The 72,089-nt window shown below is 38.9% G+C and overlaps 2 protein-coding genes and 1 long non-coding RNA gene across 4 annotated transcripts; 1 reads left to right on the top strand and 2 right to left on the bottom strand.

The window, feature by feature from the left end:
* Window positions 1-28,080: 28,080 nt before the first annotated feature.
* Window positions 28,081-32,441, bottom strand: LOC110865171 (probable carboxylesterase SOBER1-like). 2 transcript variants are annotated; one of them, XM_022114397.2, is made up of 6 exons: window positions 32,212-32,441; window positions 29,741-29,793; window positions 29,273-29,396; window positions 29,044-29,168; window positions 28,730-28,837; window positions 28,081-28,293 (listed from the first exon to the last, which is right to left on the bottom strand). In XM_022114397.2, the coding sequence occupies exons 1-6, from the start codon at window positions 32,360-32,362 to the stop codon at window positions 28,204-28,206; spliced, it is 651 nt and encodes a 216-aa protein (XP_021970089.1). In that variant the 5' UTR covers window positions 32,363-32,441; the 3' UTR covers window positions 28,081-28,203. The 2 variants fall into 2 exon arrangements, with proteins under 2 accessions (XP_021970089.1, XP_021970093.1); XM_022114401.2 differs by having other exon boundaries at window positions 28,293-28,431.
* A 15,726-nt stretch (window positions 32,442-48,167) lies between these two features.
* LOC118492398 lies at window positions 48,168-49,630 on the top strand. The gene is made up of 3 exons (XR_004893570.1): window positions 48,168-48,559; window positions 48,785-48,850; window positions 49,381-49,630. It is a non-coding gene; the product is annotated as an uncharacterized LOC118492398 (long non-coding RNA).
* Window positions 49,631-51,145: 1,515 nt separating this feature from the next.
* LOC110865186 (carboxylesterase SOBER1) lies at window positions 51,146-60,076 on the bottom strand. The gene is made up of 6 exons (XM_022114409.2): window positions 59,785-60,076; window positions 53,276-53,328; window positions 52,098-52,221; window positions 51,850-51,977; window positions 51,656-51,763; window positions 51,146-51,526 (listed from the first exon to the last, which is right to left on the bottom strand). The coding sequence occupies exons 1-6, from the start codon at window positions 60,059-60,061 to the stop codon at window positions 51,437-51,439; spliced, it is 780 nt and encodes a 259-aa protein (XP_021970101.1). The 5' UTR covers window positions 60,062-60,076; the 3' UTR covers window positions 51,146-51,436.
* Window positions 60,077-72,089: the final 12,013 nt, after the last annotated feature.

Below are 72,089 nucleotides of genomic sequence, written 5' to 3' on the forward strand. Positions count from 1 at the left end.
CAGCATGGCCACGAAGATAAACCATGAGTGCACTTGAAATAAAAGGAGCTTCCAGAAAGTGTGTTGACTTGATAGCAAAAGAACCAACAATTACAATAATGTAGGTCACTCGAAACACCATTCAGTAATTAGATTTAGCAACATAATATTTGAACTTCAATGATATGTTTATTCGAAATGAAACCTCATGCGTGGTAAATGGTGCATGCGTAACATATAAGTTTTCAAGTAATGAAACAATGAGTATGAAGAAATGACCAAGTATTGAAGCAAATGTGTGTTCGCTCCTAGCAAAGAGAATTAACGCGATGCAACTACCATTAAGGGGAGTAGAGATGCTAACATCTACTCGTTAGAAGCAAAAGTGAAGATTTCAACAAAAGAAATTTAAGTACTTTCTGTTTAGTTAATTGAAATAGCAAGTATGTCGGGATAATGGGGTTTGCTTGAGTTAACAGGTGTGGTTCTTGAGTGACAACCTTTACGAGTTTTGACCTGGGTCCCCAAGGATTAAGCACATGTTTTCTAGGTTCTCAAAGTTCGTATTCCATGTAAAACTATTTTGTGCATCGTGCAGGAAACACCATTTTTTGTGCACGTTGAAAAACAAGTTATTGTACCACAATTTCCCCGGTATACTTTCTTCCTGAATCCTCAGCTAATGATACTCGATCATTAACCGGTCGTGAAATGGTAATTGAATCCTCATAGTTAGTTAAATAAGAAATTCGTTAATCCTTAGCAAGAGTCACCGACTCTCGTTGGTTAGTTTGTTCGGCTCCTGGTAGTTTGATGTCCATACGAAAGCTATCGTCCTTCATCTTGACGAGCAAAACTGGGGTTGCCCAAAGCGGGAACTTGGTCTGTTATCTTCCTTCTCTATCAGCTACTGAAGCTACACTGTCAATCCTTGCACCTTCGAATGTGTATGTCGTTAAGGTGCATTAACAGCAGGTGCGGCGCCCGGAATCAAATTGATGCGAAATCTTGTCGTCAAGGAGATAATTCTGGTAAGTCTTCGGGGAAGACTTCAGGGTATTCCCTTATCATAGGGATATCTTTGAGTTTAGGTTCTTTGGTTCCCTTGTCCACGACATGAGCCCAGAAAACAACACATCCTTTGTGCGAAAAAAAACTTCTGTATCTTCAATGACTGATAATCTGTAGGGGCGTATCCTGCTCCATGAATTATGATCGTTTCTCCGTTCGTCATCGGAATGCGGATAAAAATCTTTGTTTGATTGCTTGACAGCCAGTCCATCCCAATTATCACATCAAAGCTTCCTTTAAGCTAGTTCTACCGAATACTGGATATCTATCTTGCTTACTATTAAAACAAGTATATTTTGAAACTAAAATTTGACAACAATATCAAATAGCACAGACGCATAACATTGACTATTATGGGGTGTACCGATAGCCATGTTTGGATCCTGACGTGCTTCCCTAGCTCCGGTGTTAGACATTCTTCCCACGATTTTGTTTAATCTCCCTTGGGCAATCTTTCCTAAAGTGCCCCATATCACCGCAGTTATAACATCCCTTACCTTTCTTTCCATGTTTCGTCTCATGCCAACACGTTTCCCTGTTGTGCCCCACTTTGCCACAGTTGTCACACTTTCCATTTTTACATCGCCCGGTATGATGTCGTCGACACTTGTCGCATTGAGGTAGTTTACCCATGTACTCTTTTCCCTTTTTGGCCTTGTTGTTGTTATTCGGCTGAGTACCCTGCTTGAAGTTTGTGAACTTTCTCTTGTTGTCTCCAGATGACTCTACATGAGTCTCCTTCTTCTCCTCAGAGGTTGAAAATTTGTTCAACCTGATTGCCTCTTCAGTCAAGGTCACACTTAGATCAATGGCCTCAGTGATCGTTGCAGGCTTTGATGTCGTTACCATGCTCATGATTTGGGGTGCCAATCCCCAAATAAAACGCTCAATCTTTTTAAATTCTGGTTCTACCATGTAGGGGACAATACGCGATAGAACATGGAATTTCTCCATGTATTCAGCTATTTTTGGTCCTTCCATCTTCAAGTTCCAGAACTCAGTTTCCATCTTCTGGCTTTCTGCTCTCGAACAATATTTCTTATGCATTAGTTCTTTCAGTTGATCCCATGTCAAAGCATACGCAGCAGCCTCGCCCATTGTCTGAACCTGGAGTTTCCACCATGACAGAGCCCCATCTTGGAACAATCCGGAAATGTACGTGACCTGATGCTCTGGGGCGCATTTGCTCACACGCAAGACAAAATCCGTCTTCTTAATCCAGCGCACGAAGGCTACGGCACCCCCAGTGCCGTCGAAATGCAGGGGCTGGTAGCCCAAGAACTACTTGTAGGTGCAGCCGTTGGGTGGGTTGTTTCCTGAGGTACCTCCGCTGCGCTCGGAGCGAAGGGCCTCGTACTGTGCGATGACCTGTAAGATGCGTTCTTGAAATTCCGCCTCTGTCGTCGGCAGAGGGTTGTTGGTATCGGTGTTCCCTTGAGTCGACATCTTCCTAGAAGAAGGTCGGTTAGGTCATGTCTTATTAAGGACACGAGCACACAAGCCTCTACTTAACGAATAAGACATCAGAGGTGTATTTACATACGTATATAAGCAGTCATATAACGGCATCATTATAGTACAACTTGTAGGTAGGAACACATTTAATGAGAACACAACAAGAAAGCACGTAGCATTACCATTACTGTACAATCATGCAAGTCAATAACGTGTCTAGTGAGGATATAGCGACTGAGTTTTCATTATTTACCAACCACAATCACATTGTCTACAAAGTGCATCACATCAAATGGGACACAGGGTCACCCTACCCTTGCCCAATACGTCTGTAGTGTATCAAAATCACGTGGTCAAAAGTAGTCTTTAAAAAAAAGTCTCCGCAATCCCAACTCATTTGTAGTGTCTTTACCCAAGAGTAATGTAATCCGCATAAATCCAGAAACCAACTATTCTGGTGACTGAGGTGGAGAAGGGAAGGAAAGTAAACTGCTAACATGTGTGAGCTCCTCCTCGAGCTTGTATACACGTCGTAGTAATTAAGTGGTCTGCTGCTTGACAGTAAGGAAATGAGCGTCAATACCTATGAAAGGTGCAAGAGCATCAGGTGAGAGTGCAGAGGAGACAGTGTGGAGGATCAAGGTATACTAGCGTAGACAGGGTGGGGACGTGGGGTCAGCTCAAGCTCCAAAATTCTGCGACTCAGATCCTCAAACTGTAGTTGAAGTAACAGGAGCACTCATCCCATGCGTAGTCTCCATAATGTAAGGGTCTAAGATCAGCATAGTGTATTATAGGAACCATCGGGATGGCTCGTCCAGCGTTGTAAAGGTGAATGTAGCAAACGGTGCGGCCTGTGAGGTTGGGGAAAAATGCTGTTGTAGCAAAAGGATCGTTATGCGGGTGCTGACCTGGAGTACCTTCCCGAGGTGCGGGTATGTCCTGAAAGAAAGCGGTAGGCATGTTGGTTCAATGGACGTCGTTCTCCCCAGGAGCAACATCAGCGGGTGCAGGGGCAGGAACAAACTTCTCAACCAATAAGGAGATCGTTAGGTGCAGCTACGGGGTCAGATATAAGGGGTGTAATGTCTGGTAGATCAAAGAAACAGGGTCATGATCAAGCAAGGGTGCAGGGTCAGTAGGTGCAACATCAAGTTGACCCAAAAGGAATAGGAGCTGACTCAGGAGCAGGCTCTGGGTCATGTAAAGGTGTGGCGCCTCGAGCAGGTGATAGTGCAGCAGTCATAGCGGTGTTGTCATCTGAATCAGTAGCAAAATGTGGTAACCTGCCAGTTTGTAAAGCCGGAAATGTCGCAGACTCAAAGGGGTCTGAAATCGTGTGTATACTAGAATCAGAGGATAGCTTGATAACAGGGATCTCAAAACGTAAAATTAGTAACAACGTTCTCAACTAACTTTCCCTCATCCTAGGTGTCAATGGGAGGATTATCAACAAGCAAATTAATGTCGTCATCAAACAATTTGTCAAAGAGGCAGATCCTCGGGGGAAATAACCACGAGGGGTACGACGTCGAGGATCGGAGCCAGGAGGTGCTCTCCACCGAAGTGTCCAAATGGTAAGGTGGTCGTGGACCGAAACAAGAATGACAGGAAGATTCTCGTCAAGGAAGCCATCAGCAAGGGTAATTCATCACCAAAGTCTGGCAGCGCGGACGGTTGGAAGTCATCCTCGTCCTTGGTCAGCATGTCAGGGTCACTCTCAGTGTCTGACGTAAATATCTCCGGCGCAGGTAGAGTCTCATCATCTGTGGCGGTGGCCATAGTGTCGTCATCATCTGATAATTTGTTCCCTGAGAATGGTGACGTGTGTGCCGGTACATAATAGTCATAGCATGCATATTCACAGTAATCTATAACACTTTGTGTAGAATAAAGACAACTCATAATGTAATCATGTATTCACATATTCGTCCTAGTCTTCCCAGACTATCCCAACCAGTCTCCCAGACTAAACACCCAGTCTCTCAGACTAAACACCCAGTCTCTCAGACTAAACACCCAGCTTCCCAAACTGAATTCCCCAGTCTCTCAAACTAAACCTCCCCAGTCTCTAAGACTGATCCTCCCCAGTCTCTAAGGCTCAATTTTTTTTCGAGTCTCTAAGACTCAATTTCCCCAGTCTCTAAGACTCAATTTCCCCAGTCTCTAAGACTAACTCCCTGGTCTCTAAGACCAAATCTCCCTAGTCTCTATGACTAAATCCCTGGTCTCTAAGACCAACTTTCCCAGTCTCTAAGACTAATCCTCCCTCAGTCTCTAAGACCGAATTATAAACATAAATTTTGAAATGTGTATTTGTGCCTTTTGTTTGTAAAAATGTTTGTTCCCTGGATCTGGACGTTTTGTGTATGCAATGAAAACATGTCGTAAAACGTTTTTGTGAGAGCCCTAATGATTGTAGTCTAGACTCGAGAAAGAATCCTAGTTCGCTACGATCGAAGCTCTGATACCAAGCTGTCACACCCTGACTTTTGCGGGGCGTGATTATGGTGTGACTTTCTTGTTATCATTGCATTCAACCATATCAAACAACTATATGATAAAACCAAAGATTTACCATCCATAAAATGAGTTTAAAACATAACAACATTGTCTAAAACGTAGACTTCAAATTCAAGTTTTACAAGCCATAAGAATTGTGTAAAAGTTCACTAAGGACTCGTCAAAAGATATTAGTTGTAATAGAAGTTTGGAAGACGTGTCTCGTCCAGGATTAAGACACACTGACCAAACCCAAAGACCATGGATGACATCTTTATACTTAACATGACTTGAAACTCCAACGCCCGCCAGATCCATATTTAATTTCCTAAAATACATGTAGTTTGAAAAACATCAACAAAAGTTGAGCGAGTTCTTGTGTGTGTATGAATAAGCCTTTAAAGTATGTCTGTATAAATGTATGTCCCTGGTGTGTAGCAATAAGGAAAAATAGATCAATTAATGTGTAGCTAATACATTAATAAGTGACATGGCCTAGGAAGCACTCAAACCTGTATGAGTATTTCGTACCGGCCCCTCCGGCGGAACGACATAGTCACCACATGCAGCCACTCGCAGGCCCATGGGTAGGGCTCACAACACCCAATAGATCTATCACTCATGCCCCTTGGTCCTTATACAAGGATTAATGGTCTTAAGACAATAGCCTACACATTCACGTGATCTAGCAGTACATTCCTTAGCTAATCATACCATGTATAAAACGTTTGTAATCAGTATGTAACATGTATTTCACCCCCGAAGTTGTAAACTGAAAACAGTTAAAAGAAAAGGGGGACATGAACTCACTGTTTTGCGTGCTTCGAATCTACCTGTAACTCAAAGTGTCCTCTGGTGTACACGACTACCTACAATGTACTATGGTCTGATTAGACGAGCGGGTCATGCCTTGACTTAGTATTAATAGTGCCTTTGAGTTACGTTTCCAAGTGTCTTCGTCATTATTCCAAGTTATGTAATTAGTCGTTAAAATAATAAATATTTTAACTTGAATTTTTGGAACAAGTTGGTTAAACAATGTTTTTGTAGTAATGCTTCTCATGTATTTGTATTCGTATTTCCTTCTCAAGGATGGGGGTATCTCATACATGTATATTCGTATTTTTGTATGTGTCTTTAGCCATGTATTGGCGTCGTATTCCGGTGTGTTATTCCAATTAAAAATATACCAACATACTCCCAATATATATTTCCAAAACAATATGTTTTCAAGTCTCACTTAGAAAATATATATAACTTATTTGTCAAAAATAATGCATTCCAAGAAAATATATGTTTTTCCCAAAAATCATATATTTTCTAAATATACTTAGGAAAATATATTTTTAACTCCCCAAAAGTAATATATTTTCTCTTTGTCAAAAATATGATATACTTAGTAATATGCTCGAAAATCATATTTTCACTCCTTTCGTTTCCAAAATAATACTTGCCAAAAATATATTTATAAGAGTATTTTCCGGAATATTTCATAAGTTACGTTTTATCGTTCGGCTTTACAATATTAAGTGTGTTACTTATATTTCATTCCTTGTGATTTTTTGGTATTATTTTAGAGTTGTGAATGTCATGGTATTTTGTTAAGTTATATTATTTTACCCTAAAATAATATAACTGTTCCACAAAATAAACAAATACCCACACAAGTGTCTTAGTATAAAATATATATTCTAAATATATTTATCCATTTGTATTTACAAAGACCAACCTCCGATACTTGTATTTTTTTTACCAAAAATTATGGAGAGGTTTATCTTTGAAAAGCATAGTTTAAAATATACTAGTAAACACTTGTCTAGAAAACATATTCTAAGTGTTGGAATTTTTAGAAAATTCCGCCATAGTATCCTTTGTAAATGGAGATGTCCATGCTATTTAGCATATCATTTTCTTTTCCAAAAATCATTCAAACCATCAACAATCATACTCTAAACAATATTACACGTACCAAGTGCAAAACTATTCCATTTATAATATGACATGAACTTGATTCTTCACAAAAATGTGTAGTAACTTGGTAAAGTATTTAGTAGCCTTTTTTACCTTCTAAAGTGTATTCATCCCTTTAAAAATCTCATTTTTAAAGAATCTCGGTGTTAACAACTTGTGAACAAATTTTACAAAAATATTTATTTATAACATCTTCTTGTTTTACTAGCATCTCTACACTTATTTCATTTCCATAAATGGTGTAAGTGCAAGTAAAAGTCATGACCTTTTAAAATTCGACTCTTGAACTTGGTTTGTTTAGAAAAATCATTCGTAAATCTCGGATCTACAAGATTACTAGTTCACTTGGTTTATTGCTTTATAAGAAAATCATTTTTTTACTCCCAAGTTCATGTTTAGTCTAGAAGATGATTATTTCATGAAAACACATAATCATCTCCTAACTTGTTAAACCATGTTTTTAATCATACTCTAACAAGTTCCATATGATGATCAATCATCATATTACTAGTAATCATCAAGCAAACACCATACATATTCAAAACAACATCATTCTAACAATATTACATCATGTTTCATCTTTATGTAAGCTTATGTTCAAGATTCAAGTTCATGTCTTTTAGTGTTCTAGTGATTTACAATATGTTACATCTTTTAACCCACTAAAAATAGAAGTAACAAAGGTTAAAAAAAGGATCTTACTACTAGCTCTAAGCTAGGGAAGAACACTTGAAGATGGTGATGACAAATGTGAAGGATAATAGCAAATAAAAGAGGTCCTTCAAGATCCGTGAGCACCGGGCTTCCTAAAACATCTTGTTACACCTTGAGATAACCTTGGAAAGTATGGAAAAATGGAGGTGGTGTGTTGTTGTGGCCATGAGCTCCCAAGGGAGGAAGAGGGAGTTTTCTTTTTTAATGTTAGTGATGAATGAGAATGACATGTAAGGTCCATGATTTATATAATCTAATATCCATCATGTAAAAATCTCCATGGATTTAATAGTACCTTACAAGATCTTACAACAAATCAATTAGGATTATACAAGATCTAGTGGGATTGTGGGAAGATTATGGTGGGGCCATCCATAACCGAATACTAGCATGGGGGGAAGGTTAAATGAAAATTTTTAAATGATATTTAGTTAGTTAATAAATCAAATCCCAATATATAGTTACAAGGGTTAGTTAATAGATATTCTAGTGGGTGTTAGGGTGTTTGGGGATCATTACTAAACAAGAAATAATAAAACAATGCTTCTAGTAATATTTTGGTGTTCCGGGTAATGTCCGGTTGTTCGGTTAGTGAAGAAACACTAGATAAATGGTCGGAACCGAAATATCTAGGGGGTTTGAATCCGCATAAAAGGGTTAGCTCTCTCTCGGTTGATTCAGTTGCTGCCGAACTTCTTCTCCGGTGATTCTGCAAAAAAGAGCACCGTTAGCCTCGTCAAGGGGAGAAGAGGGTTCTCTCCTTGACCCGACTCCGGTGTGAGAATAAGTATTGGTAATGGAGAAGAGAAAGTATTTGAGAAGTGAGTGTGATCTGGATTTATACCTGAACAGTTCTCGTATTTATAACCGGGAGTTTGGGAGGGAAAACCTGTTATTGAAAAGATGACGGAAGATGCTAACGCCGTAGCGGTTATATTTTCTTCCGTTAAGTTCTTTGATCCCACGTCAAGTTGCCTCGATCCGATGTGAATGCACACGGATCGTGGTTTGATCTATGGCTGGGGGATTGCCACGTGGAAAGTGATTAAGTGGAGATCATTCTCCAATTGCATGCTTTCGTTGTGGTTTCAGGGATGCCTGTGGTAATGACACGTGTCCAGACGGTTGTAACCGTCTGGGTGGTGCACGATCATATTCTTTCTAAAGGATTACTGCTGTAATCTAGTGTGACACCTTACTGTGTGGACACAGATGTATAAATCCCAAGTCTGGGCAAAATAATATCCAAGTTTGGATATTTGGACGGAAGTATTGATCTTCAGGATTTTAATCCTTTGCTAATGGAAGAAGGCGCAAGGATTTTATGCTTTCCTTTGGGCGCGCGACTATAAATTGTTGATTACTTTCTCCCTTTTGTAAGACCAATGCGCGGCCGCGCAAGGTTAAAAGGTTGAAAGGCCAGTTTGTGGTATGGTCTCAAATCCTTTTTATGAGGTTTTTGGGACCTTACCCCTTCAAGTCCCCCCAGTCTAGTGTTGTACTTATGCAAATAAGTGGAGCACTGGACTTATGAGAGGGAAATGCTTTTTGGGCGCGAGACGTAAGAAATCTTCTCTTGGAAGCTTTATTTTGTTGGAAAAGGGAAAAAACGTGACTTTGTAATCATGCTCTGACATGTAATGACGTCAACTGGCAGTAAGAGTGGGTATTTTTCTCTTTGGTCTTGAGATTTGTAGTGGCGCTTGTCAGACTTTATTAATGAGGAAATGACCCTGGTTCCTGTAGCGCCGTTTGGATATGATGTAATTCTGACAGTTAATGATGGGTAGGTTTCTCCTTTCCCGAGGTTGAGTTCTCTTTATATATATGCATTTTCGAGATACCTTGTCTCCTAGTTGATTCTTATCAAAAAAGATGAAACGTTCTTACCATACTCGTCTCTTGCTGGATTTTTTTAGGGTGTATGAAGCTGCTGAAGGTCTTATACTTCTTTCTTGTTCACCGCCACTCACTACTATTCCGGTAAAGAATCTGGTCAAACCTATTTCTCCGGCGGTTGTTGATTCTGACTGCAAGGCTCTTCAGCATACGGATGTTACTGCTGGTGCTAGTATTGTGTTGGATGCCGATGGGTTGATGGCTCGGTTCCCGATGCTTCAAAAAGGAGAATGCCGGTTAGTGTATCAACGCCGGAAAATTCGTCGGAGTGAGCAGGTGTCTGTTGTTGATGATGATTCCGATGCTGGTTAGGTGTTTAACCTTAGGACCAGTTTTCGTCTTTTGTTGATGCTTTTTGTAAGTTTTTGGTACTAGACAATTTTTTGAAGATCATTGCTATGATCTTGTTAAGTGTTTATGTTACACTTTTTTGATGATGTATATTGTGATATACTTCTACTCCCGTAGGGTTTAATTCTTGTATGTGTGGATTACAATATGTTGCATGTGTATAATTGCTTTTGGATAGGTAAGGCGAATGAGGGATGGTATTGTGCTCATGTGTGAACGTTTGTCTAAAAGGCACAACAGCTTGCCTGTTTTAGACTGTTCATGAGGTGTACAATGTTTGACCATATTGTTTTCGCGCGAACCAAAGAAATTACATGCAATTTGTAATAAACAGTGATATAAGTAAGAATGATGTTTATATTGATAAGAGCGCAAGGCTTGTGATACAAGACATAATAAAGAAATACATTGCCTGTATGTTCTTTCCGCTTTTGTAGACTTGGTTCATATGTAACACCTGCGCAACTGTTGTGCGTTCCAGGTGCGAGGGACTAGGGTCCCATCGATCCTTTTTAGGGTATATGCCCCCTTGCCTAGGACCTCGTTAATGACGTATGGTCCTTCCCATCTTGGCGCTAATTTGCCGGGCTTTTCAGCGTTTGAAGCCTCATTGTCGCGCAAGACAAAATCGTCGGGGACAAAGGTGCAAACACGAACGTGTGCATTGTAATATTTTTCGAGCTTGGATTTGTACCTTGCTTCCGTTATGGCGGCATTCTCGCGCCTCTCTTCCAGAAGATCCAAATCCATTCTTCGCTCTTGTTCATTGTTCTGTTTTTCCATGGCTATCATGCGCGGTGACGGTAAACCTATCTCAGCTGGAATGACGTCCTCAGACCCATAGACTAGACTGAACGGAGTTTCACCGGTGCTAGTCTTTGGCATTGTTCGATGCGCCCAGAGGATGCTGGGAAGTTCGTCAACCCACCCTCTGCGCGCTGTCCCAAGTCGCGCTTTTATGCCGTCAACGATTTGTTTGTTTACGCTTTCTACCTGACCGTTCGCTTGAGGATGCGCAACGGAGGCAAAGTTGTGCTCGATCTTCATTTCTTTGAACCATTTTTGAAGATCTTCTGCGGCGAAGTTTGTACCATTGTCGGAAATAATGCGCAATGGTAATCCAAATCTGCAAATGATATGTTCCCATATAAATTTGCGGATTACCATTGCTGTTGTTGAGGCCAAAGCTTTAGCTTCCACCCATTTTGTGAAGTAATCCACCGCGACGATGATGAATTTTACTGCACCCGGCGCGTCAGGAAATGGGCCAACAAGATCGATGCCCCACTGTTGGAATGGCCAGGCGGAAGTAACGGGAATTAGCGGATTTTTGGGTCGGAATGTCTTTGGTGCGTGGCGTTGACATGCCTCGCATCTTCTTAATAGATCAACTGCGTCCATGTGCATTCCTGGCCAGTAGTATCCGGCGCTCATTATTTTTGCCACGACCATGCGCGGTCCCGCGTGTATCCCGCATAATCCCTTGTGGATTTCTCTGACTAGGTATTGGGCGTCTGTTTTATCAACACAGCGTAGTAATGGGCCCATGAATGATTTTCGATAAAGGATGCCATCCGCCATCTCGTAATTTATTGCTTTGTGTTGTATTTTTCGAGCTTCTGCCTTTCCTTCCGGAAGTTTTCCGTGTTGAAGGTACAAGATAATTGGAGACATCCAGGATGGATCTCCCATTTCTATGACGCTTACTTGCTTGAGATGAATGGAAGGGTTGGATAATACCTCTATGCGGACCTCCTTTGCTAAGTGCTTAAAGCTGGTAGCAGCTAACTTGCTTAGCGCGTCAGCGTGCTTGTTCTCGCTTCTGTTTATGTGATTAACTTTGAATGTTTGAAATTGGCTGATTAACATCCGCGCTTGTTCAAGGTATAACGCCATAGCTTCCCCTTTCGCATCATAACGGCCGTTAACTTGTTCGGCTACTAGCTTTGAGTCAACGTTGGCTTCAAGGTTTCTTGCCCCCATTTTGAGTGCTAGACGGAGACCTGCTAAAAATGCTTCGTATTCTGCTTCATTGTTGGTACTTTGGAAATCTAAGCATATGGCATATGTAAGTTCGTGATTATCCGGACTGACTAATCGGAGACCTGCTCCTGCTCCATCATCATTGGAAGCACCATCTGTGTGTAAGGTCCAGACTCTGTCGTCGAAAACAGGTGTTGGGTTCTGGATTGCCTCACATTCTTGTATTTTATCGATGGGAACTTCAGTGGCGAAGTCTGCTAGAACTTGCCCTTTGATTGCTGGTCTTGGTCTGTAAAAAATGTTGTAGCCTCCCAGCTCAATGGCCCATTTAGCTAATCTTCCCGCCACATCAGGTTTTGACAAGATTTGGCCTAAATGATAATTCGTGAGAACTGTGATGACATGGCCTGAGAAGTACCTGCGCAAGCGTCTGGATGCGTGTATTAGTGCTAGAACCAATTTTTCTATCATTGAGTAACGAGTTTCGGGGCCAGTGAGCATTTTGCTGATATAGTAGATTGGAGTCTGGATATTTTCCCGTTCTACCATTAATACTGCGCCTACCGCTACTTCCGCGGCTGACAGATATAAGATTAACGGTTCTTTTTCTTTTGGCGCGGTCAGTGTTGGCAGCTGAATTAAACATTCTTTCATTTGCTTGAATGCTGCTTCTGCTTTAGGCGTCCATTGAAAAGGAGTTTTCTTTCCACAGTTTCGCAGCGTACTGATAAATGGATAAGATTTTGCCGCATGATTAGCCAAGAATCTGTTCAGAGCTGCTAATCGTCCGGCGAGCCTTTGCATTTCTTTGACTGTTGCAGGTGATGGCATTAGCTGGATGGCCTGCACTTTTTCTGGATTAACCTTAAAGCCGTCTCTTGTAACTATGAAACCCAAAAATTTTCCTTCTTCCATGCCGAAGGAGCATTTTGTCGGGTTAAGTTTTAAGTTCACGCTACGTAAGGAATCGAACGTGCGCTGGATATTGTTGAGCCTGTCTCCTCTTCATGGCTCATGATGACGAGGTCATCCATGTATACTTCGACAGTTTTGCCAATATCCCCGCTGAAGACTGTGTCCATTAGGCGTTGATAAGTTGCGCCTGCGTTGCGCAAGCCAAACGGCATTTTCGTGTAGCAATAGTTGCCTTTATCTGTGCGGAACGCGGTTTTGTCTTCGTCTTCTTTTTTCATCTGGACCTGGTGATAACCCTTATAACAGTCGAGAAAGCATTTCCATCTGAATGATGCTAGAGAGTCGACTTTTTTGTCTATCTCTGGGAGCGCGTAGCAATCTTTGGGGCATGCTTTGTTTAGGTCCTTGAAGTCGACACACATTCTCCAACCGCCGCTATGTTTTTGTACCATTACTGGGTTGGCAACCCATGTATGGTATTTCACTTCGCGCAAGATTCCCGCATTGAGTAACTCTGTCACTTGCTCGTCCATTGCTTTTGCTTTTTCTTCACTGAAGATGCGCCTCCCCTGAGCAACAGGTTCTACTAATGGTTTGATGTTTAGACAATGTTGCGCGATGTCGCGTGGAACTCCAGTCATGTCTGCTGGGCACCAGGCAAATATATCTTTGTTGTTAGACAACAACTCTTTCAGTCGTATGCGTGTTGCTGGTGAAATGGCTTGTCCTAGCAGAATGGTCTGCTCTGGGTATTCGTTGTTCAGAACCCATTTCTCTGGTTCGTTTGGTGCCGAAGATTTGACTACCTTTGCTGGTGGTTCATCGTCCACGGACATGACTTCTTTGCTTGAATAGAGAATTGCAACTCTGGTTTCTGTCGGAAATCCACAAGCAGCATGTGGAATGGAAGTGATCATGCTGAATTCTCTTTGTGACCTTCTCCCGAGCAAAACATCATGACGTGATGTTGCTGGCATGACCATGAAATTGACTGTAACTGTTCGTGAATGTTCGCCATCTGATAAAGTCACCGGGAAAGCGATTTGCCCTAATGGGAATACAGCTTCATTACAGAATCCGGTGAGGGGAAAATCGACCGGTTCTAAACGTGCTTTATCTTCTGAATCGAGCTGTTTAAAGCACTGTTCGTATATGATGTCCATCGAGCTTCCTGGATCTATGAACATATAGTCCGTTCGGTAATGACCGAAAATACTAGTGATAATCACTGGTCATTCTTCCTGAGGGCCCCCAGGAACAACAGGGAACACGACTAGCTGTTCTCTCCAATGTTGATCATAGTTTCGTTTATTTGGTCTTCGTGACGGACCTCCTTGAACCATGTGTATTTGTTTCTGATAACTGCTATCTCTGGATTGGCTGGATTGGATGTCCCCCCAACGTGGTGTTGGTGGGTCCAATTCTATAGTATTGATTTCTTTTCCAGATCTGATGTTTGGGAAATCAGATCTGGCGATTTGCATAACGATTGTGTCTAAAGCAGCTTGGCATCTGTTAACCCAATGTTCTGGGGATCCTTCTATTTGGAAATTGTTTCCGACTTTTGGTCGAGGACAAGGTTGCCGGTGAGAAGACGAATTTTCTGCCATGTGCAAAAACAGAAAAATGGAATGAACTGAATCGAAACGAGGTAGAAACTAGAAAAACTGAGAAAACGGTGGGCGCCAATGAAGAAACACTAGATAAATGGTCGGAACCGAAATATCTAGGGGGTTTGAATCCGCATAAAAGGGTTAGCTCTCTCTCGGTTGATTCAGTTGCTGCCGAACTTCTTCTCCGGTGATTCTGCAAAAAAGAGCACCGTTAGCCTCGTCAAGGGGAGAAGAGGGTTCTCTCCTTGACCCGACTCCGGTGTGAGAATAAGTATTGGTAATGGAGAAGAGAAAGTATTTGAGAAGTGAGTGTGATCTGGATTTATACCTGAACAGTTCTCGTATTTATAACCGGGAGTTTGGGAGGGAAAACCTGTTATTGAAAAGATGACGGAAGATGCTAACGCCGTAGCGGTTATATTTTCTTCCGTTAAGTTCTTTGATCCCACGTCAAGTTGCCTCGATCCGATGTGAATGCACACGGATCGTGGTTTGATCTATGGCTGGGGGATTGCCACGTGGAAAGTGATTAAGTGGAGATCATTCTCCAATTGCATGCTTTCGTTGTGGTTTCAGGGATGCCTGTGGTAATGACACGTGTCCAGACGGTTGTAACCGTCTGGGTGGTGCACGATCATATTCTTTCTAGAGGATTACTGTTGTAATCTAGTGTGACACCTTACTGTGTGGACACAGATGTATAAATCCCAAGTCTGGGCAAAATAATATCCAAGTTTGGATATTTGGACGGAAGTATTGATCTTCAGGATTTTAATCCTTTGCTAATGGAAGAAGGCGCAAGGATTTTATGCTTTCCTTTGGGCGCGCGACTATAAATTGTTGATTACTTTCTCCCTTTTGTAAGACCAATGCGCGGCCGCGCAAGGTTAAAAGGTTGAAAGGCCAGTTTGTGGTATGGTCTCAAATCCTTTTTATGAGGTTTTTGGGACCTTACCCCTTCAGTTAGATACCGGTTCGTTAAAGTGTTAAGTTATTCCATTTAGCGTTCTTTAAGTATCCTTTTGTGACACTTTTAATTCCCGACACTTAGGAAAGCATACAGGACCATTTTTGTGACAACCCGTAACTTCTAGGTACAAACCGTTTGTTTCGCCTTTATAAATCGAATCCCATATGTATTTTATTTGATAAATTAATTATGGTTGTCGCCTTAGTCGACCCAACCCCCTTACGCAACCTGAAACCTTTATCGGTCAAAACATTGTGTGGATATTATGCGCGACTTTGCTAACTCTTTGTCCGAACATGTTGTTGTTGGTTAAAAAAAAAATATATATATATATATATATATATATATATATATATATATATATATATAAAACAATAGATTCACCAAAATGGCAATGCGTGCAAGTAAATTTTGATATCAGAATTATTTGTTTGGTGGAACCTTTGCGAGACCTTAACCCCAGCCCACCTTAACCCTTATCTCGGCCCACACACACATGGAATCCCCACCGCCAATATTCAAGCCACAATGTCAGGGTTGTACGTATATATATATATTTACGTATGTTCACCTTCACGGAGAACACACAAACCCTACGGCAGAACAAGACCCCCTCTCACAGTCGCAATCTTTATCCTCTCACCCGAAATCCCACGACGAAACCGGCTACCATCACCTTCTTCTCCGGCGATTTCAGCCTCCGACGAACACCGGTAAGATCTCTCTCGTCCATAGTTCTAGTTAATGGACTCGTCGCGGTTTCGGTTCGATGTTAGCATCGTTTTATGTCTGTTTTTCGTTATGTGCATATATGTGTAGATGATAGGTGATTATTCTTGCACATGTGGTTGTTGATGAAAGACCTGTACGATACTACGATGATATATATATATATACTCGTGTATGTAGAGGATAGGTGGGGTATGATTTTGCGCATAAAAGTTGTCAGAATAATAGATGCGATTAGATGTAAACTGTGAAGTATATGATGTTTAGTTGTGAGTGATTCCATGCGATGATTGGATAATCTATTAAAATTATGGGCCATGAATTGTAATTGATTCATGATTGATAATGCATGATAATAATGCTCAAGATGATTTATGATAAAAGTGATGTAACAGTGTATTTGATGTGGTGACCGTGAATTTGATTAATAGTGATATTAGTGGTTAGTTCATAATTAAAGAATAGGTATGAATTAGAATTTATATTAGGTGGTCACTTGATGAACTATCCATTTGTTTTGAAAACACTCATGTTAATTAGTCTGAGCCAAATATGGTTTGTTGATTGTTGCCTAATGCAATTCGAGGAAAAGGGTAAGGGTTATGAGGGTAACAGTGGGCTGTACCCAGCCATGAGTATCGGCTGGACTTGACTTTATTGGGCCGGAGATAAATAATCACTATGAGTTGCTAAGTGGGTTGATAACTTACAAATTTGGGTTGGGCCTTAAGTGGGTAACAAGACTGCCTGAATAAAAGGGCCATCATATACATTGGGCTACCGCATGAGTAGTTGGGCTGGGCCCAGACACGAGCAGCCCAGAAATCCACTGATCGGGTGGGCTATTTACGTTGGGCCTTAGGAATTATCGGGTCTATGGGCCACGAATAATAAACGGAGCCGCACACTGGTTGAATGATTGATATTACTTGCTATGTGATTAATTGGAACTTGGTATGTGTAGTGCAATTTTGTATGTGTGGGACCTAGTACGTAAATATACTTTAGTAATGGAGTTTCGTGACACAATTAAGAGATATACCGTGCCCATTGTTAAGCACATACTATTTGTGATATTGTGATGATGTGTGTTGCCAATTGCATTGTATGGACAACTATTACAACATGTATGCTAGTATGTGAGTTATTTATACATTGGACTATGTGGTATGTGAATAGGGAATATGTGAATTAATAATGCGTGAAACATCTAGAGTTTGTGCACTCGAAACTGACTGTTACTGGTACCCATGTTAGGGCGTGTTTGATCACCTGTTAAACAAGAAACTAATCTAACCGAGCAAACCTAAGGTGAGTTCATCTCTCTTGAGCATGCGTCCCGGTGGTTGGGACAGTCAGTGGGTATCCCGGGGTGGGATAAGTCGTTTGGGTAAAAACGGGAATGTTGGATAATATACTCTTCCTATCACCTTCAAAGTCCCTCCGTGTTGTTTGGTTACCGGGAAGGTAACATGGTATTAGTTAGTAGCGCTACTTAGGTTTGGCAACCTCACCCCGTTCCTGGGAGGACGGGTGTTGAACTAATGACCTAGTCATGACCAATGCTTTGATAGGAGCATTGGAGAAAGGGCAAAATAATCAGAAGCCGTCTTGTATTGGGGTATTATCAACATTGTTTTCAACATTACTTTCGGAATTAACTTCAATGGATTAATCAAACACTTGGTAACTAACGTTTTCGTAAAACTATGAACTCACCAGCGTTGTCTGATACACTTGTTGCATGCTCGCAGGTCGTTAGATATCTTGGATTTGGGAACTTGCTGTCTGGAGTAGCCGAAGTGGTCATGGGTCGATAGGAAGGATTTATGTGACTAATTTCTTGATACTATACTTTGGTTTTGAAACAGTTTAACTTCGTTTACTATTTGCTTCTGCTGAACTTATTGATTTTCGTTTAAACTTGTTGAAGATGTTTTTATTAATAATGGGGATTTTATTTATAACTTGTATGGGTTCAATGTAATTGGTGGCTCGTTATTGGTATGTCACACGCCTAACAGGGACACTCCCTATGTGGTAATTTAGGGGTGTGACAGTTTGGTATCAGAGCCACTGGTTATAGTGAACTTGGTTTTAAAACGTTTTTATAAAACCAGACTATAACCGAACAGGACCGAAATCGACCATGACACTCAGCTCCAGACTGCAAGGTTCGTTTCTCATTTACTATTGCATAGTATATCTAGTGTACACTTATGTATAACATTACACGTGAATGCACACTTGGCACAACAGCATGAGCCCTTACATTACCAACCCCTGTTATGTGAACTGCTAGTGTGACACTTTCCTTCGACTATTGTGATTCTTGATCCTATAAAACCTTTCGCTTGCTATTTGAATGTGGGGAAACTTTTAGCGCAAGTTAAGAGGCACTGAGATGAGCATGCAAATTACCTTATTACTATGGGTGCACACATAATAATAACGCGAGGTGCATGTAAGTCCCAGTGAGGCTTAACAAACGTGAGAAGGATTCTGCCCTATTATGTGTAAACTTGATAGTTAGTATATTTCAACGTGATATTTGACTTTTACCTCGTTTCGACCCTTAAGGTAGTTCCCTTCTCTTATTTAGAACCATGAGTGGACGTGGAGGAGGCCGAGGTGGTGGACGTGGCCACATTGCTATGACGCAGGCCGAATTAACCAACCTGATCAACACTCGTGTAGCTGAAGCTCTAGCGGCTTACCAGGCTGGTACGATAAGTGCCAATACTATCTCTTTTTGCGTCATAAACTCGAATCTTACCTGTGCGTTGTACGTTCTTTCGTTTTAGGTCAACCTGCGAATCAAAACCATCCACCTGCTCCACCTGTTTGTACGTACAAGATGTTCATGGATTGTAAGCCACAGACCTTCAGTGGGACTGAAGGGGCTGTAGGACTCCTGCGATGGTTTGAGAAGGCGGAATCGGTATTTGTAATGTGTAACTGTCCAGCTGGGGACAGAGTGAAGTATGCTACGGGCACACTCGAGGATGGTGCCCTTACATGGTGGAATGCCCAGGTTCAGATGTTGGGTATTGAGATGGCGAATGCCACTACTTGGGATGATTTCAAGGAGTTGATGCGAGAGGAGTATTGCCCTCGTGATGAGATTCAGAAACTGGAGAACGAGTTCTACAATCTGAAAATGGAGGGATCTGAGATTGAAGCATACACTAGGAGGTCTAATGATTTAGCAACTCTGTGCCCTAACATGTCTCGACCCCCACCTCGGCGAATTGAGTTGTATCTAAAGGGCTTAGCACCAGCTGTTAAGGGGTACGTTACTGCTGCAAACCTAGACAATCTGCCCCGTATCGTCCGTTTGGCACATAAGATTACTGACCAAGAGGTCGAACGTGGCAACTTGCCGCCACGCGTTTCTGCTACTACCTCGACTGCTACAGCTACCACACCTGCTAGTGATCACAAGCGAAAATGGAACGATACTGACAAAGCAACCAGTGCCAGCCAATCTCAGAAAAGGGCAGACAACAGCATCCATCGTAGTTTCAGCCAGTCGTCTTCTGTGAACCAGAATCAGAGCAACAATTCAAATCAGGGTTCTTACGCGGGAAAGCTACCAAGGTGTGATAAGTGTATGTTCCACCATCGCGGACCGTGCACCCGGGTATGTCATAGGTGCAACAAGGTGGGTCATATGGCCAAGGATTGTAGGGTCTGGCTCCCAAAGCCGCCGCAGCAGCCGCAACAACAGGAGAGGCAACAGCCTCAACAGAATCGGGGAAATCAAAAGGGGTGCTTTCAGTGTGGTGATGAGGGTCATTTCAAGAGGGATTGCCCTCAGCTTAATCAGAATGCTAGCAACAACAACAATACTGGGAATGACAACAATGGGAACAATGGTGGGAACGGAGCACGTGGAAGAGTATTTACTATTGGCGCTGGGGGAAGCTCGCAATGATGGCAATGCTGTGACCGGTACGTCTTCTTTGAACGATCTTTTTGCTTCTGTTTTAAGCGACTCTTGTGCCGTTTGGAGTTATGTGTCTTTGGGGTTAAGTCGCCAGTTAGGACTGACTCCCACCCTTCTTGTAAATAAGCATGTAGTAGAATTAACTGATAGTAAATCGATAGAAGCTTCTCATGTTCTTTTTGGTTGTAAACTTGATCTCGTGGGTCAAGTGTTCGACATTGACCTACTTCCCAATACTCTTGTAAGTTTTGACGTGGTCGTTGACATGGGCTTGGTTATCTATGTATCAATGACGTGATTGTCGTGGGTCACGCAAATTTAATCCCCAAACAACTGTAGTTAGTGGTAGTAGGGTATCGAACTCAGGGAGTATGTGGAAGATGTGTCGATTATATAGCTTTGTACTTAACTAATTATTAGACTAAATTGCAGAAAATTAAAATTCAAAAGTTTGGATTGTTGTTTTAGAAAACTAAACTAAAAACTAATTCAAATCAAAGTTGGTTGTAAACAATTAGGAGAGAACAATGATCACCCTAGGTTTCAGTTTCTTTAAACAGTTGTGTGCAATTTCACTAGAAAGAGTTACATAGACATAACTCGTGTATATGTGATTGAAGTGATAAAAGGGAACAAAGTACTCGGATTAGATAACGCGAGGTTGTTTCCCGATGACCTATTAACCAATAACCAACCCTAACCCTTCCCGTGATATCTCGGTTGCCAACGGCACCAAGAACGTACGATTAAGACTAGAAATTGCAATATTGATTAACAAACTACAAACAATCAAACATACACCATGACATTCAAGCAACGCAAGATATCATTCTAGAAATGCAGAAATTAAACACACAAAAGTTTCAGAAACATTCACCTAGGATGATCACCGAAGAGTTTAGCCGGACATGGCTCGGTGAATCATCATCAACATCAAACTATTGTTCATACAAATCAAAAGCACAAACCGAATGATTGAAATTGTTCACAAAACAAGCCACAAGCCAAAATTCGTCCCCAAGGTGTCCAAGAACCGTCCAATGATGAGATAATATGAAAAGACACTCCAAAAAACGATTTTATGATGGCAGTTACGTTTTTGGAATCGCAGCTCCACCGTAAATTACGGCTCCGCCGTAATTTACGATGATATTCAATGTGTTACGGTACTTCTTTCCTGAGTTACGGTGGAATTTAGATGGAATTCAAGTCCACCGTAATTTACGGTAAAACCGTAAATTACGGTATCAACCTGAAATTTTCACTTTGTTCACGTGATATCTCTGCCAAGCCCAATGATCATGATATATGTTGATGGAAAGTCAAAACCCTCACAATACTTTTTGTCGGCTGCCTTCTTGATGTTGCCGCTCCACATGTGCCGCCCAAGATAGTCTGTTGCCACCAATTGAAATAATGATGATGTTGATCTGACCCCTCACGTGACACTCCTTCACAAAAGTCCAAACCTCCTTCATGTGTTGCCTCTAAAATTCACGTGAATGGCTGCTAATGATGATTATTAAAATTGTTGTTTGCTCCACAAAAGTCAAGACCCTCAAGTAAATGATGATGATGTTGGCTGCCAAGAGATCACGTGATGTTTTGTGATGTTTGTCACCTACAATTGCCCTCACATGCGCCGCCCACTTTGCCCAATGACGGTGTTCTTGTTATCGGCCCAATACAATCCATCCAAATGTCCAAGATGTGCCGCCATTATGATGATGTTTGACGTTGACATATATGGCGGCCCACTATGAGTCGTCCACATGTGCGGCCCAATAACACCAGCCGCCCAACTTGCCCAATGAGGATGTTGAGTTGTTGACTGCCCACATGTGATGTTCATCCACAACCATGTGCATGCCAAATATTGTTGATGATTTCGATGTGATGATGGCTGCCTCCAAAAATAATTGTCAACTTTTCTTTTTCAAGTGACTATCTCCAAGAATGATTATGATTATGTTTTTTTTTATAACTGAATAAATTGTTGACTTTCTCGGGTGCCTATCTTTGTAGAGAATGATGTGATGATTCAAATATGGTGCCCTTACATGCCTTTCTTTCGTCCGTAGCCTACGAGTTCCAATTTAACCGAATTAAGCGATTTACCTGTAAAACACACGAACACTCGTAGTTACTAAGTTCAAGCAAATAACCAAGTAAAGCATGGAATTTTAACCTTTTTAAACAATTTAAAGGTTGTCCAACGGACCACCCGTCAATCAAGCAGAAATTCTTTGCAAAAAGAAAATCGTGCGTATCCCTCTCCCAAGGGGGAATCCTCATCAGTTTAAGATCACCGTAGTGGTGCCATTGTTGGCATCGTCTCAATCGTGAAAGCCCAGAAGTGTCCATGGAAGGGCTACTCTGCTATACTAGCTCTTGTCACTGGTTCGCCACTTTAAGAAAGGAAGATCGAGTATCTTCCAGTTATTCGTGAATTTCCTGACGTGTCTTCTGAAGAGTTACCTGGTTTACTTCCACATCGTTAGGTGGAATTTCAGAATAGACCTTATGCTAATCCTGATTTCCTTCTGGGATACAGCAATCCCTTGGGTTCGCTGGATACTATCACAGATTCATCATGAGATTTTCGAAGATGGCGCAACTTTAACCTCCTTAGCACAGCGGGGAGCTATGAATTCATGGGAAATCAAAACAGGGACATGTTTCTTCAGCTTTTGAAACCCTACCCTGCAACGCATTGAGCATCACTTCTATCCGAGGGAACCGACGATTTGGCGGTATACCGTGATGGTTCGAATCAGAGTCCGAGTTACACATCGATGTAACACGAGAAGGAGATGACCCACGTGGTGGACTTACAGGAAGAACTGCTCGATTCACGGCCTACGGTGGGAGCCGTAGTCCTTGGATTTTAAATTGGAGGCATTACTTGGACGGTACCGAATGCACCAATTAGACCGATCACAAGGGCCTCCCGTGCACCCTTGTTTCAATAGAGCTAACCATGTGATGGCATCGCTAGATGGAACTTCCGAACGAACACGGGATTAGGAGAACTATACCCACGCATCCCTGTAGACGAACCTTATCACTTTCACTTGTCATCGCCGCTAGGAGTGAAGCAGTCACAGTTACACGCGTTTGTCGTTTTGCAACACTAATCTTTACCCACCAAACTCTGTATTGGACAAATGATACACTCGCGCGACCGCAATGTAACGAACTTCCCTGTTGTGCCATGCCGCCATGCACCACTACTGGAAATTACTTCTAGACAATAAATTTGCTGGCCAAATCCTTCGGATGTTTAATGGACCCCTGTTTCGCTCGATTCTTTGTACGCACCTCATTAATTCCCTGTTTCTTTGATTGGCAACTGATATAACGAAACGCTAACAACCATACCATGATCTCCACCGATCACAAGATTAGCCCCCCAAGCGTTGTAAGGTATCTATAGATCGAGTTCGTCGGAACTCACTTCAAGCCATTGTTTTAGATCAATTTTCGGGACAAAAATTCTTTCAAGTAGGGGATGATGTGACACCCCGCGAAAACGCTTAACAAAACTAGCTTCCTCAGTGACTGTTTGCTAAATTTCGGGACGAAATTTCTTTCAACTTGGGGATGATGTGACAACCCGTAACTTCAAGGTACAAACCGTTTGTTTCGCCTTTATAAATCGAATCCCATATGTATTTTATTTGATAAATTAATTATGGTTGTCGCCTTAGTCGACCCAACCCCCTTACGCAACCTGAAACCTTTATCGGTCAAAACATTGTGTGGATATTATGCGCGACTTTGCTAACTCTTTGTCCGAACATGTTGTTGTTGGTTAAAATATATATATATATATATATATATATATATATATATATATATATATATATATAAATATTTAAATAAATAATTTTATATATATATATAAAACAATAGATTCACCAAAATGGCAATGCGTGCAAGTAAATTTTGATATCAGAATTATTTGTTTGGTGGAACCTTTGCGAGACCTTAACCCCAGCCCACCTTAACCCTTATCTCGGCCCACACACACATGGAATCCCCACCGCCAATATTCAAGCCACAATGTCAGGGTTGTACGTATATATATATATTTACGTATGTTCACCTTCACGGAGAACACACAAACCCTACGGCAGAACAAGACCCCCTCTCACAGTCGCAATCTTTATCCTCTCACCCGAAATCCCACGACGAAACCGGCTACCATCACCTTCTTCTCCGGCGATTTCAGCCTCCGACGAACACCGGTAAGATCTCTCTCGTCCATAGTTCTAGTTAATGGACTCGTCGCGGTTTCGGTTCGATGTTAGCATCGTTTTATGTCTGTTTTTCGTTATGTGCATATATGTGTAGATGATAGGTGATTATTCTTGCACATGTGGTTGTTGATGAAAGACCTGTACGATACTACGATGATATATATATATATACTCGTGTATGTAGAGGATAGGTGGGGTATGATTTTGCGCATAAAAGTTGTCAGAATAATAGATGCGATTAGATGTAAACTGTGAAGTATATGATGTTTAGTTGTGAGTGATTCCATGCGATGATTGGATAATCTATTAAAATTATGGGCCATGAATTGTAATTGATTCATGATTGATAATGCATGATAATAATGCTCAAGATGATTTATGATAAAAGTGATGTAACAGTGTATTTGATGTGGTGACCGTGAATTTGATTAATAGTGATATTAGTGGTTAGTTCATAATTAAAGAATAGGTATGAATTAGAATTTATATTAGGTGGTCACTTGATGAACTATCCATTTGTTTTGAAAACACTCATGTTAATTAGTCTGAGCCAAATATGGTTTGTTGATTGTTGCCTAATGCAATTCGAGGAAAAGGGTAAGGGTTATGAGGGTAACAGTGGGCTGTACCCAGCCATGAGTATCGGCTGGACTTGACTTTATTGGGCCGGAGATAAATAATCACTATGAGTTGCTAAGTGGGTTGATAACTTACAAATTTGGGTTGGGCCTTAAGTGGGTAACAAGACTGCCTGAATAAAAGGGCCATCATATACATTGGGCTACCGCATGAGTAGTTGGGCTGGGCCCAGACACGAGCAGCCCAGAAATCCACTGATCGGGTGGGCTATTTACGTTGGGCCTTAGGAATTATCGGGTCTATGGGCCACGAATAATAAACGGAGCCGCACACTGGTTGAATGATTGATATTACTTGCTATGTGATTAATTGGAACTTGGTATGTGTAGTGCAATTTTGTATGTGTGGGACCTAGTACGTAAATATACTTTAGTAATGGAGTTTCGTGACACAATTAAGAGATATACCGTGCCCATTGTTAAGCACATACTATTTGTGATATTGTGATGATGTGTGTTGCCAATTGCATTGTATGGACAACTATTACAACATGTATGCTAGTATGTGAGTTATTTATACATTGGACTATGTGGTATGTGAATAGGGAATATGTGAATTAATAATGCGTGAAACATCTAGAGTTTGTGCACTCGAAACTGACTGTTACTGGTACCCATGTTAGGGCGTGTTTGATCACCTGTTAAACAAGAAACTAATCTAACCGAGCAAACCTAAGGTGAGTTCATCTCTCTTGAGCATGCGTCCCGGTGGTTGGGACAGTCAGTGGGTATCCCGGGGTGGGATAAGTCGTTTGGGTAAAAACGGGAATGTTGGATAATATACTCTTCCTATCACCTTCAAAGTCCCTCCGTGTTGTTTGGTTACCGGGAAGGTAACATGGTATTAGTTAGTAGCGCTACTTAGGTTTGGCAACCTCACCCCGTTCCTGGGAGGACGGGTGTTGAACTAATGACCTAGTCATGACCAATGCTTTGATAGGAGCATTGGAGAAAGGGCAAAATAATCAGAAGCCGTCTTGTATTGGGGTATTATCAACATTGTTTTCAACATTACTTTCGGAATTAACTTCAATGGATTAATCAACCACTTGGTAACTAACGTTTTCGTAAAACTATGAACTCACCAGCGTTGTCTGATACACTTGTTGCATGCTCGCAGGTCGTTAGATATCTTGGATTTGGGAACTTGTTGTCTGGAGTAGCCGAAGTGGTCATGGGTCGACAGGAAGGATTTATGTGACTAATTTCTTGATACTATACTTTGGTTTTGAAACAGTTTAACTTCGTTTACTATTTGCTTCCGCTGAACTTATTGATTTTCGTTTAAACTTGTTGAAGATGTTTTTATTAATAATGGGGATTTTATTTATAACTTGTATGGGTTCAATGTAATTGGTGGCTCGTTATTGGTATGTCACACGCCTAACAGAGACACTCCCTATGTGGTAATTTGGGGGTGTGACAATTTTGCCATATTTTTGCACGTTACAAGCATGTTAAAAATGCTGATTTTTACTAAAATACGCAGAATTCTGCACTTTTAGTGGGTTTTAGGCACTTCCCGACACTTAAACTATCACCTAGTGACGTAGTTTTATGGTACTTACTTCCCTACACTCCATACTAGTGTAGTACCTTGTCTCTGGCTCATCCTAGGCCTCAAAACATTGTCTGTCTATGTACTAGCACTGTCAGTATATTTCTGAGTTATCCGCTAACTGTGCTAATTGTGCTTTGTGCATCATGTATGTCACTAAAGTTTGTATGTAATAAATGGTGTGACAGTATGAAATGTGATGCACATATATGTATGATATAGAAATCATAAAGCAGATTATATCATCAGTTGTAATTAAGCACAGTCATTAAGCACAAATTTAATATTAATCAATTGTACGGACACCTGTAATTATGAGGGTTGTCACAGTGGTGGTGTGTTGTGGCGGCCGACGATTGAAGTGTGCAGCGGGTGTGGGTGATTGAAGTGTACAGGGGGTATGGGTTTTAGGGTTTGGTAGAATGGACATGGAAAAGATGAACATCTGAGGAGAAAGGTAGGTTTGGGTGGAGATGGGGTTGGGTTTAAGTTTTATAAAGGGCATTTTTGTCATTTCACACCCATTTAACTGAGAAAACTAACCACCATCTACGCCAGGGACCATCCGAGAACGAATTTGCAAAACTTGGGGACTATAGCTGTAATTTTAAAAATGTAAGGACTATAGGTGAAATCTAGACAAACTACAGGGGCTATCCGGGCATTTTTCTCAAACCCGAATTTACATAAGCTTGTAGATGAATAGTTGTTCATGTACACAATTGCCCATATAAGCGAAATTACACAATTTCCTCGTCCGCACCTCATTTGTCATATTTCCTCCAGTTGTTTCTTAAAGCTAATTTGTAAACCCTCGGCATCTACCAAGGCAAGCGTGAGACGACTAGAACCAATCGACTATCCCCATTCACCACTAGACCTACGAGACCTGACGACCAAACTCAGGTCTCAAGTCCCGCTTCTCAGCTTACCAATCGACCATGTAGCTTCCACTGTCCACCAAGGTAGTTTGATACCTTTTTTTGCATTGAAAAAAGGGTATAAAACTTGATTACTTGATTGAAAGTTGACTAAAATTAGTTGTAAAACTTGAACTAATGATTTTAGATTTCTAGTTCTTGATTTTAGTTCCTCTTCGTTGAAATACTAATGATTTTAGTTGATGTTGAATGTCGCTTTTGAAACTTATTAAAATACAATTACATTTAAATTATAAAATCGTATGTCATTCTCTTTTTAAGTTATATATATGACATAAAATACACACCCAAATTAATATAGACAAAAAACATATTGTAAAAAAAATATAATATAATATAAATAGGTTAAACAGGTCAACCCAACCAGGTTGACCCAAACCCGACCTGTTTTTGCTAAACGGGTTCGTGGGTTCAACGACCCGAACCTGTTTAGACTAAACCTAAACCCATGAATTCCGTGTTAGGTTCGTGTTGTTTAATAATTCACACCAAGTGTCAAAACATTAAGATTTTAGTACATATAAAATCTCTTACTCCAATTCCATTAGAATATTTGTATAATAAGAATTAACAAAAAATACAATATTAATGAAGTATTCAATATCAATGAAGTATTCAGATGAAAAACATCTTACAAAATTTAATGTGCCTCCAAATTCAAGAATGTTGCCATACATGCAAAAGGTCAACTATAGTCAAACCTTCACGATGAACTTTGTAGACGTGATTTGATCCATGATTCCAAGTGTTGAAGTTCCTGACTGTTTAGCGAATGCGCAAGACCCGGATACGCCTGTGATTGAGAACGAGGCATAGTTAAAGTAAGTGCACCGTTTTTATAGCCGACTGAACCAGCTGGACCGGGAACCAGCTATACAACCAGCCCAGTTAAGTGTATTTGAACCATAGGGTTACCATTCGAACCGGTGAACTGCACAAGATGGCCGAACCGGATTTCAAAACTTTTTTAAGGCTTCATATTTAGTGTAAAATGTAAATTGGAACCAAAAAGGTAAACCAGTTGACGTCATCAGATTTTTTGGTCGGTTCGATATAAAAACACTGAAATTGTTCAAGTAACTATAAATTATAAAATACCTAAAATGCCCTTCAACAAGGTCAAAATCAATCTCTTAAAAGAAAAGTCAACATCGTCAATTTATCATAGCAATCCGAAATAGCAAATAAAATGATACTTTCAATTTCGTGAATCAAGGGTTGAGTAGTACCTTAAATTCGCAGTTCATGCCTACGTGTTGAAGGAATGGTGGGCCCGCTTGGCCGGCTTCAAATAACACTGTTCCATCAGCTATACCATGTGACCATAATATCGGGGTCTGTAAATACAACAAAACGCTCATCAGAAAATAATAATAACAGTTTAATGGAACTACGTGCCTAGAAAAACATTGCAACGTCGCGGATAGAAGATGATATGTTTGTGTTCAACTCATGCGCAAGTGGGATTAGGTAACGGGTCAAAACAGACTCGACTTGAAGTGGGTCATTTTTATGGGTCAGAACGGGTTGGGTCGAAACATACCCTTTTCGCCTCTGGTGTGATCCGTTCTATAATAGAACTTGAATTAAACGGTACCCATCCACTAAAGACTGCGCCCCCACCAAGAGTTTTTGGATATAACAGAACACTAGCCAAGGTCAACGCACCTGCAACGTTTATAAGGTTGTTACTGTTGTTTTGTATTCACACACAAACATGTATGTATTCTTTTGTGTATGTGTGTGTGTGAGAGAGAGAGAGAGAGAGAGACCTCCTTGACTAAATCCACAAAGAAACACATTTTTAGGGTCAATTCCAGCAGCCAATTCCTTGTCGATCATTATATGCACACTTTGAACTGCTTTAAGCAACGAACTTTCATCCACAGGGGAATTCTGTACGTTTAAAAAATTGTAACATTTCCGTTATGGTCGAGTAGAAAAGGAAAGCATGGAGTATATCCTAAACAGTATACAGGGGTAATGCTTCCAAAATTGCTAATGTTAACAAAGTTTAAAAACCTAAAGATCAAAAGATTTACGATAATGTAACGTTAGACGGATGTGTTATTGACATTGTCGATGATATGTTTGTATTGCCAACTTTCATAACTTTTTTATGTAACCGTGAGACCTGTTCATCAGGACATTGAGATGGCAGCCATCTTAACGGTTCATGCTACATAGGGATTCGTAAAAGATGAAGGCATTGGAGATTACTATTGAAGAAAATAACTTACAGCTGTTACGGGTATCTCATGAATGTCAAACCACGAAGGCATCAAAGCACCATCTGAAAAGGTTATTGTTAAGATATAACACAATAACTTTCAAAAAGTTTAAAAAAAAGGCAGATTGTTATACAATGCACTTTTTGATGTCCAGTGATTAATTTATCAAGATTTTGCACACAAGATCTACTAATAAACTGTGTACTGATAATAAATCAGGATTCAGGAAAAGAGCCAAAGATGATAAACCAATGATTACGCAAAACAACATAATTGCTACACTATCATACTATCACAAATGACCAAACGAAGCATATTATGGTGCCACATGACACTTCTTTAAGAATGATAAGTGGCCCTTAGAGCTTCTCTTAAATCTTATAGTCTTTTGTATCACATTGTTTTACCAAAAGACCGGTTTGCTTTAAAATGCATGTCAATCAGTCATCATCTCTTTTCAGATCCTATTTTTGTTTGACCACCTACTTGTATGTTTTCTAACAGGTAACAACCTTTCTCCATCCAACTCCATGCCTATGCATATGCGTTCTTTAAATAAAGTATTTACGACCCCCCCCCCCCAAAAAAAAAAAAAAAAAACTTCCCTTACCACCTCTTCAACTAGTTTAGTTAGCACTGCTACATCTCGTTTAGAACCATCAAAGAATGTTCAAATCATTATATTTCCCTCTATGAAAGACCACCTGCACAGCGCAAGCTTTGATTTACCTAATCCCGTTGGTTAGCAAGGTATTGGTGGCTTAGCATATAGGTACCTTATCGCTATTTGTCGCTATTTCACCAAATTTACTCCTATAGTCCTATTAGACTGCTTTCGGTTGCCGATACTCGATTTGCCTCCATCATTGTGATGCTTAAGAGATTTACACTTATCAAAAGGGGTCTTCAAGCTATGGTCATAAGCGAGGAATGATCTTCTTATAGAGAAGATGACACTGTGAAAGCAAATGAAGTTAAAGAAAAGATTGAGGATGATGAATGGTGGGAAAAAGTATCATATATTCTTAGTTTTACTGGACCTATATATGAGATGATTAGAGTTTGTGACACCGACAAGTCATGTTTACACTTGGTGTATGAGATGTGGGATTTGATGATTGAGAAAGTGAAGATTGAGATCTACAAGAAAGAAAAATGTCAAGCACATGAATTAAGTGTCTTTTATGATGTTGTAAGTGGTATTTTACAGGCTCGATGGACGAAGAATAACACTCCCCTACATTGTTTAGCTCACTCTTTAAATCCAAGGTATATGCTTTTAAACTATATGATTGATTTCTCTTATGTACTTATGTTTTGACTTTTGAATGTTGTAGATATTACAGTGATGCATGGTTACGTGAGGATTCAGAAAGACTTGCTCCAATAGGGATGGAGAAATTTCACAAGAAAGGCGGAAATGTTTTCGAAGGTTGTTTCCTAATGGTGATGAGCATACGAGAGTCCTTGATAAGTATGCAATGTTTTCAATGAAGAGTGGTCCTTTTGTGGATTTAACAAGCATTGAACAGATGGCTACTATGGAACCCAAGAATTGGTGGGTTAACTTTGGTGCTCAAACTCCTTTTCTCCAGACTTTGGTTTTTAAATTACTTGGACAACCTAGTTCTTCTTCCTGTGAAGAGCGTAATTGGAGTACTTATGCATTTATTCATTCGCTAAGGAGGAACAAGTTGACTACAAGTCGTGCTGAAGACTTGGTTTACATCCACAATAATCTACGACTTTTGTCAAGGAATCCAAATGATGATGTAAAGATGTGGGATGTGGGTGGAGATGCTTTTGATTCAATGGAAGATGTTGGGTTTTTGGAGTTTGCCAATCTTTCGCTAGATGAACCGGAATTTGAAAACGTTTTGATTAACGATAATTAATTACCAATGGTTTATGTAGTGTTTTTGGAGTTTAATATATTTTTGGACTTTGTTTAATATATTTTTATTTTTTGGACTTTGTTTAATATAATCTTATTTTTTAATATTTTTTTTTTTTGCCGTACCGTATCTTGTATTTTTGAATTTTTCCGTTCCCCGTACCCGTATCGTCCCCATACCCCAGTCCCGTACCCGTATCTATGCTACATAGCCCGTAACGCTTTTCATGGTTATCAAATAAAATCATAATATTTCTCAGAAGCAACAAATATGGCAAAATTAAGACCCGAATTTAGTTCACAATTATAATTGGAGGCTTTAAAGTTTAAACAGTAATAGTTCACTAACATGTGCAAGATCATCACACAATCAGACTTACAGCTTAGTTAACATATGAACTATATTAAAAGAGCCATTATCACTTACAAAATGCTGTCACACTAACACTACCATTTTAATATTTTAACCATTAGGGCAACAAAACCCTAGAAATAGGCATTACGTCCGCATGTGATCAGTAACCGAAACTAGAGAAATTAAATGTAAAATTGGAAATGGGTTTGCTAATTAACAACTGGGACTTACAATTACAGGTAACAGGTTGAGACGGGGCAGAAGGGAAAGACCAGCGAGTGTTGGCGAACTGAGGGGAAGTGAAAAGCGATTGGATTGGTTCATTGGCTGGACCGGAGTCACCTAGACCGTGGAGCCATAAGATGAAGCTTCCAGACGCCATTGAGTGGAACTACAACTTGATTTAGAAGCAGAAGAGATGAGTATAGTGAAAAATGAAAATGGTGATGAAGGTGGAAGACGGGTATAAAAAAAATTCATTTTTTATAATTTAATCTCTAATTTATTTAAAAAAAATACTTTTATTAAATTTAAAAAAACATTACAATATTTAATAAAAACATTACAGTTAAAAAAACAATACATTTAATCTCCGTCTTCATCGTCGTTCTCTCCTTCTTCCTCTTTGTTTTCTCCATCATCCAAACATCCGTCTTCAAAGTTCCTAGCTTCGAATTTTTCTACTTCTTCTTCCTCGTAGTCTTGTTCGACGGCGTCATCGTGTCGAATTGGGTGAATCGCCCAAGCATGCTCGACCATATCTGTCTTTAACGCGTTATGTATTTCCTTAGAACGCAATAGTTGAGCATTTAATATTCTCTCTTCCATTTTTTCTTGCATTCCTTCAACGACATCTTCTCAAAAATAGTTTTGACATATTGCTTTTCTTTGGTCTTCTATAATCATATTATGCATTATGATGCAAGCATACATGACTATTCGAATTTTTTCCTTATTCCAGATACGACAAGGATTTCTAATAAAATGCAATCGTTGTTGAAGAACCCCGAAACACCTCTCGATATCCTTTCGCGAAAACTCTTGTAGCTTTTTTTTAAATATTGCCTTTTCACATTGTGCGTTTCAGAAAACGTTTTCACAATATTCGAATACTCCGGGTATATACCATCGCCCAAATAGTATACATGCTCGTAGTCATTCCCATTTGCATCAAACCTAGCTTTCAGTATCGTGCCAGAAATGTAACCCTCTAACAATGGTGAACACTCGAAGGTATTAATGTCATCCATACTGTTAGTGCATTATGTGTCTATCGCCTCCGTCAATCTAGTCCGTAGCAGAAACCGAAGAATGCAAGAATTTATGATGTTATTAGTTAAAAAGGCAAGGTGGCAATTTTGTAAATAATGAGATTTCTCATTATATCCCTTGGCCTATAAATAGAGGAGTTAGTGGTAAAGTTTAAGACTTTTGCTCATTTGGAGATTTAGGAGATCAAAGCTTAGAGAGAGAAAGTTCTCTCACGTGATTCACGGCTTTGTACACGTCATCTTATTCAATAGAATCACGTTATTAGTACGTTCTTGTATGTTCGGTCACGCACATTCACGGATTCCGCACGTCGAACGTGTCGTTACGCAATCGTACGGTGTCAAAACCGATCCTACAAGTGGTATCAGAGCAGGAGCACGATTGCACTGATCAAACACATAGGTTCGTACCAGATTTCATTGATTTCAGATCCGAATTTCATCTATTTCTTCATCTTTTTCACTTTTATCACGGTTTTCACTGAAAACGTCAAATTGAACGGGTTTTTACGGTCCAAATCGGCTGATTTTTTGATATGTTGTGCGAAAACACTTGATTTACAACCCTACCAAATTTCAGATTCAAACTCCTAGCCGTTTAGGAGAAATCTGAGTTTTTAGGTCCGATTTCGCGTCAAAAACCTGATTCCGCTTGAAACTTCATCCTAATTCCGCTCGAAATCAGCTTTAAACTTGATTCCGGTCGAAATTATCACCTTATTCCACTTGAAAAAGTCAAATTCCGTTTGAAAAACTTAATTCCGCCTCGAAACTGCATTGTTATTTCAAACGGAATCAGATTCCGCTTGAAATTACCTGCTAATTTCGCTTGAAATCGAAACTGGTAATTCCGCTCGAACTTTAAGGCTTGATTCCGCTTGAGCGTTATATTCCGCTTGAAACGCTATTCTGTTTGAAAATGTTTCAGCAGTTCACGTGATGTTCTTGATTTGATAAATTCATATTGTGTGGTCCAATTAAAATTGTGTCGTGAACTGATATTGTCGAAAAATTTAAAAGTTGTCTATTTCATGTGATTAGAGTGAGCGGTCCAATGATATCATCTTGAATATATAATTGTCGGCTCAATTATATTTTACCTAAAGCTGAATTGTCAGATATACTAATCATCTCGATCCTACAAAGCATGCAAAGAATTAAAAGATGTGAACATGTTAGTTTGCATGCAAAGAATTAAAGTTGCCGGCCATTAAATAGCTTGAATAGGTCCAATTAAAATTCATATCTTAAAGAAGTTGTCGGCTAGTTGTTTTAATTGTCCATTTGCATGAGTAATAGGTGTGCGGCCCAATAGAATCATACTATAACATGTTGTTGTCGGACCATGTGATTAAGATTGCTATACATATTAATCGGTCACGTTCAATTTGAAGGTAAATAGGCCCAATCAGATTATAAAATTCAAATTGATTGAAAAATTCAAGGTTTGCATGTGTAGTTGGTGAAGTTGTTGTCAGCCCAAATAGTTCGGTCCAATCAGCAATCAGAGTGCATGTGGGTTTGAAAACCAATAACTGTTATCGGCCCAACTGAATCCATTTAGATCCGATCAAGCCCAAGATTGTTCTGGTTAAGGAGTTGTTTTGTGTGAGAAGCCTAATTCATTCAGTGATTGAACAACATTGGAACGAATCCACAAATCTTCGACACGAGTCCTAGATTGATTCCACCGTCACACACTTTCACATTTTCAGTCCGTTTAAACTGATTGTGTGTTTGTTTGTTTGCAGGTGATTTGAAGTGATTTACAAGGCGCAAATATCAAGAAGTTGAAATTTTGTGGACTTTGAGCTAAAAACAATTTTTGAACCAAATCATTTAACAAAGAATTTGTGGTTAAAAATGTTTGACGAAAAGGAAAATATTAAACTTGAAAGATCAAACAATTGGTATAGTGGTTGTTATCTTGAGTCAAAGGAGGTTGTGGTTGAAAGATTTAAATATTTTATGTGTAGGAAATATGAGAAGTTTAATGATATGGAAAAGCGATATGATGATTTACTTAAAGGTTTGAGAATGTATTACTTAAAAATATCAGACGCTGAACAGATATCTAAGTTTGCAGATGCATTACCTTTGGATTGGGATGAATTTGTGTTTAGCCTGAAAAAGGATTCTAGGTTCTCAAAATTTGATCCATATGATTTCTTCAGAGAGCTTAGAAGACACAATGATGAGATTGTAGAGAAAAAGAAAGATTTAATAAAAGAATTAGAAAAGGCTTTTGAATACTTGAGTTTAGGTGTGATTCTTGAAATAATGAAAAGAATTAGAAAAGGTCTAAGCGCAAGAGATAGATTGAAATATGATTTAAAGAGAGGTTGTTTTTTGGATGAAAATTTGAATCCTGCTGATTTGGTTGAAATTCTTCTTGCAGGAACATACAAGAAGGAGACGGAGAAGTGCTCAAAATGCGAAAAATCTGCAGCAGACAATGTTAAACTCTTGAAAGATATGGAAAGTTTGACATTGGAAAACAAAAGTTTAAAAAATGAAAAACTGAAATTGGAAAAAGATTTTGAAGAAATTAAAATTGAAAATGAAAATGTTTCTTGGATAAAATTAGAAAATAAAGTTTTAAAAGAAAAAGAAACAGAATTTCAAGATCAGATAAGAGCTTTTGAAAATGAAAAATCTGTTCTTGAAGAGAACAAAATTGTGAATGAAAAGGCAATCAATTCTCATCTTGAGAAAATCTCTCAGCTTGAAAAAGAAGCTGAGAATTCAAGGAACAAAATTGAGGAACTTGAAAAGAAATTGAAAGGCTTTGTGATTTCATCATCATTACCAGATCTTGTATGTCTAAAACCTATCAATTCTGTTCCAATAAGTGACAGTGTCACAAATTTTGACAAAGTCAAAATTGAGGATTGTGATGATAAAACTGATGATGAAAATGAGAAAAGAAAAATATTTTTAGAATTAAAAGAAAAATTCAAAAATACTGTTTTACATTCTACTGAAATAGGTGAATGCTCAAAGCAAAACATGTTAAGAAGAGTGTAGAACAGAAACAAAAAGTTAAAAATTTTAAAAATTTTAAAAATGAAAATAAAAGCTCATCAGTTCAGTCATCCAATCATTATGAAAAACCACAAAAATTTAAAAATCAAAACTCACAAATAGTTGGTAATCAGTGGTGCAGGTTTGACCACAGTTCTCAAATGCTAAATCAAGGAAACAAGAAAGGATATGATTACCACAAGGCAACTCAATGCTATGATCTAAGTGTGTGGTATGAAAGTGGTGAAAGGTATGATAACAGAGTGTGTTACACTTGTGGCTATCAAGGACACATTGTTGTTAACTACCAAAGTCAGAGATTTGAAACGACAAGGTGTTATGAATGCCAAATCAGAGGCCATATTGCAAGAGATTGCCCAATGAGATCAAAGGGAAGACCGAGGGCTGATTCTCAGAAATTGGCAAAGAAACCAGTCAATGTCAAGCCCAAAGCACAGAAAGTTCAAGAACCTAAAGTTCACGAACAGAAAGTGAAGCTTTCACAAGGGCAGAAAGACAAACTGAGGAAGAAAAGGAAAAAGGCAAGAGAGTATCTGGAAAGGATTTTGTCCTCGGATACAACTGGTAATCCGAGAAAAAGTTCTGATGAATTGCTTTCCTCAACTGAAAAGGCAAGCAAAACGAATTCATCAGATGCAAATCTGAGGACAAAAGGGAAAGAAAAAGAGAAGATAAAGAATGAAAAATTAACTAAGCAAAATGATAAACAATCAAAGAAAGTTAATTTTTCAGACAAAATCATTATCAAGGTTTTCGAGTATAAAACAGACCGTGAAACATTATTCATTTCACTGGTTAATAAGTTTGGAAAACCTAGATCAAGTAAGAATTGGGTACCAATGAAGGTTGGCGATGAATCTGTTTCTTTGAAAACAAAGGAGCCACATGTTGGCAATGATTCTGACTTGTCACAGTCAAAAGAGCCACAATCTGGAAATGAAACTGACTCAACAAAGTCAGAAGAGCCAAAAATTGAGGTAAAAACTGTCAAACCCAAGAATGGTCAGGCTTGGGTAGATCTTTTCAAATGAAAAACCTGACTTGCCGGAGTTCCCAGGTTGGTAAGTGTGGAACAGGAATCGGCATCTTTCTTGAGAAATTCACAGGTTGGTAACTGTGATATTTCGAATTACAAAAGACTAATCAAGGACATTAAGTTGTACTTGATTTATCTTTCCGACAAGTGATTAAAGGAAAACAATGTGATGAAAGAACCCCGAATTTGTGAAAAGACAAACAAAACTAATTTTCCAGAAAAACCATTTTGATTAAAACAAGCTTAAGTGTTTTGAAATCATAATGGGAAAATAGTTTGTTGTCAGGGGGAGTTCTGATTGTTTATGCCAAGTGAATGGCGAATTGAAGCGATTTGATATCAGTTTGTCACGTTTCTTGTACAGTTTGTTTTCAAATTTTCCCAGAAAATCAAAATTGAAACATATTTTGATTTTAGGGGGAGAAAAATTTTAAAAAAAATTAGAAAATTTGAAAAAGCCAAAAACATTGAAAAATCAAAAATGAGTTTTGTTGTGAAAAGAGGAAATGATTGTATATCAGTGGACTATCACAGCATGCTAAAGAAATGTAATGTCAAATGTGATAAACGGTCTCACTAAAGATGTGACGATAGGCTCAGCTAGACTAGTAGATTTGCGAGAACGATACAAACTAAATGAAAAAGCCTAGTTCTAGTGGGAAACATGGTTGAAAGCATAGTACTTAGTTTTGTCCTTCGTGATTGTGTACCTACTCAGTAATCGCTGAATGCCAAAAAGCATAAAAACTGGTTAAGTTTGTGAACTTTCACAACTTGCTTAAATGTCGTTGTGATTGTGCATTTTATTTTGCAAAGATTTAAACTTGTTTTATTTCTTTATTTTGTTTAAGCATTGGACATCCTCTGCGTATACATGAGTATCGACCTGGATGTTATTGCCTAAACGTTCTGCTTTATTTTCTTTGGTGTTTCGTTTAAACTTTGGATCACATCTGCGTATACGGAAGTATCGACCTGGTGGTTAAAGCCTAAACAATTTCAACTTGTTTTATTTTCTTATTTTGTTTAAACATTGGACTTTCTCTGCGTATACGGAAGTATCGACCTGATTGTTAATGTTTAAACATTCTGCTTTGTTTTCGCACATATCACAGTTGATAAAAGTTTAAAGGCATTACTTGAGTCAGTGTATTGCATGATGAGGGGATATGCTGAGATCGTGGGGTCCATAAGAATTTAGTGCAAAATTAATATACCTTAACGTATCGGTAAGTATTTCGAAAGTTTTTAGATTGAGTTTAAGAGGACAACTATATCGTCAATCTATGTGAATCGTTTAGAACTTAAAATGATTAAAGCTTAACGGTGCTAGTGATTTGTCTCATGAACTGATATGATCCTCTTACACAAACTCACAAAAATATTATCTGTATATATTTCTTTACTGCATTTCTATTAAAATCAAAAATCCAAAAATATTGTGTTTTAGTTTAAATTTTGAAAAATACAAAAAGATTTTCGACAACTGATGATGAAGAGCTGATATTCAAAATTCTAAGTGCTAAACATGATGAATTGGATTGGGAGAATATGTTGAAAACTTTAAATGTTATATACAAATGTTTTGAAAGATTGTGTGGTTAGTTAATCAAGGTCATTCATTTGAACTTGATGTAACTATACAGATTGATGAATGAATGATTTCTACCAGTAAGTTTCTTAAATCTTAGTGTTATAAATTTGCGAAACTTATGTTGAGGTAGAGGATGTGCAGGTTAACCAGGTTTCAAATCCTGAGCAGATGCAGAATAGAGCCAGGAATTGATCCTGAACTTATGAACCTGTGAAAGCCAGACTACGATCCCGACAGCTGAGTCTAAGGGGGAGTCTGAAGACGAGCTCAACGCAAGAGGAAGCGTGGATTCTAAAAGCCAGATAACTATTTTGGAGGAGCTTGTATACGGAAAGCCAGGCGTCGATCCTAAAAGCACGGAAGCTTAACGAAAGGGGGAGCCTGAAGGAAAAAGAGTCTAAGAAGAAGGGGAGCAACGGAAGCTCGAAGACAGATCCACGGGGATTCTGTTCGTGAAAGAGAAAAGACAAGACGCTACGAGATTGACTACGGCAATATCCAAGGGGGAGTCTGTGAAAGGGGGAGTCTAGAGTTCTGGATCAACAGTCAAAGGGGAGATTGTAGATAAAGCTAGGTTGAGTTCCTGAACCTGTGAAGAAAGAGTTGTTTATAATGAGAAGACAGAGTTGGAGAAGAGACCAAGACTGAAGACTCGACGCCGAAGACTTCATCAACATCCAAGGGGGAGTCTGTTGGTGCACGGAATGTCTGTTAACTGTGTCTTAATCGAGTCTTAGGTCTAGATAGATTAGATTGGAGCACGGAAATCAAGTTTAGAGTTTTAGAGTGTGATTCCGCTCCAAATGACATTCATGTCATTTGAAGCGAAATCAGAATTCATGTTAATTCCACTCCTGATGTATATTTAGGTGATTCCGCTCCAAAATGTTAAGGTTGTGATTCCGCTCCAAGCGGACATAGGTGATTTCGCTCCAACTGTATCTGGTGATTCCGCTCCTAATGATCACATGGGGTTCTGCTCGAACCGTTTCGAGCGGAATCAGCTCAACTATAAATAGCTAGTGTGTGATTTCATTCTGTAACTTTGGAGCGGAATTAGACTCGAGGTGCTGCCGGATTTTTTTCAGAATTCCTGTAAACGACTCAGAAAGTGTTAATAGAAAAGGAAATTAAGAGGATAAAGCTGTGTGACTTCATTTACTTTGATTCCGCCTTTGTATATGAAGATGAACTGCCTTATACTGACTATTTAGGGTCGCACACGGTCAAACACATACACTCGGCTACACCAAAGAAAGCCAACCAAACCTAAAGGTCGTATGACGCAACCGCTTGTAAACCAACGTTGGTCCTTTCTAGTCACAGCGTCTATGTTGACATCGCCATGCGGTTGGACAATTATACCAATGTAACACCCCGAAAATTTTCATCCAATTACGTGACGACACGTGTCCAATTCTCCAACTAATCCCGACTATGTGAAAGGAGGAAGGACCCACATTGTACGTTCACTGAAACGTATCCCATAACTCCGACTGATACTAATTTTAGGAAGGAGAGGGACTATTATTTTGCGTTAGCTGAAACGCGTCCCAGATATCCAATTAATCCCCACTGTGAGGAAGGATAGGGACTAATATTGCATATATCGATAACTGGTTGACCCAAGGGGTCAAATGTGCAAAATTTTCATTCTGGAAGTCCTTTCGGACTGTAAAGCACAATGGCTTATGGACCGTAAGGCATTTAAAATGTTGTGCGCTAGGAGGTCTTACGGACCGCTAGGTACTATGGCTTACAGTCCACAAGCATGTGTGCTAAACAAGGCAATACACCGCCTTAGGTCCTTACGGACCGTAAGGCTTGAGGCTTACGGTCTGTAAGGGATCTGCAGACACTAGAAAACAGCTGGCTGCTGTTGTTGTTGCTGTTCTACCACATTATGGCACCTCTTGCCACCTCTCCTGCCTTTCTTCCACGTCCCAAGACCCTTGGCACCTGCTAGGGATCTTTGGAAACACTTGGCACACTCGCATTCACCTCCCTCGGCTATAAATAGCAACCTTCTTCTTCCGTCATCTTCACACCATCACTTCTATTCTAAAACATTTCTTGGAGCTCTCCAATGGACAAGAGGACTCCCACTCTTATTTGTATTTTGCTCTAATATTTCCAAGTAAGTGTTCCTACTAGCTCTTTCATATTTTTTTTGGTTAAAGTCAAACAGTTTACTTTCTTGATTCGACTTTAGCTTCTGACCGAATTGGTCAAGTCCAAGTTCAATCCGAACTTTCCTACGTGATCATAATAACGATGGTATGATCCCTCTGTGATCATGCCCTCGGATCATCACGTTTACTAGTTGAATTAATGAATCAAGCATGCTATATAAAAGTCAAACTTTCCTTAAAACTTCATAAATGATATAAATAGTTTTTATAACCTATAGAGAAAAATGCTCGGATAGTCCCTGTGGTTTGCCCATTTTTCACCTTTAGTCCCTAACTTTCTAAAATTACACATATAGTCCTCAAGTTTTTGAATTTCGTTCCGGGATAGTCCCTGGCGTGGATGAGGATTGGTTTTTGGTGTTAGGTGCGTGTGAAATGACAAAAATACCCTTACTGTCAAATTAATAACTAAAAAAATACAATTTATGTGGGACCCACCACCCACCCTATCCACTTCATCTTCCCCACTCCACACCACCACCACCACCACCACCACCGTCTCCACCTTCAACCACCACCATCATCTACCCCCTCACCGTATTCATCTCTGTGGCAAACTCACATAATTTTAAGCTGACTTTTTTATTATTATTATTTGGAAGTGGAATGGAATTACGAAGGGATTCGTTACTTTGATAAGAGCATTCACATTCTGGGAATCAAAATTTGTGTGTGCGGTTTTTAAAATATAAAGAGTATAAAAAGTGGTTGTGAGTGGAGGACGAGAAAATGTTACTGTTCATCTGTATATTTGGGGGGACACTGTTCACCCACTATAATTTTTTAATATATATTGAAAGTGGTTGTGAGTGAAGGAGAGAGAAAAATGTAATGATAAAGGTATAAAAATATTATTTAATGGAAAAGGAAAGAGAAACAGTATTTGTTTTTCGTGGAAATATATTGATATAGGAGTTGTTTTTTAGTGGAATGTATGTATATTTTTAGGGAGCTGGATGTGAATGCTCTAATGGTCCTTTAACTGTCCAGTATTTGTTTGTTTTGGATGCTCTCAATTTCTACTTTTGGCCAGGTAATATTGCTTATTTTTCTATTCAGGTTTTAATTTAAACCCTAAATATTTTTATTTAGTATGCCAATAATAATATAGAAGGATATGGTGTTTACCTGCAAGAACTAGTGAAATTAGATGAATACAATGAGAGGGGGTAGATGGTGGTGGTGGTGTTTGAAGGTGGAGATGGTGATGGTGGTGTGGAGTGGGGAAGATGAAGTGGTAGTGTAGGTGTGGGTCCCACATAAATTGTAATTTTTAGTTATTAATTTGACAGTAAGGGTATTTTTGTCATTTCACACGCACCTAACATCAAAAACTAACCCTCATCCATGCCAGGGACTATCCGGGAATGAAATTCAAAAACTTGGGGACTATAGGTGTAATTTTAGAAAGTTAGGGACTAAAGGTGAAAAATGGGCAAACCACAGGGACTATCCGAGCATTTTTCTCTAACCTATAACTCAGTTATTTTGATACATACACAATTTATACAACTTATATAAACTTATATTAGCTTGCTTAACTCGTTTAATTCAGTTTAGAACCTCATTCTATGTCAAAAGTCAAACAGTTTCACTTCTGCTTTGACTTTTGATTCTGACCCATTTGGTCAACGTTAAGACCTGTTTTAAACTTGTTTTGAGACCATATTATTGTTGAGTACAACTCTCTGAAGTTATACCACATGGTCATTCCGTTTGATAGGTTAACTGACAAGTATTGATAATATTGTTAAAAATGACCACAATGCCCTTATGTGATCATAATAGCTAATTAAATGGTTTTAATCTAAACCAAGCTACAATCTGATTTTGGAACAGAAAATACATCACCTAAAAAATATGTTTTTAATACTTGGACTTGTCATAGACCTATCCGACCTTCCGAACCCGTCTTTACGCACATAACTAGCTATGCGAACCTAGTTCGCATAAACTGGGCATAACGAGTCAAAACCTTTCAAAAAACAGAATGTTGGTCTAATAAACCTTTATCCAACGAGTCCTTGCACTCGGATAGGTATAAACCACATTCTATCCAGTCTACGCTTAATCAAGCGAAACCGATCCTATTCTTAAGTAACGGGTCATGTCTAAGGAACTAACCTATGACCCGTATACATTCTAACAAATAACTAATTCTGTTCATTCCGGACTATAAAACCCCTCAGATATTCAGACTTGGGTTACTAATACTTTGACTTACGACTTTTGCTATATTAAAATCGTTATCTGTTGGAAGCTAGCAAAAAGGTAAATACTCTTAACTTATTTTGTTTTAAAACTTGGGGTATGGCGAATACGCCACTTGGAGCGAGAATTATATAAATGAGCCCTGTGATTGCTTATAAATATAAGAACTAGGTTTAATTCGTTTTACTTGATAACTGAAACAATTGGGGGTTAATGGTACCGTGTCCGGGCGTCCCGACTCATGAACTATTATGGCCATACGGAATAACGTGCAAGGTTAGGCATACCGACTGTAAAACACATTTATTCAACTTTGGTGTGTACCCTTAATCATTATAGCATTGAAAATGACCGGCTCTGGTTCCCATTGTATGACAAGTATGTAAATCTATTGACAAGATAAAATCTCAATAAATATTAAATGATTACCTACGAGTTTTCTCTATCTATAAAATTCTTTTTGAAAAACTATTTTCGAAATTAGTCAGTTAGTTGTATTTACCGGCGAAAGCTGGCGTATTTTCAAAAGATTGAACTGCAGGTACAGAACCTTGATGTTAGGCTGGGAACCCGGGTCGGCTAAGATAAAGGCTATGGAATTTGCAACTCCTAGCTTAAGGCCTATGATGTCTAAAGCTCTTTTTATTAGATCCCGCCTGTGGGCTTGTACTTGAACACTTGTATAAATTTTTGTTTTTATTCAAGACTTTTATTGAATGAATATTTTTACTCCAATATTTCCGCTACATTTTTAAATTGTGATATTGTTATCCAATCGTAACGCTTAAACCCTACCCATCCGGACCCACAGGAATCGGGGTGTGACAACCAACGCCATTGACGACAGTCCAAACTACCAATCATGTCGGGTATTCCATGTTTTTTTCTAAATGCACCTCGTATATTTGTTGAAGGTCGTCCAAGTCAGATTTCTCAAGTAACGTTTTCCATATAGCTGGCATATACCTAAAAATTAAAAATTTTATGTAACCGTATTTTATTTGTATTGTACTTTAAAATAAAATTAAAAATATAAAAGTGAGTATAAAATACCTAAGCAGAAATGTTGCACGCCATCGCGTGTTGTTTTCTCCCCCATCTTCAAATACTCGTCGTTGATGTCGTAAGTGTTTCCGTAGGCGAGTATATGTAAGTAGAAAGTGAAAAAACAGATAAACCTTTACCATTTTATCCTTAAAAATATTAGAATTCCATAGTAGAAAGATATAAAGACAAAGGGCGTATTATTGACACACCCTAAATCCTTAAATCGACACCCTCAATACAGGTCGTATTGGCCTATACGGGCCATCTAGCTTTGTTAGTGCATATTATGTATGTCCTCCACCGTGCGAATAGGCTAGATAGAGCGTGTGTTGAATATTGTATTGTTGAGATACGGACACATGACTTTAGAGAGGACGAGAGAGGTCCGTACGGATGTAACTCAGTATGGATGTAACACTTTCGTACGGATGTAACTCATTCGTGCGGATGTAATTTCGTAAGGATGTAATTCATTCATGCGGATGTAACTACATCTGCACGGACAAGCACATCCGCACGGAAGTACTCGTCCCAATCTCAAATGTATATATAGTGTCGTGTGTTCGTTAGTTGTTAAGTTTTGGGAGTTTGGCTAGAGAGATTGCTGATGCTCTCTCCAGTCGGTCAACAATGTATGCTCTTTCGGTATTAATGGAGGCTTTCTTCTTATGACTATTCTTACGAGACTTCTATCGAATTAGCTTTATTCTATCCAAACCTCCGTCTAAACCCGCTCGATCCTGAACTCACAATTGGTATAAGAGCTACGACACCGATTCAATCGATCTAACAGTTGATTGAATCACCTACGCTCATGAATTATGGATTTTTATGGGTCTTAGACGTAAATCATCAAATAAATGGTCAATTCACGAACAAAAAGTAAAATTGAGACCATAGGATTGTTTAGAAATGAAGAATCATCATCACATTCGAAGAAATAAAGATTTTAGATCGAAAAATGTGAAAACTCAGTTTCGCACAGATGAGTCAGTTTCGTACGGATGTAGCACATTCGCACGGATGTAACACATTCGCGCAGATGTAGCACATGCGCGCGGATGTAGCACATTCGCACGAACATGTTACGTCCTCACGAAGGGCTCGTCCTCACAAAGGGCTCGTCCTCTCGAAGGAGTTATCCTCGCGAAGAGTCATTTGCTCGAGGACTCTCACGCTCGAAAGAGATTGTTTGATGAATTCACAGACCATATTGATAGAGAGTGGGGTAGTCACGGAGACCTATTCATAAGGTTATCATCTAGTGAAGTGACTATTAACGGGCCAAATTGTTAAATCCGCAAGAAACCTGAATTTGCCTATTTTGAGGGGGAAATTCAGTAATGAGTTTAGAGAGGTCAGAATTTGCAAAAGTGAAGGGGAATAAAATTTTCATCAGAATATATTGAAATTCTGCCATTTTTGAAATTCAGATGTGCAACAGTATCCGGGTGGTTCCGAATTCAGATTGCCCGGGGATGCATAGGATCTGGTTTCATTAGTTCATGATCATAGGAAGTTCAGATTCTACAGATGATGTTTTAGGGTTCGAGTCCCGAGTCTTCGTACAAGCCGGTTAGCAGGATTAGCATCGGGAGATGCATTAGTATTGTTGATACTTAAAAGATATCTCGGAACTGATAATTATGTGATAGTCTAAACTGTCAGAATGGTTAATCTTCAAGCAAAGGAATTGTTTTTCTGACTAACCGTCGGGGAATGATGATGTTTGTTGATTAAGTTGCTGCCGGAACTAACGGAGAAGACTATACATTTGTTATCGTGACTGAAGAGGAAGAATGTGAATCTGATCTTGGAAGAAAGTTTCTGAGATTTGAATGTGTTACCAGATGATTTGTTATCTGATGAACATTTGCTGATTGTGGAGATTACCGTTTACACTGATCAATCATTCAGGAGTGTGATTAAAGATGATTACGGAAAATGGGATTTTAGATTCTCGTGAGTATTCATAAACTTAAAGTTTACTAGTGTGGTGATTCGAAGTTTCTATCAATTGCCGGTTGGGTTTTTGAATATCAGAGGAACTAGCAGGGGAATACGCTAAAACCGAACGTGGATGTGGTTAAAGTCGAAACGGAGAAGTTACATTGTGTTATTCAAGTTGGTGATTATTCGTGAAGATTACGGTATAGCAAATCAGAAGAGGTCAGGAACCGTGCAAACAAAGACCTGAAGATTCATTTCAGGGGGAACGCAAGCCCGAATCATCAATCAAGGGGGAATTATCTGAAGATATCAAATGCTTGATTGAAGTTGCAAATATTCAAACACGGCTCTCATATTCAAAGATCAAGATTCGACATTGACGACCAAGGGGGAATTTGTTAGTGCATATTATATATGTCTGCCACTGTGCGAATAGGCTAGACAGAGCGTGAGTTGAATATTGTATTGTTGAGATACAAACACATGACTTTCGAGAGGACGAGAGAGGTTCGTACGGATGTAATACTTTCGTACGGATGTAACTCATTCGTGCGGATGTAATTTCGTAAGGATGTAATTCATTCGTACGGATGTAACTCATTTGTGCGGATGTAACTACATCCGCACGGAAACACTCGTCCGTCCCAATCTCACATGTATATATAGTGTCGTGTGTTCGTTAGTTATTAAGTTTTGGGAGTTTGGCTGGAGAGATTGTTGATGCTCTCTTTAATTGGTCACAATGTATGTTCTTTCGGTATTAATGGAAGTTTTCTTCTTATGACTATTCTTACGAGACTTTTACCGAATTAGCTTTTTTCTATCCAAACTTCCGTCTAAACCCACCCAATCCTGAACTCACAAGCTTTTTCAATTTCCAATAAAGACTATGTGTCAGATTTTGTCTAGTTGACTCGACATATACGGGTCGTATAGGTCTATACGGGTCGTATTAGATGAGATTTGTTTGTTTAATGGATACAATACGTCAAGTAACCAGTAATATACGCTAAAATACGACACTGTACAGACATAATACACCATAATACAAAACAATACGACAACTAGAGACATAACACGCCATAATACGTGATAACACGACACGTATATACAATCTACACCCTAATACGACACGTTAGAGTACAAGTGGATTCCAAACAAAATTACATGTAATCATAGAATACAATACCACATGGAACCGAATGTAACGGAACAACACGTATAGAAGGTATACTTCATAAAATGACTCATAATGACAAAATACATCAAAATACGACACCTATACGCATCGAAACGGCAACAACCCAAAATATAAATTTTTGACTTCACCTCTATACAATCGTATATGCAAAAACTTCGTCATATAGTAAACTAATACGCATCGTATAGACCTATACGGATCATAGAGGTCTATACGAGTCGTATAAGGGTACTATACGGCCCAGTTATGACCTATACGATGCGTATAGGGGTAAAATCAAAATTTCATAATTTTAGGTTTTGCCTTTTCGATGCGTATATGGGTCGTATTTTGTCATTACGTGTTGTTTTATGAAGTATATTCTCCATGTGTGCCATATCGGTGACGTTCGGTTACGTGTGGTATCATTTTCTATGATTACGTGTCATTTTGTTTTGAATTCACTTGTACTCTTACGTGTCGTATTGTATCTATACGTCTTGACGTATTTTTTTTGTTACATGTCGTATTATAACATAGATACATTTGAATAAGTATATCTTCTACTATAATAAAGCAAAAGTTTATATGGACACGTGTAAGCATATCAAGCCCCCCTTTCATTTCATCCTATGTGTCAATTTCTCATATTTTTCTTTTTTTTTTTAATTAAACCCTTCTCTTTCTCCCCAAACCAGCTTATCTGGTTCAAACCACAAACATCTATGCCTTTTCAGTTTTCCAAAACAACTTATCTCATTCAAAATTCAAATTCATTTTTTCTCCTGCACCTTATTTCCCTTTTCCTTTCAGCTGAGAAACCCTAAAACTTTTGGTTGTTTCAGAGGTTTCTTACATGATTATGATTTAGGGTTTTTTTTAAGTTTCTTTTTTACTGGATTCGTAGGTGGATGATTGGGGGCTCATAACCAGACACCGAAACCCTAAGAGGGTGCCATCACCTCCGCCGCTGAATAGCGGATACACGTCGAAGTTACAAGCCCGTCGAAGCTCATAACCAACATCGCCATCGTTGAGAAGTATTGATTACAGGTAAGGTTTTAAACGTTGTTCCACCTTGATCATTATTTTGAAACTTGGTTTTGGCTTGGACTACGATGACTTCTGGAAGAAGATGCAGTGAATAATCATAAAAATTAGGGATAATTTTACTTTTTCTTCTTAATCACAAAATTAATCAGGGATAATTTTACTTTTTCTTCTTAATCTTGAGAAGATTCTTGATTTTTCTGGATTATTTTGGTGAAATTGTTTCAGGGTTTTAGTTTCTCAAATCATCCAAATCTCCGATTCAAGTCTCAGATTCTGGTTAATATCATCGAGGTATCAATCGCCTTTCGTGTTTCTCGGTATTTGATTTCTAAATATTTAAATTTTGTTAGATTTTGATTTCATGGGTTTCAAATGAGTTATTGGTTTTTCTTGATTAATTTGGTTTTCTGAGATTTGGTTTTTTATTCAAGGGGTGGTTGAATTTGGTCTAAATTTGGGGTATTAGTGGATGTTTGTTGTTATTTCTACTGTTGGAATTGAAGTCATAGATTTTGATTATAAAATGGAAGTATAATTAAATATAGATGAATGATGTCAAATGTTCTAATTATCAATTGAAATCATATACAGCTTCTCACTTAATTGTTTCGATTCCTATGTTTAATGGTTTCTTATCTGGTTTGGATCCGTATCAAGATTTGCCCATATCTCCTTCTTTATTTTGATTTCAACCCAAATTGCAAGTACCCATCTTTGATTTCGATAGATTTCATTAAATCGGTTATAGTTTTTTTTCAAGAATGTTTTGTTTCAATTGATGTCTAAACGAATGTTTGATTGTTTGGTGTTTAATGTTGCAGTGACTGTGGAGAAAAAAAACGAGACCAGTGTGTTACATCGGTCTTGGCCCGGGTTAGGTTCTGAGGCGCTCATTAAAGCGAAATCGGATGGAGTTTGTCGTTGGTACCGGAGAAACCATTTGGGCTGGATTTGTTGCTGAATTATGCAGCATAGGTAATGGAATTGACGAAGGAATTGACGAAGAAATCGGATGGAGTTTGTCGTTGGTACCGGAGAAACCATTTGGGCTTTTGCACTTTATGCTGATGTACACATCTAGGGTCTGTTTGGTATGGGGTAATGGAATTGACGAAGGAATGGAATGAACGAGGTAATGGAATGGACGAGGGAATGCAATGGATCATTACCATTCCATGTCTTGTTCGGTTACCATGTGTGAATGGAATGAATTATTATTTTGTATTGTTCGGTAGGCAAGAAAAACGGAGTAATAAAATTAGCGGTGAGTTGTGGTGGTGGTCGGTGGTAGTAATTGTGGGTGGTTATAGGTGGCGGTGGTGGGTGTTGGCGGCGGTGGTGGGTGGTGGTGGTGGCGGCGAGTGGCGGTGACGACGAGTGGTGGTGGCGGCAAGGTGGTCGTTGGTGGCGGCTGGCAGCAGAGGTGGCAGTTAGTGGCGGCAGCAGCGGTTGGTGGTGGCGTCGACGATGGTGGTGGGCGGCGGCGGCGAGTGGCGTTGGCGGTTGGTTGCAACTGTGGGTGATAACGGTGGCGAGTGGGTGACGGCGGCGGCAGCGACGGTGGCTGTCGAGGTGAGGTGGTGGTGGTGGTGGGTTGTGGCGAAGGTGGTGGGTTGTGGTGTTGTTGATGAATGGTACAAGAGGGGATGGAATGGAAAAAAAAACATGGGGGTGGAAGGAATGATTTTGAGGGAATGGAATGTCTTTTGGAATGGATGATTCCATTCCATTGACCAACCAAACACCCTTTTCTTCATTCCCTTGTAATCATCCATTCCATTTCATCTCTCATTTCTGCATACCAAACACTACCCTAGTGTGGAGAATGTGTCCAACCCATCTGCATGGCCAACCCCAATCCCAGACGATCTTGCTTGATGCAATGACTTCAAATAAGCTATTCTCCAATTGATTTGGTTATTGACGATAATGTGCTTTCAAATTTACATTTCTGACTTTGATATGATCTTCTGGAATATCTAGCAACTCTATACATATCAATGTCGGCAAAGAGTAGTTTAGTTATTTATTTGTATATTTTCTTTATGTATGACTTACTGATATAGTGAAATCGAATTCGTAGATTCAATCAACTTACAATAGAGATATTTAATATAAAATGGTATGAATTTACATCGAGATAGTTGGAAAACGAGCAACAAGCTACGCCGCTACCACTTTATGTATTATTTTTGTGCAACTTTTTTTTTATTGTTTATAGTTAATGAAATTTATAGAAATTGAGGTGAATGTGTGTGATTGGTTAGAGCAATAGGGTAGTCTGGGCAAATAGTGTACTTAAAGTAATGAGTGTGTTTGATGCAACAAGGGTAGTGCCCTTTGTACCCTAAAAGTGTAGGTGCTTCCTGTTAATCACATCAATTATAAAGTCATGTGACCTTCAACTTTCCAGTTTTCATTATCTATAGCATTGATTGTTAAAATTAACCCAATCAATTTGTATATCTAGTGCCAATGATCTCTAAATCAAGTACGGTAGGAACGTAACCCACGGGATAAAATAACATTAATTTAACAAAAGAAAGTTCACCTGCATCTTATGCATAAAGGGTAGAAAAAGAGAAGTTTGAAGTCCTATAAAACAAACACCTCGTTAAATGATATAACAAACCATGTTTTTTCCTATAGTTGAACAAAATACACGCGCTTTCATGTCAAATAAGCCACTTTTCAAAAAAATCACAAATTTCGTATCTAATACGGTTATCATATTATTGCATCTACATACATATCTTCCAATATCCAAAGAACTCATGCCCAAAGCAATCTTACTGACCTCATAAATCAAAGTCTTCTAACGAGAAACCAATTTCAATATTCCAGGCATACGTGTAAAAGGTCAACTATAGTCAACCTTCATGATGAACTTTGTAGACGAGAGCTGATCCATGACTCCACGTGTTTGAGCTCCTGATCGTTTATCGAATGACCAAGACCCGGATACGCCTGTATTTTGGAGCCACCCATAGTTTAAAAACCAAATGTAATTACCTAAAATGCCCTTCAACTAGGTCGAAAGAGAAGTTGAAACGCTCATGATATTGCGAATGGGGCAGAGTGAGTTATGAGTAGTACCTTAAATTCACAGTTCATGCCTAATTGTTGAAGGAATGGTGGGCCCGCCTGTCCAGCTTCAAATAACACTGTTCCGTCAGCTGTACCATGAGACCACAATATCGGCGTCTGTACATACAACCAAACACTCATTAGAAACACAAACTAGTTACGGTTACCTAATAATATTGGTTTGAAACTATCATAGAACGTACCCGTTTTGCTTCTGCAGTGATCTGTTCTATTATAGAACTAGTTGAGTTAAAAGGTACCCATCCACTAAAAACGGCACCCCCACCAAGAGTTTTTGGATATAGCAGAGTACTAGCCAAAGTCAACGCACCTGCCATGTTCATAATAATGTTAGTGCTGTTTAGTTTACAAACCACAGATGTATACACACACTCTGTGTGTGAGAGAGAGGAGGAGAAATATATAGTGAGAGAGAGAGAGAGAGAGAGACCTCCTTGACTGAATCCACAAAGAAACACATTTTTAGGGTCCGTTCCAGCAGCCAACTCCTTGTCAATCATTGAATGCACACTTTGAACTGCTTTAAGCAACGAACTTTCATCCACAGGGGAATTCTGGAGATTTTAACAATTGTACGGCTTTTAGTCTTTCCGTACCACAAATATAGCAACATATTATGGTTTAAATTACTAACTTGTCCCTATCGGCCTATCCTTACAGGCACACGGTTGAGATTGATTTGGTCCACATTATTTGGATGGTATTTTGGGTAGTTAGCAAATAGTCAAATAATTTCATTTAACTATCTATGTGCCAAGTTAAAAATACGCATTTCTAACGGGACAATTCTAAGTAGTTAATGCGGTAAAATATCGGATATCGGTCAAGGACCGATATTTGAGATATCAGTTATCGCGGAGGGATATCGGTGAGATATCGGCAATTTTAATATCATGCTAAATTTATATATATAGCAATTTAACACCAACAATTGTAACAAGTAAGAACTCACGAAGACTTAAAACACTAACATTTAACAGTAACAACTAACAATTAAGACTTAAAACACTAATAGCAGCAATAAGAAGAAAAATGAACGGTAGAAATAAGAAGAATGATACTGATATCGAGAAAATCGGTGATTTATCGACCAAATATCGGTCCTATATCGGTCAAATATCGGACAATATCGCTGATATTATCGGTACTTTTGTACCGCTATCTCGGCAGGGGACCGATAACCGATATATCACTGATATATCGGTTGCTATATCGGGATATTAACTACATAGGACATTATCAAGTACAAAGATTTTTTAGGAATTTCTGTTTCTACCTTTTTGTTGTTTCTAATTTTACCACAGAATATCAGCTCAACGTTAGTCATACTAATCATATATATTCCATCATGTCAAAATATTATTAAAAATAGTATAATCACATATCAACATTAGTCACGAAACAATCTGCTTTAAATTATTATTGTTTTTCAAAAATGGCCATAGGCATCAGCAAGGGTAAATTATTGTGGCTCAGCTCCACACATAATTGCTAACAGAAAAAGTTATTAGAGCATCTACAATGGGGTTGCCCCCAAAAGTGCAGAACCCCCCCCCCCCCCACACACACACACACACACAAGATAAATACAGAAGGAAAATAACTTACAGCTGTTATAGGGATCTCAGGAATGTCGAACCATGAAGGCATCTTAGCACCATCTGCAACAGTGGTTAAGATGTTATAATAGTATGAAAAGTCCAAAACGATGATGAACGTTAGCAAATCACTAGAACAGTGAAACACGGTATACACCGATGATAACACCAAACAACACATTTATTCTGAAATCATAAACATCAAAAAAATGATTGTGCATGCTTGCACTATACAATGCCAATGCTTAGGGTTGCTTGTACCATACAACTTCCCTGAATTTGTGATTTTGTAGAATGCATATTAGTCACAGGCACATAAGGCGCTCGACTAGGCGCCCATGCACAGCCCAGAGCAGCCATACTGCGTTGCGTCCATCAAGGCGCAAAAGCACAAATTCCGGCCAAATTATGCAAAAACCCGTCGGAACAGGTCTTAAACATCCAAAAATGGCCCTAAACCAGCCTTAAATCAGGCCGAAACACATCCAAAACCACTAAAAATGGCATGTTTAGACAGTGCACCATGCTTAAAAAGCCCTCGCTTTTTAAGCGGATTGCGTCTAGGCCCAAGGTGTTAGGGGTATCGGATCATAGTAGGATCGAGCGGAAGCGGAACAAACAAACACACACTAGCAGAAAATAAAGAACACGAGAATTTACGTGGTTCGGTCAAGGTGACCTACGTCCACGGGTTGCAACTAGGGTTTTACTTTATTAGATGCTCACAACTGTTTTCAGAATGATACAGATTACAGTTACATAATAGGTATTTATAGAACAAGATTAGGGTTTCCTACTTGGTCAACAAGTTAACTAAGTGGGCCTAATAACTAGGGCCCGCTAACCCTAACTAGGGCCGGCTAACCCTAATTAGGGCCGGCTACCCTAAAGCCTACAAACCAAACAATCTCCCACTCGGAGGCTTTGCATAGTCCACAAAGTGCATCCAAGAAACCCATCACTAGTAACTTCAATAATCTTTACGTTCAAGTCTTCCCAGCCTCCAGTTCCAAGAACAAGCTAAGACTTCAGTCACATCCAAGCCACCTAGTTGCAACCACACCTCTCATCAAGTAACTGAGAGACCAGTTGAAGCTCCCACAAGCTCCAACCCAACAGTCTTATCAGACCCATTCTCTATCTCAACCGGCTTGGACGATCCACCAGCTCCAGAGATACACCGAGAATTAATACCACTCTCCACATTTTGCAAACTATTTCCAGGAGAGCTTTTTTCTTCAGTCGGAATCTTCGTCTTCAAAACCCAACGGTTCTTTGTGATTGTACCCGGAACACGACCCATGCTCCCACTATCACCAAATCCCCTGACTGGCTTAAACTTAGACCCCTGACCACATTCAACTGACATCCCCAAAGCACCAGGATTCAAGTTCGCAAATTGAACCCTCGTCCGCTTACTAGATTCAGTGAACCAGACTTTATGTTGTACAGGGACGGCTACTCCCTCAACAGGTATCTCAACTAGATACAACGATCCTCGTCTCCTCCCACAGGCAACAACAAGATTTCCATCAACTACCTTCCACTTCCCACCACCAAACTTAACATCTAGTCCCTGTTTATCCAGTTGACTAACAGAAATAAATTTCTTCGTTAAACCTGGAATTACCCTGACGTTCTTTAAGTTCCATGTAGTGCCCAGTGGAGTCTTCAGATTGACATCTCCCATACCCGTAACATTAAGAGCATGACCGTTAGCTAATCATACCTTTCCAAAGTCTCCTTTTTTCAGATTCACCATCGTCTCCCCGCTGTGCATGGCGTGAAACGAAGAACCAGAATCCATAGCCCAAGAATCTATAGACTCTTCATAGCAAACCAGTACGTCACCGTCAGATTCATCTGACACAACACTGTTTACATGCTGCTTACCATCCTCTTTCTTAGGATCAGGACACTCGTTTTTAATATGCCCCTTTTCACCACAGTTCCAGCACCTCACATTCTTCCCAGCTTTAGACAAGCTTTTCCCACGACTCCCACTGCTTCTATTTTTACCTCTTCCCCTGCTAACACTGAGCATACCAGAAGTAGATCCTCCACTAGAGTTCCTCCGGCGAACGTCTTCACCCAAAACACTATCCCGGACCCGATCAAACTTCAAATTTCCAATTCCAGCAGTTTCAGTAACCGTTGTCACAAATCCTGACCAGCTATCAGGTAAGGAAGATATCAAAACCACAGCCTGAGTGTCATCATCCAACTTCATGCCCACAGTTGCTAATCTGGACAAAATTGAATTGACCTTGTTAATGTGATCAGCAACTGAACTGCCTTCGTTCATTCTCATATTAAACAGTTCCCTCATCAAGAACACCCTATTACCGGCAGACGGCTTCTCATACATATTTGACAGAGCTTCTAACATATCACGAGCAGTTGTTTCTTTCATGATATTAAATGGAACGCTCCTCGTCAAAGCCAATGTAATTTTACCTCTTGCCTTTTTGTCCTTTGAGTTCCAAATTGCCTTGGCAGCTTTATCCATTCCAGCAGGTTTTTCTTCTCGTACCACATCCAAATCGCGTTCACCAAGCAACGCCTCTATTTGCATTCTCCACCAAGCAAAATCAGTACCGTTGAACTTCTCGATTCGGAACTTCCCGTCTTCAGCCATAGCAAAGGAGAAAAACCAGAAAAAACCACAAGGAACCAAGCAACCGAAACCCGAGCAACTTTCAATAAACCAGAAACCCGAAGTAACCGAACCAGCGACTTCTCTTGCAAACCCGAGCGTAAAATCAGCGAATAACCAGGGTTCAAGAACCGAAACCCTAATCGCCAAACACCCCAAAACCACCAGATCTGCAACAGCAAACCCTACGGCGCAAACCCTAGACCTTACAAGCCGTAACCAGAGAATAGGTACGGGCCGTAAACAAGTCAGCGGCGACGGCAGCAACAGCAGATCAAGATCTCTCATCCAGCTCTCTCCTTCTCCTGCGATAACCGTGTGAACCGTGTATTTTACTGAACCTTTGGCTCTGATACCACTTGTTAGGGGTATCGGATCAGAGTAAGCTCGAGTGGAAGCGGAACAAACAAACACACACTAGCAGAAAATAAAGAACACGAGAATTTACATGGTTCGGTCAAGGTGACCTACGTGCACGGGTTGCAACTAGGGTTTTACTTTATTAGATGCTCACAACTGTTTTCAGAATGATACAGATTACAGTTACATAATAGGTATTTATAGAACAAGATTAGGGTTTCCTACTTGGTCAACAAGTTAACTAAGTGGGCCTAATAACTAGGGCCGGCTAACCCTAACTAGGGCCGGCTAACCCTAATTAGGGCCGGCTACCCTAAAGCCTACGAACCCAACACAAGGCTCACCCTCTGCGCCTTCGACTACCTAGGTGGAACGATAGCATGCTAATTTTAGACCCCATCTGCAGTATCCATCAACATTTAAACATTTTGCACGTCTAAGTACTCTAAATATGTATCATAGTACCCTTCCTATTTGGGTATGTTAATGGTGAATCTCTCACTCAACAGTATGACGGTAGACTGATGATAAGACCAAACAACACAATTGTTCTGCAATTAAAAGATGTTTTTGATTTTCGATGCTTGCACTGTACAATGCCAATGCTTAAAGTTGCTTGTAAGTTGTACCATACAATTTCGGTGAAATTTCAGATACCACCGCATAATAACATTCTAATTTTACAGCCCATAAGCAATACCCCTCTAAATTCAAACAAACTGTATGTCTAATTACTCTAGATATGGATCACAGCACTCTTCCTACATCAAAAACATCTTGTATCTTAACTTTGGCACTCTAATTCTACATGCCAAGCTTTTGTTAGCATCATCAAAAGAGTTAACAAGCTATCTTCTTCCCTCACCACATTATCACACATGAAACCCACCAATTTTAAATTTACCATAACAAACAAACGTACCGAATAAAATACCACTCATAATAAAGCTAGTGATAGGGTCCTGGAGGGTGGGATAAGGGCAAACCTTTCCTCTATCCTACGACCCCTGCTCCAAAAACCCCCTTTCTTTACATGTACAATATAATAATCCAAATAACATAAAATGTAGTTAAGGGAATCAGAGCAACAAGCGTACAAAAATACTAATAATGATTGTATTAAACTACCACTAGTAAACAATAGTAGCAACAAATAAAAGAGCAAAAGACAAGAAAAAGTAACACCAACCTAGTGTTGTAAAAATCACTAGGCGCTAGTTGGCCAGTGGGGCACCGACTAGCGATTGATTGGGATAAACAGGGATTGAGCAGAATGTAATATTTCAAACTTATATATACACACACATAGATATGAATATAACACATCAAAGCTCACATAGTACAATTCAAACATAAACAATTGAACTTAAACCATAGTCACAGGAAACGCAGATCCCCCCTCGAATCCCGAATCGGTTCATAATATTTTTCTTGAAGTATTTGAACTTATATTTTTATGTTTGAGTTTGTAAGCAAGGTTTAAAAAGGCGGAAATGGGTATCGAGGCGTTTTCCCTTAGCCTCACGAGGCATAAGCCTCAAAACATTATTAAAAATATTAAAAAATATATATCTCTCATAAAAATCACAAAGTAACACAAAACAAACATCATAAATAGAAAATAGTTCAACAAACAAGGTTTAACATAAAACAAACATCATAAAATAGTATAAAATAGTTCGAACAACTTAAATTAGTAATGTTATGACATCTAAATATCATAGAACTCGTTTTCCTCCGCATCATCATCCTCAAAGTTTTCATCTGGTGTATTTAGATCGTCATCTTCATCAACCAAATTAATAACTCTTTTCCTTTTCCTCCTAGATGATGAACTCTCACCTTCTTCCTCATTTGACCCGCCAACTCCACCAATGCCATCTTCATTCCCACTCGGTTTGGCTATCCACTCATCATCCAATTAGGTTTTTTTAACCTAATAGATGTTTTTAAGTGAACTATTGGGTTGGCCCACCAATTAAGCCCGATAAACACTAAATGGGTCTAACATAAAGTCCAGAAAACCATAGTTATTAAAAGCGTTAAGCGCACTCAAGGCGCATAGGCCTCGCCTAGGGCCTAGGCGCAAGGCGCAAAAAAAGCGCGAGCCTGAGAAAAAAAAAAGCGTACAACAAAAAAAAACACAAAATATTTTTATATAATAGAAAATTAATACTATTCTTCAAATAAAATAAACTAAAGCTATTATATAACATTTAATATCGTCTATTTAGTACAAAAGTTATAAAATGCTAGTTTATTAGTGTAGAAAAGTAGTTTCGCTAGATAAAAGTAGAAATCTAGCTAGCATCTTGCAAGAATTTAAGAGAATTTGGCCAAAAACTCTGAGGAATCTATGAATCTCGTCGGAACCTGCGCATGAACCATCATTTGGAGAATTAAAGCGCAATTTCATTGACTTAAGGCGCAATTGCCTCGCCTCGCTAGGAAATCGGGCCTAGGCGCAAGAGGCAATGGCTTTTAACAACTATGCAGAAAACCTAAAATTTTTCAATTTTGACAAGGTCTAGCGAGGCTTAAGCCTCACCGCCTCGGCGCCTCAAAAAGCCTCGGAAAGCCTCGAATGACCGAGGCTTGGGATTCAGTTGACCCCTATGAGGCTAAGCCTTTAAGGCGTTTTTTCATAGCCTCAGCCAAGGCGTAAGCCTCGAGGCGGGCCTCAGAAAGCCTTTTTAAACCATCTTTGTAAGTACTTGATTTGTTATGTTAAAGTCTTAAACATAACCAATCAAGTACTTACAAACTCAAACATAAAAATATAAGTTCAAATACTTCAAAAAAAAGAGTAAATTACTTTTTGAGTCCCTACGTTTTAGTGGTTTTAACCACTTGAATCCAAAATCAAAAAGTTTAACGCTCTGAGTCCCTATCCGTTCATTTTATAACGCTTTGAGTCCAATTTTCTATAACTTGTGCTTTGATTTTGAACTCAAGTGGTTAAAGCTATTAAAACACAGGGACTAAAAACGTTATAAAATGAGCGGTTAGGGACTCAGAGCGTTAAACTTTTTGATTTTGAACTCAAATGGTTAAAACCACTAAAACACAGTGACTCAAAAAGTAATTTACTCAAAAAAAATATGGACCAATTTGGTCCGACTAACGATTAATAGGTCCGAATAGATGAAATTCAATCAGTGAACCATGATTTCCAATTAATCGGCCGGATTTTACAGCAAGACAACCCTAAAAAGTACCTATCCGCTCCGCTAAAAACGTCTACACCTCAAGACAAAAGTTTAGGAAAAGCTAAGGCCTCAGACAAATCAAACACTCCCAAAAGTCCATAACCTTAATCTTAAGTATTCATACCATGATCACGTCGAGGTGCAAGTTGAAATTTACAATAAGATCAACAAAACCCTAACCCTAAATCCAGCAAATACACATTACGCGCACGGCGCACATACGATCGATCACCAAACACCACAAATCAAACATACAGCTCGGAATAAGTTGGTTAATTAACGATTGGGACTTACTATTACAAGTAACAGGTTGAAATGGGGCCGAAGGGAAAGACCAGCGAGTGTTGGCTAACTGGCGGGAAGTGAAGACAGATTTGATGGGCTCATTGGCTGGACCGGAGTCACCTAGACCGTGTAGCCATAGGATGAAGCTTCGAGACGCCATTGATGAGGAAGCAATAGCTGACTGTGAAGGAGACGAGAAGAATATTGTGAAAATGGTGATGGAGAGAGTCAGGGCGAGTAGGGCGACTGGTTTTATTGCGGACTGTAATATGGAAGAAGGCTTCATTTTGATATGGTCTTTATAACATGGTATGGTACAACTATATAGTTGTTGATCTCACGTCTATGTTAAAAAAGTTCCATGTGGTTGTATAAAATTACTATGATGTTCAGGAGTATAAAATAGAGTAAATGGTAAATTATTTTTAATGTTCCAAAACTCATTCACGAGTTGTTGGAGCTTGTGGGGAAAGCAAAACTCATTGGTCATGAGTTGTTTAAGCTCAGCCCAAGGTAAAGCATACGCGACATCGTCTCCGCGAGAGTTACGTTCGATGGTCCACCAATCGAGTGCCTTCGATTGGAATACGCCGGTGGCGTTGGTGGTGCAAAGATGCTCAGGACACCCACTCTGACGAAAGGTGATCTCGATGGAGTCAAACCATTGGAGCATCTTCGTAGCCCCATCTTTGCCCGTAAACGGCATCGGGCTACACGAGTTAAATTATTTGAAGGTAAAGGTTGATTTAGGAAGGTCAACCTTGGAGTCAACCAAAGTATTAGGGTTAGAGGTTGCGTTGATTTTGCTAACGATGTAGGGTATCACTTTGGGCATCTGTTGGGCCATAAATGCCATCATTTTCTTGTTGGTGCTTGTCTCAGAGCTCGACTTGGAGCTCTTCTTGGAGTGGAAAGATCGGTTAGAAGACATCTACAAGATCGAATAATGAAAGGGGATGAGACTTGTTCATAATATGTTTTCGAAAAATAAGGTTTCCTTTGCATGAATTAGCATGGTAGTCTATCACGTAGCATGTAAGTTTCACATAGTTCACATAAGCATATCATGTATTATCATGTGTATAATCAAAAAACAATGAACGAGTTGTAAATTTAGTTTGTTCTCAAATATTAGTATTGTTTTAGATTGCGAGTAACGTGCGATTCAGGTCTTCGATTTTGAATTGAACGGGGTATCAAGTATAAAACACATTAAAATTGAGATGACATAAAAGAGATTCGATGTATTACTTGGAGTGTCTCAGAACAAAACTAAGACTATTCCAAAGTTGTTAAAAGTTCTTTTGAGTTAGGGAATCATGCTTTGGCCTAATAGGTAGAATACTCTCGCCGAAAATTTCGGTCAACAATATTCACCCTTCCGGTTACTACATGTCCCTAGTCAATCGAAAATTCGAGACTTTGGCGGGATTGAAAATCGAGGAGTGAGACTAGTTATCAAGATGCAGGTTTCACCCCTAACTTGACAACATCGTACACTAAGTATGTTTATACTCACCGAGCGAGATAAGGAACGAATTCCGACTCATTGGTAAGGGTCCACTAGATTTGGAATGGGAAATTCTCCATCAATGTGTAGATATCACTCCTAACTTGATGGTATAATTTCATGAAAAATGGTAACGCGGTGTAACGTCTCGCGTTTTGTAACTTTCCTTATTTAGCAAGTCCTTTGTACTTTCCTTTTATAGAAGCTAATAATCCTTTGAACTCGTATTTCTTTCATACGTCGTAGACCGAGACTTGAATCATAATGAAAAGCGTTACCTTTTATATACTTGCATCATACTTTATTCATAAATACTTGGTAATTATTCATGCTTCATACGTACTTAACACTTGTTTCTATGCATATTCATACGTCTTTATACTTGTTTTACACGTAAAATACATCCCTACACTCTTTCATACTTGCTAAACACTTGTACATTACTTAATTATACTTAAAATGGGTTAAAATCAGCTAAAACTCAAGAAATTGCAACATTTGGGCTTAAGCCTAAGCAGCTTCGCACGAAAGGCCCAGCCCGCTTCGTACGAAGCCCGGCCCAAACCCAATCCAGCCCATTTTACTCCTAAAACCCTAATTATTTCCTATAAATACAACCTTCCTCCTCCACTTTCAAACTTCCACTCTCACTTCACTCTCTCTAATTGCTGCTACTCCAAGAGCTCACTTCAACATTTCGAAAATGAGTGTTATCTTGATTCTTCAAACTCTTCTTCTACATTTCTTTAATTTTTGTAAACTTTCTCTCAAACATAGATTCCTTCCGAAGTTGTTGGTACATCAGCCTTGCATAGGCAGCTGGTACAAACTCTCAATGGGATTGAGGACCAACATAAGTGGAGGAAACCTATCAAAAACCTTAATCTTACAAACTTTTGAACATGAACAGAACCGAAACCAAGTCCCACTGAGTTCACAAGCTGAGAAGGTAGTTGTGGATTCATGATAGGACTGATTTCAGTTGATTAGAGGGTCAGTTCGAGCAAAACCGAGCTGATTTCACCTCAAGAACAGTCACTTCATACGAAGCCACCAGTAGCTTCGTACGAAGCCACCTGCCTTCATACGAACCCACTGATTCCAAACAACTTCTGACGATTTTCATCATCAACTGTTGATACATTTGATGATGTTAATTCTGGACACAACTAACATCTATTATTACTGTAATTTCCTTTCTGTAAACATGACCAACCGATCAGTTCTACTGATTTGTGCTTTGGTGTTAAATAACGAGGTGAAATAACCTCCATGCATGACTTCTGTGATACCTATGACTATTAATGTACGTACAACTTCCATAACAGACTAACAGAATCCTCGAACATAACTAACAGATAGTTAAAAGATCCAGAACAGAAGTAGATCGATGAACAGTCAGTTCGTATGAAGTCACTCCCTTAGTACGAACCCACCATACTGCCCTCATACGAACCCAGCTTTCTGCCTTCATACGAACCCACCCTTCTGCGTTCGTACGAACGCCCTGCTTATGAACTGTTTGAGATTTCCATTTCGTATTCTGACTCAGTGTTATTCATCATTGTTAGTCAGGATATGCTTCTGTTATATACTGTTAATTTTACTTATATTTTGTCCTTTAACTCTGTATGATTCCAACTCCAACTTACACCTTCTTTCCCCTGATCTAAAAGACTCGTCAATCACGGATAATCGGAGGACTTGCAAACATTGTGAGTATACTTGAAACCCCCTTTTTCCTTTACCACCTTTTGAGGTGTAACATGTTAAACTATGAACATACGTTGTTACTTAATACTTTAAATATGGGTTTGAACATTTTGTGTTAGACTTATCATTAACTTCGTACAAGCCTACCCTTAGCATATATAGCGTTATGGGATTAACGCACCGCCTGTGAACGTTGGATTATGTTAAGAGCTTATTGCGTTTCATCTTGGTTTGATTAGTTAAGCACATGCCAGTTTATTGTTTATCTGTATGACTAGCTTGCCATGTGGAATGATTTAAAACTTATCTTTTTTATACTATGTATGAAAACCTTTATACTCGCCAATGCTTTCGCATTGACACTTTATTTTAAACATGTTACAGGTTGATGATGACGATGCTATGAAACTGAATTAGTGATGATGCCCAGATATACATATGGACGTCTTAGGTTTTAATATGTTGTATCAATTTTGTACTTGTTGGTTGTATTGTTATCCTTGTATTGAACATGTTGTATTTCCAAGTTCCATGTATTGTAACACTTTTAATTATGAATGAAATCAGTTTATCTTTAATTCTATTGTCACAATTAGCGTTATGTGTGATGAGCAATCTATCTTCGTCTCACTTTGATATTTCCGCCATCGGTTGGGGTGTGACACGCGGATTGAGGGATTTCACCAAAAGGGAGGGTTTTCACGCCTATTTTGGTGAGATCATCTCTTTTTGTGATATAAGAGTGTCTTCATGTCTTCATATGTGTGTCTTAGGGAAGACTTGTATTTTATGACAAAAGATGAGATAGAAGCAAGTAGGGAGAATTTAAGTAAATTAAGCATTAACACAACGATGGTCAAGTATGGGTTCCTAAACTATAGACTAGGTCAAATCATGGTAATTTTTCTAATTCCCTATAGTTATGGCTCTGATACCAGTATGTCACACCCCAACTGATGTCGGAAGCATCAGAGTGAGACGAAAACGAGATTGCCAGAGACTTCAGAACCACTATTTGTTGCAATAATTTAATAAGCAAAATTTATTTCATTACTAAATCAAAGATACAATGTTTGGAAACAAAATACAACATCTTGTAACATAGAAATTAAAGTACAACACATGAACTAAAATTTAAAGTGCGTTTCTAGCCGTCCTACTAGATTTCTTTCAAGGTGACGTCATCAAGATCCTGCAATACATATTAAAGAACACGTCAACACAAAAAGAGCGTTAACGAGCATACAAGTTTGAGTTACTAGCATAATTATAAAACAGTTTATACAAATCCTCATGGAAAAATCATATACTAAGGCATAACATTACAATACTAGCATGCATCACATAATTGTTAACCCAAAGATTCCACTAGCGTAATCTTGTCGTCGCAACGACAAGACTGTTTTTGTATAACTTAACATGACCACAAGATTACGGACGGTGTGCTACTCGTATAGCGCAATACATTTTAAGGTAGGCTCGTACGAAGTTAATGACAAGAATAGTGCAAGTAAGGCTTCTAGCATGTATGAATTCCTAAGCATCAAGTATTAAGCATGTATAAAGGATTGTTTGTTTGTGTCAAGCATGTTTGTATGTGATTGTGCGAATTTAATAAGTTATAGGGTAAATTACTTTTTGAGTCCCTGTGTTTTATGGGTTTTAACTAGTTGAGTCCAAAAGCAAAAAAGTTTAACGACCTGAGTCTCTATAAGCATTTTCTTTAACCATTTGAGTCTAATTTTTAGATGTCTGTTAAGTTTGCTGTTAAGTCCCCTACGTGCAATCCACATGAGGGGTATTTTCGTCCATTTATGCCTATTAACTTAACCTCTGTGTATGTATGCCTTTATAAAGCTTCTTCCACAAAACTAAAAACCCTAAATATTCTGTGTAAATCCCTTTCTCCTTGTTGCTGAAAAAAAAAGGAAGGTACCATGAACAGAAACAGTCAGGTGATAAGGAGAGAAATTGTTTTTTTTTATGAATAGATTTGAAATTGTTTGATTCGTGTATCAAATTGACTGAAATCGAAGCGTCAGGTTAAGATTCAGAGAAATTGTTGATCGCTATTTAGGTTTTTGGCTCTGAATCTGTTCGAATTTGGTGTTTGTTATGAATCGTATCAAAATTGTTCGATTCATATGATGAATTGACTGATATTGAAGCGTTAGGTTAAGATTCAGAGAAATTGTTGATTACGAATTAGGTTTTTGGCTCTGAATCTGATCGAATTTGATGTTTGTTATGAATCGTATCGAAATCGTTTGATTCGTGTGGTGAATTGACTGGAAATGAAGAGCTAGGTTAAGATTCATCGAAATCGCAGGGTATGATTTTATGGCCACTGTAATTTTGAGTTACGTACAGAGTTTATGGCCGTTTTCGAAGATTGTGAATGATGATTTGCGAGTATCGAATGTTCTTATCAGCTGACTGGCTGACTGTTTCTTCAGCAACAAGGAGAAAAGGATTTATAGGCATACACATGGTTAATAGGCAGAAATGGACGAAAATACCCCTCACGTGAATTGCACGTGGGGGGGGGGGGGACTTAACAGACATCCAAAAATTGGACTCAAATGGTTCAAGAAAATGCTTATAGGGACTCAGGTCGTTAAACTTTTTACTTTTGGACTCAACTAGTTAAAACCCATAAAACACAGGGACTCAAAAAGTAATTTACCTTAAGTTATATGTATTGCATCCCAAAAGTGTCTAAAATTAAAAAGGGGGTCATGTACACTCACGGTCTGCAAGCTTCCAATCAACGCGTGAGCAAAGAGTCTTGAGTGTGGGGAGTGCCAAGTTAACCTTCAAGAGGAAAACAGGGAAGTGTAAGTTCGGTGGGTTATGGATATTAGAGTATGAGCATGAATATGGTATGATAATTAACAAGAATTCACATGAAGAGTCATCTTTGCTTAAGCACTCATTTGGACACCATAATAAGGTGTGTTTCATGGGAACTAATTCGCCCATTTGAAGTCCAAATCATGGGGGACCTTGATCCAAAGATGAATATACCATAATACATCACTTTTAACCATGAGTTTGGTTAAAGTGGTGATTCGGTTTAGGGTTTATGTATACATATTTAGTCTATTTTTATTTAGGGAGCCAAAAAGATGGTCATGGAAGGAGATAAGATGATAAACATTCATTGAGCCTTATTGTATGATTCACCAAAGCACAAGTTCATCAACATAGTTGATGAACTCAGTTGGTCATCAATGATATTAAGTGTAATATAAGAACTAGAACATAAACAAAATCTAAAGGAACTCAGTGAGGTGGTAGAACTAGTTTGGGAAGCCAAGGCTCCCATTGTTGATACCTTAACCGAAGCACAAGTCCATCAACCATGAGATTGAGAACTAGGTTGGTTTCAACACTTTGGAACCTTTAGGGCAAAAGGTGTTAGAGGTTTTTAAACCTTTAAGCTTATGGAAAACAACCATACACAAGCCCCATAATCATGAGTTTGATTGGGAACAAGGTTGGTACAAGTTCTCCATAAGATGAACATGAACAAGAACATATTGTGAAAGTTATACCAAAACAGGAAATAAACTCCACTTTGGACCCTATTAAGGTGATGTACCAAGCTTGGTTTATCATGGTAAACCTTGGGTAACATCCCTAGAGGTGTTCCAAAGAAATATGATCTAGAAAAAAATGAAGTAAAGTAAAGTGAAGAGAAGTGGGTAGAAAGCTCACGTTTGTGTTTGAGAGTATTCTGCCCAAAATTGAGGAATGTGGAGATTGGAGAGTGTTTGGAGTGTGGAAAGTGTTTAGGAGGTGGTAAGGTATCACACCCCAACCGATGGTGGAAACATCGGAGTGAGACGAAATAGATTGCAAGAGACTTCATAACACTATTGTGACAATTATTTAAATAATAAATTTTCATATCATTTCTAAGAATCAATTACAAAGATTTGAAATAAATACAACATGAATAACGAAATACAATACAATAAGAATACAAATTTAAAGTGTGTATCTAAGCATCCTACTAGATTCCATGCATCACCAACATCATCGCTAAACCTGCAACATGTTTTAAAAGTGTAGTTCAATACAAAAAGTATTGACGAGCATACAAGTTTGGTGCGTAGTATATAAGTATAAAAGTGATAAGGAACAATCCACATGGCAAACCTAGTTATCAAGATTAACGTATAAACTGGCATGCGATTTACAAGTCAACCCTCTGTTTACGCAAGTATGAATGAAATTTAACATGACCACTAGTCTACGGGCGGTGCGTTACTCCTATAGCGCTATACATGTTAAATGGAGGCTCGTACGAAGCTAATGACAAGTTCATCACATAAGTATGGTCCAAAGAACACGAATCAAGCATAATAAATAGTAAGCATGTAATGGATTGTTGTTTGTACATTTTCATAAGAATACGTATATTAAGTGTGTTTTGCATATAAAAACATGTTACACCCAAAAGTGTGAAAACGGTAAAATGGGTCAAGTATACTCACATAATTGCTAAGTCTTCCGATTATCCAAGTGTCGACAAGTATGAGGTTAGGATGATGGAACACCGATGTCACCCTATACGGGCAAACGGTGGTGCATGAGTAAACGGGATATGACGGGGGATTTGAAGTGGAATATAAAGTATGATCAGTTGATATAAATGTATATACATACATATGTATTTTGTATAGTTTATGCGGAACTTCTAAATTACGTCTATCAAAAGCATTGTTGAAATGTTGTCTAAAATAAATATATATTTCTATCCATTTTATAAAAATTAAACGAATTTGATAGGTTTCATTTTATAACATTAACGTGTTTCGTGTTACGAAATTTTACGAAAAACGGGCAGAGTTTCCTCTGTTTTTGGACGATCCCGACAACCAAAGTGTCGATCATTATTTGTCAAAATTCAATAATCAACGAAACATTGTATATTTAAAAGAGTTATATAACGAAAATATGTATTCTAATGCAAGATTCAAAGACACGCTAAATGAATAAGTTCAGGTGTTTCAAGATTAAATCCGTAACTAAAAACATAGACAATAATAATGAAATTTTGCGTCGTTTAAGATTATACCAAGTCTTTGTGTCGGAACGTCGAACCATTTGACTGAGTTGACCGAGTCAACTAAGTTGACCGGCTAACTTGACCGAACCCATTGACCAGTTCTGACCCGAACATAACTCGAACCAAACACCCGAACGAAACCTGAAACGAACATGGACTTGATCGAGACATCAACTGACCCGCGTCTTGAATTGAACCAAAACTGAATCCATCAGAATTAACATACGAGTTTGAACAAAACAGAACCCGAATCGAAAATGATCCTATCCTGAACCAACTGCACCAAAACTGCACTATGATTCCCGAATCGGATCTGAAACGAATACGAACTAAAATGAACCGAACCAAAATCTAACCTGAGCAACCGACTAACCCGAGCCAGACCTGAAACCGATGTCGAGCTGCACCACGGCGCCGCATCTCCACCCCACGTCCAAACCCTAGCCACTACCGCTGCCATCGCAGACGGCGGCGCGGTTGCCGCCCGTCGTCGTTGCCTTATTATCGTCTCCAGCAATCATCGCCGGCCACTGCCGGCTCCACTCACTCCGTCGGTAAACCAAAACAGAGAGATGCATGAGGTGTAGGTGTTGATTGTTAGGTGGGCGACGATTTTAGGAGAATAAAGGAGGAGTTGTGTGGGTGTCGCGGTTTGATGTGTGCGTCACCGAAAAAAACAGGGGCGGGAGTTCAAGGTGCAAGAAGGTGATGGTTGATTGTGTGGGTGAGTGGCGTCGGCAGGTGGAGTCGCCGGAGCTCGGCTCCTGCTGCCGCTGTTTAGAGAGATCGAGAGGAAGGGAGGGCCAGGAGGTTTGTGCGTGGTTTGTTTGAATGAGATGAACTTATGAATTTGTGGGTGTATAATGTGCAGACACAAGAGAAAGATGAGAGGGAACGGCTGTTTATAAAAGAGATTAGGGTTTGCATTTCAATTTTAGGAACAAAAGAAACAATAAAGCCCCTCAACTTTGAAAGGTTTGATTAACTTGGTTAACTATACTAACTAGCTTTAACTTTAACTAAAAACTAACTAGTTTAAATTAAAAGTTATATTTTTTTTTTAATTTGCAAATGGTTATTTAAATAAGTTAATTAACTAGATAAATAAATAACTTATGTTGAAATTTACATGTAAAATATTTCAATGGTATTTTCATTCGCGAAAATTTTCCAAGGTTTCAAAGGGTAGGATTCAGATTTCAAAACGGGTCAGATTTGGTCGCGTTAAAATGCGTAGAATATGTCGTTTGTCGTTGTAAACCCGTTTCTCAATCTGATTTCGACCGTGAATTCCAAAAATAGAAAAGCAGACACGTATGTTCTAAAAGTGGAAGTACAGAATACAGGGCGTTACAGTCTCCCCTCCTTTAGGGAATTTCGTCCCAAAATTTATTCAAGAAGGAGATTTTAATAAGGAAGGAAGGATAGGTTTTGTTAAAAACGAGTTTGTTCGATTAGAACGAGTTTAAGCGTTAAGCATAAGTATAACGTGCATAGGCAAATGAGTTTAAGCAATTTTGAATGAATCCAATTGGAGATGCATACATAAAAAAATTTGTCGTGTTAAGAAGAAATCTTTGTACAAAACAATTTGTATTTTGATGAAAAGTGGGGTAGTTTGCACGGAATGTTTAAGTATGGTATCAATTCACTTGTCCGTAGGAAATTGTTTATTGAGAGAAACGAGAAAGTTTGGTATAAATAAAACGGTTTTGGTGGTAACGACCAACTACGGTTGTTTGCACCTGCATAAGGAGTAGGAAGATAGTTTTAAAGTAAGAAGGTTGATTATGATTCGAACGTTTAAACAGACTAGATTGTAAACGGGAAATAATGGAAGTATAGGTGTGAACGACTGATCTAATGAACGAATACGAGTATAAGGATGGCATAAGTATTGAATAAATGAAAGCGAGATGTTAAGAATGAGGTCTCGTCGTGGATAATCGGTTATAATGCGTTTGTGAGTTATTTAAAGTTCGTATTAGGTCTAAAAGGTATGTAAAACACTGAATTTCTCATGGTACGTTTTACGAAAGTTTGGTAACATGGTGAAAGCACTTATATATAGGAAGTACCAGCTGCGTATCCACCATGTTTTGACCATGTTACGTCTGTCTCGGGTTCGGTGTCATGTTACGTTCCGTGTTTTACTATACACAGTAGTACACTCCATGATGCTCATACGCCTATCACTATAATCCTGTGATTATATTGATCGTCGTATGATCCGCATGGCTTGTACTAGTTGTGTACGAATCAGGGTATACATAAATTTGAAAAGTGGGAACGTGTATGTGTAAGAATGTAGTATGTAAGCAAGTTCATGTTTAAATATGTATGGGACCCACGTAAGCGAATCACTCAGGTAACGCTCACGTATAGGTATGAATGTATGAATCATGAATATGAATGAAAGTATGAGTATGAGTATAAGTGTAAGTGTAAATACGCAGGTGAATGTATATATAAACATAAAACGTGCGAGCATGATATGAACATGAGTATAAGCATAAGTGCATTGTCATGAGTATTAGTGTAGGTACAAATAATAAAGATTACGTATATAATATATGTTGAAATATAACGAATTTAAGCATAGAAAATGTTTGAGAAATTTGAGTATGTAAAACGTATGATATAAAAAAAAAAAGCGTCGCAAGGTATCGACTAAAACGTGTATGATGCATGTATAGTTGTTCAAGCGACATGTTGAGTTTATCGAATCAAAAAATAGAATTGAGTTTGATTGGGAAGGTAGGACATAGTTTGTAAATGTAAGAGGATGTAAAGTACTCATTGATTATGCTTAACGTATTTTGTAATGAATGGAAATGCTACTTTTGTTTTAAAAGAGTTTACGTAAGTCGAAGATTGCCGGTCCCCATGAAGTCTTCTTGCCCACGTGTTTTGAAATTTTAAATGATGAATTGAGTGGTGTATATCAAATGTTTTGAAAATGGTAAGTTCGCATTGTTTTAAAGTATCTTGCATTAAAATAGGGAAATTTGAAATTAGGAGGTTCTTGTGAAAACGTTGCTTCTTAAAGAGAATTTTTATGCATATTGCACTTAGTGATTGTTGAAAAGTGTTAAAATAAAATGTTTTATTGATTTTGAAAAAAAAGCTTTAGAAAAGAAAACGATCTTAAAATAACTACAAGATCTTATAGGCAAATGAAATGGCTAGTTTGATTTTCGATTGCGAATAAGGTCTTTGGTATGATGATTGTCACACACCGATTTCCACGTGTCTCACCGGTGGGCCCGGTGGGGGATTACCGTGACGTAGTTGGCAACAATATAGTCAAACCACACAATATATGAATGCACAGCGGAAGCATAAAGATAAATATATTTCAACATTAATTGTAATATCGAAGTATCACCATTGTTGAAATAAAATCCACAGGGGATCAATAATAATAACAAAAGTATTGTTCAACAAACGAAGGCATCCTTAAGCTTGCGAGACTCTTTTAAGATGCTAAGGAGATATAGCCAGCCAATTACATTTAGTACCTGCATTTAATCTTTTTGGAAAAATACGTCAGTTTACACTGGTAAATACATTCAACCGACACTTTTGAAAAATGTTTATTAAAATTGATTTGAATGCACAAGTCACAAACTCTTTTATAACTTGGGAGAATTATTTAAATATATAATCTTGTGAACGAATTACATGTTCCTTATGCGTTCAGTAGCCCGGATCAAGTCCGGGTTAAAGATCAATAGACACACCACAGCGATCTATTTATGCACTGACGAGTGTACGCCTACACTCCGCGCTTAGGTCGTGGCCATTTCATAAAATGATGCCAGGGATATCCGGGACATGGTCATTAACCCCCCAAAGGCTTTTAAGTAACAAGACTGTTTAAAGAGCCGATCAAATTTATTCAATTACCCACTCAATCGGTGGAGAATTTGATGCCCGATCAAGTGGTATACTATGTACCGTAACCCAAGCCCGTATAACGGAAAATAAGTTAAAAGTATTTACCGTTGCAAG

Source organism: Helianthus annuus, chromosome 1 (genome assembly GCF_002127325.2).
Source record: "Helianthus annuus cultivar XRQ/B chromosome 1, HanXRQr2.0-SUNRISE, whole genome shotgun sequence".
Classification (NCBI taxonomy): Eukaryota; Viridiplantae; Streptophyta; class Magnoliopsida; order Asterales; family Asteraceae; genus Helianthus; species Helianthus annuus.

Coding starts and splice junctions, on each gene's coding strand:
- LOC110865186 (XM_022114409.2), bottom strand. CDS start 60,061: ATGAAGCCTTCTTCCATATTACAGTCCGCAATAAAACCAGTCGCCCTA. Junction 52,222..53,275: donor CTGAGATCCCTATAACAGCT/GTAAGTTATTTT, acceptor TAAAATCTCCAG/AATTCCCCTGTGGATGAAAG. Junction 51,978..52,097: donor TTGTGGATTCAGTCAAGGAG/GTCTCTCTCTCT, acceptor TGAACATGGCAG/GTGCGTTGACTTTGGCTAGT.
- LOC110865171 (XM_022114397.2), bottom strand. CDS start 32,362: ATGGCGTCTGGAAGCTTCATCTTATGGCTCCACGGTCTAGGTGACTCC. Junction 29,794..32,211: donor TCAACCTGTTACCTGTAATT/GTAAGTCCCAGT, acceptor TAACCTTTTCAG/ATGGTGCTTTGATGCCTTCG. Junction 29,169..29,272: donor TTGTGGATTTAGTCAAGGAG/GTCTCTCTCTCT, acceptor TAAACGTTGCAG/GTGCGTTGACCTTGGCTAGT.